Source organism: Vigna unguiculata, chromosome 9 (genome assembly GCF_037176805.1).
Source record: "Vigna unguiculata cultivar grain cowpea cultivar isolate G323 ecotype 2 chromosome 9, ASM3717680v1, whole genome shotgun sequence".
Lineage (NCBI taxonomy): Eukaryota > Viridiplantae > Streptophyta > Magnoliopsida > Fabales > Fabaceae > Vigna > Vigna unguiculata.
Window position 1 is genome coordinate 36,138,739 of NC_140800.1, and position 60,948 is coordinate 36,199,686.

The following is a 60,948-nucleotide window of genomic DNA, read 5'->3' on the forward strand; positions in this document are numbered from 1 at the left end:
ATTGAAAAGGAAAAACCATTGGCACAGAACAACCATTGGCACAGAACAATACCATAAAAACATAATTTAAAAGGGCATCAATTTAGCAAAAGATTACTCACAAAGTAATGAATTACAAAATATAATAGTCCAACAAGAGATACTAAAAAGATAATTACTAATGCACCTAAACTAAATAACAACATCGTCAGTATGATCTTCAGAAATCTCCTCATCTACTCACACCAAAATTTGGTGATCGTCGCAAAAAGAAAAGTCAAATAGGAAACAAACACAAAGAGAAAAGGGTAAGCTAGAGAAAATAATTGTTAACATATGAATGACCAAATAGATTAGAAACAAATGGATCAGTAAGCATACAAGGCATGCGATGACAAACAATACAAGACCCTCTAACTCAATTATCTAGATACATGTAAAGAGATCAGATTCATTGGATGCCTTCACTTGTGGTGGCCTCTACGGCTCTACAGAGCCATTGCCAATGAGTTTCACCCTACCACACACAAGGTTAGTTCATGATCATCTAGGACCATTATCCTGCCAAAGACTAACACCTCCTACTACTCTCACCACTTGAACCACTCTACTCTAAGTGAGTTTGACTAATTCTTTAGAGTGTCAGGATACAACCTTACTTGAATCCTTATCTAATTACATATACTAAAACACCACCATAAGATCTCTCCAAGAGACTCATGGAATTACGTCAAGCACAACCCATGAATATATCCTCACACATCCAATATCATTCATACCGGGCACAACAATTTCAATTCATTACATCACATTAAACATATATGGCATCATACTTTATGCTTTTAAGGAGTAAATCAATCAATTATGGAAGCAATCAAGTAAGTGTGAAACAATTCTTTTGTCAATCGCGCTAAAGCTAAAGAGCTCGAGCTCGAGCGACAACTTAAAACAGAGAACAGGGACGGGTTTTTGCTATTCTCAGTTAGGCGAGAACTTCTCGTTTGAGTGAAAAACTTAGGTGAGTACAACAGATCCCCACCTGCACTCACACATGCAAAGCCAAAAACCAGTGCAAAATAGACATGCAATCAACTCCATTCCATACAATCATCAAATCAGTATATTTCAACACCTAATCTCAGACAAAAACTAGAAAAACACCACTATAAAATAGTTTGAGTTCTAGCTTCCCTTACCTCAGAACTGGAAACAAGCTTGCGGGCAGCACCACTACTCTAGAAACAACTAAAGAGCTGTAACAAAAGCACAAGGACAAAAATAAAGCTTTAGGAAAGAACTCAAGACAGAACCAAAGCAACTAAACTAGAAAAGAAAGAAAACACAGAGTTTTAGTGTTTAACTTATGTGAAAGGGCATTCAGACAACTTAGGATACCTTCTGTTTTAGAAAAGGAAGGAAAGAACTAGAAGGAAACTAGTGACTTGCCTTAAGGGCTTTTTAGTGAAACTGGGCCCAAAACAGGGAACAAAAGTGGGCCTCACATTTTATGATTCATATTTTTATTTTTTAACAATTACAATTTACTTTCAAACTATCAAAATTCATTCAGGATTAAAGATAAATAAAATATTAGTTTAAAAAATCAATGTCCAATGTAAAAAATTACACAACTAAATCAATATTATAATAATTAAAAAAAAAATTAAACGACTCTTATATGAGAAGTTTTTAAATCTATTTTCCAAAAATAATTTTAAAAGCAAGAAAAGGGATGTGGTAGTGGATTGAAAGAACAGTGGCAGTCCAAAAAATAATGAAATGTGAGAGCAAAGGTTCCTATATTGATGATGGGCTTCCACTACAAATTCCACTTTCTTTTTCTTGTAGAGTTGTTCAATCAAACAAGTGACAATTATGGCTTCTGAGACATTTTAAACAAAAAATGGAGAGATCAAAGTTCTATAGTGGATGGGATCAAACTATTTCTTAAAGATGTCAACTTCAGAATTATTGAACACATGTGCATGTTTTTATTTATAGTTATCTTATGAACACACAGTATTTCATATATCAAATATAATCATAACAAAAATCAAATAATTGTAAAAGAATAATAAACTATTTAACAATTTAGATAATATATAATAATATAATAGTATAAACCATAATATCAAACACCTTTCTTGTCTTTCTTTCTTAGTTTCTCGTGACATGACATGATGTCTTAATCCATGTGTTTTAGATCATAGTTAAAGTAAAGTTATTTTTTCTTTTATAATCGATTTTTTACTTTTAATAGTTTGAATAAACAACTATATCATAACATATGGATGATCTTCAAACCAACATACATTCCATCACTGTATGCACTATTATTAACATTCAAAGTATAATATTGATGCCTACACATACATAATCATTTATAATAAATTTAGAATCATCTAATTAAATTAAACATATGGATGAAAAAAAAAAACTTTTGTTGAGCATAGTAAAATTTGTCAACTATACTAAATTCAGAATTTATTTGCTCTTTGTTTGAAATCCGTTGAACAAATTAATTAATAAAATTATTAGATGTATAGGAATTAGGATAAAAAATTGATAGTGAAGATGAAATATACTACGGAGAATTCTATCTATTTGATGGATTGGACAAAAATGTCCAATTTTGTATAATTTTCCAAGACAAGTTAAACTTCAAATCTATTAAATTTTCTCATTCTAGCTATTAAAGGTACTAATTAACTTATATACTGCACATATTACATGTAATCACTATTTCTCAATTTAAATGTTTGTATATAGTTTTACTATAAAAGATGATGATGATGCATAATTTAGTCACACAAATATATCAAATATGTTAATCAAATAAAACTCTTTTACTAAGTCTGCAATACAAAGTATAATTGTTTCATGATTTAATATGCACATATTTGAACCAAACAATTTTTTTAGAGTATACAGTACTCAAACTAACCAATCAACTTACATTTATGGTGTATTTGGATGAGACAATTTAACAGGATAATTCATTTATTTGGAAAATTTGAATTTCTTTTACCTCGTGTTTAGATAAAGTATTTCAACAATGTTGAAAAATTGAAATGTATTGTATTTGAATTGATTGCAATTAGATTTTCTTCATTTTCTAAATAACTTGTTTGGATAAAGAAATTAAAATACCTTGTATTTCAATTTCTTGTTTGGATAAAATAATTGAATTTCTTGTGAGATAAAATTTCATTTTAACGATATTTATTTTAGGCTTAATTATGTTTTGAGTTCATGACAAATTTGGAAACGGACTCGACAACCCAAATGGATTAGGCTGACCCGACGACCCAGTCGATCGGGAAACCCAAATGGGTTAGGCTGGGTTGGCCCGACGATCCAAACAGGCCTGATCAGCTTGACGGCCCATACGGGCCGATAATGTTCCGTCAAGTTCGTTGACCCAGCCACCCGACCCGTCTAGGTTGTTGGCCCGACTTGGCCCAACTAGGTCGTCAGGCCTGCTCGACCCATTTAGGTTGTCAGGATCGTTTGTGTCATCGGGCACATCCAACAAGTATGTGTTGTTGGCCCGGCCCGACCCAACAAGGTTGTCGAGTCTGTCTAGGTCATCGAGTCGGTCAGGCTTGTCAGGTCAACGGGTTAGTCTGGTCGTTGGGCCTGTTCGACATGTCTAGGTCGTCATACATGCCCAACACCTCTAGGTCATCTGACTCGCCCGATCCGTGCGAGTCAGATGACCTAGAGTCAGCCTAAAATAATTGAATTTCTTGTGAGATAAAATTTCATTTTAACGATATTTATTTTAGGCTTAATTATGTTTTGAGTTCATGACAAATTTGGAAACGGACTCGACGACCCAAATGGATTAGGCTGACCCGACGACCCAGTCGATCGGGAAACCCAAATGGGTTAGGCTGGGTTGGCCCGACGATCCAAACAGGCATGATCAGCTTGACGGCCCATACGGGCCGATAATGTTCCGTCAAGTTCGTTGACCCAGCCACCCGACCCGTCTAGGTTGTTGGCCCGACTTGGCCCAACTAGGTCGTCAGGCCTGCTCAACCCATTTAGGTTGTCAGGACCGTTTGTGTCATCGGGCACATCCAACAAGTATGTGTTGTTGGCTCGGCCCGACCCAACAAGGTTGTCGAGTCTGTCTAGGTCATCGAGTCGGTCAGGCTTGTCAGGTCAACGGGTTAGTCTGGTCGTTGGGCCTGTTCGACATGTCTAGGTCGTCATACATGCCCAACACCTCTAGGTCATCTGACTCGCCCGATCCGTGCGAGTCACCGGACTCGTTCGTTCTGCTTGGGCCATCAGACCCGATAACCCATCTTGGTCGTCAGATCAGTTTGACTCGTCTCCATCTTTGAGTCCACCCAACTTGTTTGGGTCATTAAGCCCGTTTGGATCGTCGGGTCTACTCGATCTATTTATGTCGTCAAACCAGTTTGATTTAATTTAGTTACGTCGGGCCGTCCGAACTGTGTGAGTTGTGGGCGGTGTGAATTTCTTAAAATATACACATAATTATATATTGAAATCTATGAAAACATAAAGTTAGAATTTATACATGTATATAGTATAATTAATTTAAGGAGAAGTGACATCTAATTTGTCTCTGTATTTTTCATCTTCAGATTATTTCTTTGTCTTTCACTTACTCATGCTTGTGGCCGGTGTTAACTGAAAAAAGTAGCAAAAGTTATTTGTATGGCAAAGGTTTAGTGATAGGGGTATAGGGAAGAAGAAAGGGTGTCGTCTTTTTCTAAGAAAGGAATCCATGAAAGTAGAAAGATTCTCCTCCAAAACATATAAAATATTAAACAAGTTATGATAGTGAGAATCAGACACCAAAAAAAGGTTTTATATCAATTAAATGAAGAATACGATACTAAAAAAAACAAAATATTGCAATTTATTTTTAATTGGGTCCACCATTTCTATGAACCCTTAAAACATGGTACGAAACCGCCTTAAATATTTTAATGAAAACCTGGTGTGGAATTGCAGTTTATTAATGTTTGGATTATTAGCCAGATCAACTTTAACTTCTTAAAATCACATTAAAAAATTATAAAAAAATTGCAATATAAAATTAAAACTATTTATTGAAAATTTGGATCTGATTCAAACAACGTTGATTTATATATGGCGTGACAACTATGACATAACCACCCAGTGTTGTCAAACTCAATAAATCTTTGTTCCATGTTTGTCCCTTTACCAACGACAACGCCCATTAACTTCACACCAACAATTTTTAAACCTACAAATTCAAACAAAAGTTAATAAATTAAATAATTAATCTTATAACTCTAAGAAAATAATAAAATACAACATTTCAATAACGTGTCCAAAAAAACATCAACAAATCAAAATAATGAATTTCTATACTAGAACATTTAAATAATTTTATTAAGGAGTACTTTCATACCTACCTCCACTCCCTCTTTATATGCAGAATAGTCATCCTTAAATACTCGTTTAAATAGTATTTATTTTCTAACCACTACGAATTTTATCCACAAATATGAGTGCTTATGTCATTATTAATACTTGTTAATCAATCAGCATCGTATTAATTGGTAGGTGACAATAACCTTTCAGGCAAAATACCGTAAAAGCAACATAGCATTTGATCCTTCAAAACCATGCATATCATTTTCTCCGAAAACAAAAATGGAAAAAGACAGTTTCCTATTATGTTATATTTTTAGTAATGTCTATGTTTTAATATATTCTCATACGAATTTTGATTAGTGCTTTGTTAAAAAAACTCTTAATTAAAAAGAATAATGATATATTTTTAATTATTTTTAAATAATTTCATTACATCAATAAAAAAACCAAATTACGTAATAAAATAGTGATTGAAATGATGAATTGAAAATAAAAATTAATTGTCAAAATATCATTATTCATATTTATTTTTTTAAAAGTAAAAATATTCAAACTTATCGCTTTATATCTATAACAATATATGAAGGGGATTCTTCTTTTTGTGTTCACTTTTCAAAATACTGATTTTACCTTTTAAATATAATAATTTATTAAATTTTTAAAATTTGACCGTTACTTTTACAAATTTTTTATAAAATCAGATGTCTCTGCTTCTTCTCTTCTTCTTTATTTATCAATGGTTATTTTTTTATCTGTTTTGATATATTTTACTTTATTTTAATAAATATTAACTTAATAATATTATAATATTATTACCTACTAATATAATATCACACATATTTAAACAATACATACGCGAATATATCACGTGAATATCATTATCACATATCTTATATTCAATTCAGTTTTAATATTCGTTAATTTTGTTTAATTTTGTACCAATTTTGTCACATTTTACATGGACTAAATTTAATTTTTATGTAAATGTTATACATTATTTTTTATTAAAATTCACATTTATACTGAATATTTCTTTTACTAAATTTAAACCAAACCTAACTATACTTTTAAATATTTCTTTTATTAATTTTAAGCCAAACCTAACTATATTTTTTGGAAGGAAATTATTAGACTTATGCTTGATTTTTACTACATGTAAAAAATAAAAAATAGGATTAGAGTCAATTTAAAATTAAAAAAAAAATTTTTCAATATTTTTAAAATTAGAAGAAAAATTCTTCATTATTTTTTTAAAATTAAAAGAAAAATTCATCATTATTTTTAAAAGTCAGAAGGAAAATTCTTCATTATCTTTCAAATGATAAGGAAAAATCTTACTTATTTTTAAAATAAGAAGAACGTTCTTCATTATTTTTAAAATTAGAAAAACGTTCTTCATTATTTTTAAAATTAGAACGAACATTCTTCATTATTTTTAAAATTAGCAGGAAAATTCTTCATTATTTTTTAAAATCAAAAGGTAAATTCTTCATTATTTTCAAAAGTTAGAAGAAAAGTTCTTCATTATTTTTAAACCAACCCTAGTCCTAATTTTTACATATAGCAAACATCAAACATAAATATAATAATTTCTTTCCAGTAATATAATTATGGTTGGTGCAAAAATAATGAAAGAAACATTTAATGTAAATTTAAATTTTAATAAAAATTTCAGTATAACATTTACATTAAAAAAAATTGTCAGTTTGAAAGGGTCAAAATTGGAAATTAATTGATCAAAATTAAAGAAAATTGGAATTAAATTGAATAAAATTAACGAAAATGGAAACAGAGTTGAATATAGGACACGTCACATTGACACGTGACAATGATACTGACTTGACATTTAAACAGTTTTTTGTAAATTAAAAAGAAAAAAGAAAGAATAATAATAAAATTTTTTAAAAAAATTAAAAAATTACAAAATGATATATGACTGTCATTGTTTACCTTCCGTTTACAATTTAAACATCTCACAAAAAATGATAAAATTAACTTCAATTAAAAAAAAAAGGAATCCTTGTTGAATATTTAAAAAAAAAATCAATTTTAACAAAATAGAAAGGATTTGGAATCAATAATATATTTAAACCTAGAAACAATTATGAAAATTCTAGATTTGAAAATTTTACATGATGAGGTTCTGAGAAATTTAACAGAAGTGAGCAGTTAAATAACTATCCAAATCATAGGGTCAAATTCAGTAGTTAGTAGTCATTTTCATCCATGTCAATTTCATGTTTTTAAACATACCATGGCAATTGGACCATCGTCAACTATTTATAAATATTAGTTATAGTTTAAATTAAATTTTAACATATCCATGCTTAATTTTTCTTTTTCATTTTTTTTGGTAAATTTCATCATAATATTATTTATTCGGTTATTACATTATATTTTTAATAAAAAAATATTTTCTTACTAAGGTGGGCAACAAAAAAACTCACCGACCAAAACTAAAACTAAATTATTTTTATCAGGCATAAATAATTTGATCATAATTTCCATTCAGTTTTCTCAATTTAATTCTAATATTATTTTTTGTATTTGGTTTCAATATTTGTTAATTTTGTTTAATTTGATATTTTTTTAAACGTCATTTAAATAATTAAATATTAACCAATATGTCACTTTGTGATTTTTTTAGTTACTAGTCAAATAAGATTAGGATTGATTGGTCAACCAAAAACATTACTAGATCTCTCCTAATGCTCATCTTTTGTCCCCTTTTAACAACCATTTTTCCTACATTTTTCCTTTCTTTTTTCAGAAATTGCCTCATTACAGTCTTTTACTCTTTTATCCCTCTATCTCTTCGATGCTACCTATCTTTATTATTTATAAACAACCTTAAATCTTTATTGTCCCTCACTAAACAAATAGTTCGACCTATGTCCTATTAGTAATTAGATCGGTCATTAGGTCTATCACAACAATTTTTATTTTAATTTTTTATGGGTTAAATATGTGTTTGTTCCTTATCTTTGAGTGAAAATTTGAACTAGTTCCTCTTCAAAACTTTGGCCAAATTTAATCTCCGAACTTTAGAAATGTGTAGATTTAATCTTTTTAACCATTTTTTTAAAGTTTATATAACATTTCAAATACATTTCATGATGGTATTTGAGTTGTTTACACTCTTTGACACATTTATGCTTCAATGTTAGTTGAGAACTGCGTTTGAAACGTCAAATAAAAACTTAACAAAATTTCATTAAAATGACTAAATTCACGCATTTCTAAAGATGTGGGACTGAAGTGGTCCAAAGTTGTTTAGAGAGACTAATTATAATTTTTACTAAAAGTTAAGGTACCAAAAACATATTGAATGTTTTTTTTATTTAAAAAAAAATGTTCACGTGTCAAACCAGTATCGTGCCGCATGTCAAGATCTGTTTCTTTTAATTTTTTATGGGTTAAATATGTTTGTTATCCCCTAACTTTTAGTGAAAATTGGAATGAAAGGTCAAATTTAGTCCCTAAACTTTAGAAATGTGTAGATTTAGTCCTTTTAAACAAAACTTTTTAAGTTTATCTAACATTTCAAACGTGTTTTGTGATAGTAATTGAGTTGTTTACACTAGGGATGGTAATGTGAGCCAACCTGACCCGTTTTTCCTCACCCTGCATTTTGGCTTGCAAAGCGTGGGTCGGGCTAGTCTGCCCTACAACTCAAAAACGGTTTTACTTTCCTAACCCGTCTCGTGGGCTGTCCCGCATTTGTAATGAGCAAAATAAAAACTTTTTTATTTTCCCATAATAATTAATATTTATTTCCTATCGAAATAATTCCAATTGGTTTAACTAATCAAAGACTACAAACAATAGCAGTTAAGATTATAGCTAAAATACAATAGCGACATGTCACCACCTTACAAGACAGATACAAATTTGTTAAAATAAAAATGCATAAAAAGATATTCGATATTCAAGAACTAAAATCATTATCTTATATACAATGATAATAATAATAATAATAATAATAATAATAATAATAATAATAATAATAATAATAAAAGGAACTTACAAAAACATGATAAATGGTGTGGGGATTAAAAAGGGAGAATATTTAATTTTATAAACAGGCCAACGCGTCCTGCCCCGCCTTAATCCCGCACGGGCTGTGGGCATGTGTGGACCAACATGTTCAACTACCCAGCCCGCCCCGCATTTTTTTTTCTGTGGGTCAGCCCGCTCTGAATTGTCACCCCTAGTTTACACTGTTTGACACATTTTCGCTTCAATTTTAGTTGAGGTACGCGTTTAAAATGTTACATAAACTTAAAAAAATTTGATTAAAAGGACTAATTCGCACATTTGTAAAGATGAAAAACTAAATTGGTCCAAGGTTTCGAAGAGAGACTAATTCTAATTTTGACAAAAAGTTAGGATACCTAAAACATGTTTAACACTTTTTTATTTTAAAAGAAATGTCCATTTGTTATTTTTTTTCAATTCAGTCTCAATTTTTTCTAAAATTGAGGAATATTGTCTCTCTCCAAATTGAGACCAAATTTAATTTTTATATAAATGTTATACTGATATTTTTGTTAAACTCACATTTGTATTAAATACTTTTAATTTAGAGTCATAATTGGTCTAAAATTAAAATTAAAATTTTAAAAGTGGAAAATAACACTATTGATTTAAAATTTTAAGAGGTAAAAAATGTTAATAAAACAATAGGTCAATCTTTCGCAACCAAGAGGGGGGAACCATTTCTTTAACCAATTAACAAGATAAATGGATGATGCACAATTTAAAGACCTAATTAATCACCCAGAAATAGAATTTAATATGAAAGAAAGAGCAAGGATGATAGAAAGATAGAGCACACACAGGGGTTTATATTAGTTCGATTCCTTAAAATCTACATCTAGTTTTTCCTAGCAAACACAGTTAGAGAATTTTTGCACTATGTCTCAAAAGATTTGCAAGATTAAGAAAGTACTTAGAAAATCTTAACCCTAAGACACAAGACAAGAAAAATTATAATGCAAGGCTATACACACACGCTTGCACTAAACAAAATCACACTCATAGTGATTTTCAGATAACAAAATACAAATTCTAAAAATAGTAATAAGATTGAATCACTTATTTAATAAGATTTTACTCCATAAGCCAAGATCTATGTGATTAATTCCACTCTTGAAAGACCTTGATAAACTTCAGCTATTTCCTACGTTGTGCTCCAAGAAGACTAGCTCTAAATCTTTTCCAGGAATGAATTGCTCAGTCTCGTGAAGACAAAATCCCATATTTAATGATCAAATACATGTTATGAGATGTTTAATGGATTATATTATTATCCTAATGGATTAGCTCTTTAGTCTATTAGATTATGAGCCTAATGGATTAATTTGACACTTTTTCAAATATCTTTTAAACTTTCGATCCATATTAATTCATAATAAATTATGCACATGGTTAAGATTCTAACAAGTTCTAGTTTGGGCTAATTATAAACAAATCTTTCATAGCACAAGGACATCATAAAAGGCAACAACTTGATCTTCTTTGATATATTAACAACAAAAAATCAAATATAGTAATATAATCGATTAATATAATGTTGTATGACATTTTTATGTGATTTTTAATACTTCATGTGATTTTTAACCTCTTAAATTTTTAAACCAATAATGTTATTCTCCACCTTTAAAATTTTCATTTTAATATCAAACCAAGTATAACTCCAAACAAAAAAATATTTAATAAAACTGTGAATTTTAATAAAATATCATTACAAAATTTATGTAAAAATTAAATTTCATCTCAACTTTGGAGATACACAAATTTGCTCAATTTAAACAAAATAATGAGACTGAATTGAACAAAAATAATGATTATGAAGACCAAATTGAATATAAAAAACTGACTATGACGTGACATTGATCTTAACAGGTGACACTATCCTAGATTGAAATGTGAATATTTTATTAAAAATGAACAAAATTTAAATATATATATATATATATATATATATATATATATATATAATCATGAAATAACACATGACAGTCATTGTTCATTGTAAGGCCCATTAAAATTGGCCTAATACTTTCTGCCCTAAAGTAAAGGGGGGCTACCCTTGTAAATGGGCCTAGGGTGGCCCAAGTGATAAAACCCAACCCTAGTCCGTCCTAACCCACTCACTTTCTTCATTCTCAGATTCGCAACCGCCTTCCTCTCCACTGTCTCTGCTAGGGTTTGTTTCCCGCCTCGAACCGGTCCGCCCAAAAGCTCAAGTAGTGATTTCTACTCCACGTAAGCGATTCTAAACCTACTGTATTTACTCCCTAAAGTTGTTCTTCGTATTTCACCGTTTAGAGTTTGAACTAATCCCGTTTTTCCACTGTTCCACCAGTTCTGCAAGTCCATCACTCGAGCTACTATGCTCTGAGGTCCCGTGTTGAAGTTTCGTTAACCCTCTTTCAGGTACGGGAACTTAGAGTCTGAGTCTAAGTTGTGTTTTTATGCCTGTTCTTGAGCTTGTGAATGGTCTGCATGGATAAATCACTGGTTGGGTGTGTGTAATGCTTGGTATGTTTGGTTGGATCGGGAAACGCCTTTGTTGCAAGTGAATCAGGGGCGAGAGCTGTTAATCTCGCCCAGGCGAGTTAGGCTCGCCTAAGCGAGTCTAACGAAGGCTCGCCCAAACCCCCAATGCGCGAAAGGTCGCCCAGGTGACCCGCTCGAATTTTTTGAGCGAGCGAACACCTCGCCCAGGCGAGAGGGGTCTCGCCTAAGCGAGATCCCGTGATGTTCTCTGGGTGCTTCCTCGAGCCCTCGCCTAGGTGAAGGGGGGCTGGCCTGAGCGAGACCCTTCAGCCTGAGCGAGGGGTTGGGCGAGGCAGTACGCTGTTTGGGTGCTTGTTTATTCTTGGATGATTGATATTGGTTTGGGTGTGAATTGTATGATGGGAAACATGTATATAATGGAGTATTATGCATGCTTGGCATGAATCATGAATTGTAGATGATGGGTCTGGTATGAAAGTTGGCATATGAACTAAGTGAGTTGGTTATTGTTAAAGTGGCATGAAAATGAGATGAGTTGAGACCCTATGAGCATGAATGGTTATGATAAATTGAAATGGGTTGGTCCTGGAACATGAAAGGCGTTGGCTTTAAAGGTTGGTACAATTAACGTATACGTGCATGGTGAATATTGTTTTGGCTGCGTGATTATGTTTTGTATGTGTCAGTGCATAATTCCTTGGGGGTCTCTAGGTGAGACTTTCAGGGTCGCGCTTCAGTGGTCGGGACGTAATTCCATGGCCCCTGTTAGTGGGTGTCCATGGTGGTGCCCCATCTGTATAACTAGGTAAGGATTCAAGGTAAGGTTGCATCCTGACACTCTGAGGAGTCAGTTAGTCTCACCTAGAGCAGACTGACTCCTGTGGTGAGAGTAGCAGGAGGCCTGAAATTCATTAAGGGCTAACCTTGTGGTGAGGGAAAATTGATCCATCGTAACACTTGTAACACATAGCTCGGGGGTGAGCAGAGGTATCCACCACAAGTGCGGGCATCCGTTGAATCCGACCAAGTTATACGTATCCGGATGAGTCGAGTTGAGTCGTAGTGTATTGATTGAAAAGTCATAACATGCTTGATTGTCGTATGAATATTGGATGGTGAAAGTATATTTGACTGTATGATGAAAATATTGTTGGCTCTAGCTTACCCTATTTGTTGTATGGTTGTCTTGTATGTGGTTCTTCTTTCTTGTGATGATCATCAATTTGATTGATGGGAGCAGATGGACGAGGTTCTCGTGGCCAACAAGGGAATGGTGATTCCGCTCTGGGCTGGAGTTATTTTCTTCATGTTTTCATGTATCGCTTTATGCATTTTTACTCTACACTCTTTGTTAGATTTGTATTCATTTTTACTTTGGCATCATGGTGTGCCCGATTTTGTAGAGGTTGTGTTTAGAACCCCAGGACTACGCTACATTGTTATCTCTATGTGATGTTTCCTTTAATTTTACGCATTAAATTAAATGAGGCGTTACATTCATCGTCCATAATTATTTAAATTATTTTAGAAAAAATTATAAAATTAAATAAAATCAACAAATATTAAGACTAAATTAATATATATATATATATATATATATATATATATATATATATATATATATATATATATATATATATATATAGACTTAAACGAAAATTAAGACGAAATCCTTATTTAAATTTATTTTATTAAGATAGCTTTGTAAAACATCCAAATGTTAGCGTGTGAAAAAAAATAAAAATAAAACACTGAAACCATGTCATACATTGAAACCATGTCATACATTAACCATCTAAAAATGTTAAATCTCCGACTTCATGTTAAAACAGTGAAAATACTAAGTACATTAAGAATCGTGTTTAAACTAAAATACACCATAAACTAAATTACATATCATCTTCTAGCCTTTTCATAACTTTCTAAAATAATATTTTTACCAATTCGACCATTTTTAACAAGTGTAAACCAACAATCAGCACTACATTAATGCTTTAAAATTATAATTCAAATAATCAAATAAAGTTAAAGTTCTAACTTATTCTTAGATATTTTAATTCACTAATAAAATATTGGTATAGTCCTAAATTAATAAATATTAATTTATTTGACTCATATTTCACATGTAAAAAATAAAATTATACATGCAAGTTAGAGATGAGAAAATAAAATTAGGAAACTGAGGGAAAAACTTACTAAAAATATCCAATATGATTTATTATCTCTATTATCTTATAAACTACGATTTGTAATAAGAAAAATATTATTATTATTATTATTGATTGATTGATGATAACTATCATTTTCATATCATATTCTATGTTTTAATAAGGCTTAAATACCTTTTTGGTCCTTATTTTTGTAGTGTTTGTTGCGGATGGTCCTCATTTTGACAGAATGTTTAAAATGATCCTCATTTTTACCGAATGTTTAAAATGGTCCTCATTTTCGCAATTCGTGTTTTATTTGGTCATTTTCTGTAACATCGTTTAAATCATTAACGGAGCATTGTACAAGTGACACGGTTTGTATTAAGGTATGTTACGTGTACTGTAGGTGGTAATTAGATATTTGGGGATAAATAAGTGAGCTAGGGTTTTGGTAAGGAATGTTTGGGCAGTTGGTGAGTTTTGACAATCTTGTTCTTCCATTCTCAATTAGTGTTGCTGCAATCTTCTTCTTCCTGCAATCCCATTATATAAGTATGTTACGGTCCCAATCTTCTTCCTTTACCTGTGGTTGTAATCGTTGGAGGCAACCGTATTGTATCACTTCGTGCATTGTTGGTGGTTCAACGAGAAAATGGATTAACCCCGATTTGTAGCTGTGGAGAGATGTCAGCTTTGAGGATGACAAGAACTCCAAAAAATATTTTGGTAGAAAATTTTGGGTACAATCTTTTTTATTTGTGTGTTAATAATAAATTGGTTTTAATTTTTGGTTTATTGATTTACAGGGTGGTGGTTCCAATAATGTGAGCTGCAACTTTTTCAAATGGCCGTGTTGGTGAAAAGGATGTCGTCATCATGACACAAATGATTCTTTTATGTGCTCTTTAAATGTGCATAGTCGTAGATTCTTTTATATTGCTCTTTAAATGACCCATCTACTATATCTGCAGCCATTGTCCTTACTTTACGAGTTGTTGATATTGACACATGTGTAATCCATTTTCTTAAAGCCCTTTGTCTTACGTCATTTATCTTTAGCTTTGGATTCTCTATTAGAGTTCGGTCCAAGGTTTCACTAAGCCACATATTAATCTTGAACTCCCTGCTATAAGAATGAACATCAAGAATGAACCCTAAACCCACCTACCTCGTTGATGATGATTAACTGAAAAATTGAAATGAAGAGTGCAACTGCAATCCAATGATGAAATGGCAAGTATTAGCTGCTTCCTCTGCAAATCCGAGCTCAAGAAATACGAAGATGAAGAAATTTTCCTAATTGCAAAATTTCCCCTAAATTGAAAAAATTAACCATATGTACAGTACACGTAACACATCCTAATACAAACCATGCCACTTGTAGAATGCTTCGTTAATGATTTAAACTGCGTCACAAAGAAAGACCAAATAAAACACGAATTGCGAAAATGAGGACCATTTTAAACATTCGTTAAAAATGAGAACCATTTTAAACATTCTGTCAAAACGAGGATCATCCGCAACAAACACTACGAAAATGAGGACAAAAAAGGTATTTAAGCCTTTTAATAATCAAACAAATGTTATTTTAATAATTAAACGAGCCTTCTTTTTATTATTAAACAAGCCTTTATATTTCCATAGAGATTCATATCATTCATGAGCATGTAGGAAAAAGAAGTTAAATTATAATAATAATATTTTTTCAATTATTGTAAAAGAAAAATTAGTTTATATAGTGAAAATATTTGCTTGAAAAAAGTTAATAATTGTGTTTTTTACAATATAATCTTATAGTTTTTCATATTAAATTTTTTACACCTTTAAAATATAAAATATAATTATTTTAGAATTATTTTCCAATAGATTATTTAAATATGAAAGAATATTATATTACTCATTAGATAAGAACAGAAGTTGAAAGATATTGCCCATATGCATTTATTCATTAGATATTAGAACACGACAGAAGTTTGAAGATATCTACTCTTACAACCACTCGTATACGACTTTATCTCTTATTTTATGTCATTCGAATAACTTATGTAAGATTTTATAGACTATTGAATTCAGAAAACAACTAGTTATTTAATGGAGTATCTGTTTCTTTCTATCTTTTGGAATTCAGTATTCTTTTTAAATATATTATGAGGCCCATTTAAGAAATATTTTAAAAATTGTTTGATTTGAAAAAAACATAAAATATTTTTCAAAATAATAAAGTCATGTGATATTATTACCAAACATAAAATATTTTGTGTACAGTTTAATATGCTTAAAAAGATGCTGTGTAAATCAGCAGCAGTATTAAATATATAAATCTAAATGTGAAGAAAAACTATAAACGATGTCTTCCTTAGCATCAGCTTTAGCTGATGTGACTATTATGAAAGCAAAAACAACACTTATACCAAACAAATCTTCTTATTTCTTTTTCCAAGATTCCATTATATATAAAACAGAATAAGTTTATTTTTATTTTCTTAAAATACTAATTTGGTCCATAATTTTGTTCAATTTTATAATTTCAATTTTAATATTAATTTTTTTAAATAAATTCTAATTTTAATCAATTTTATTTTTTTAACGTCATTTAAATAATTAACGATAATAAACAATAATGATCACATGTCATTTAGTTTCTTTTTAACTTTATTTTTAATTTTTGTTAAATTTTTAAAAGATGTTTACGTGTCAATCTAACGGTATGTCACGAGTCAGTGTCAATGTTTTATATTTAATTTGATTCCTATATTTATTATTTTATTCAATTTAATCCCAATTTTTTTAAAACGGAATAACTTTGTTCTTCTATAAATTGATACCAAATTTAATTTTTATATGAATGTTATAATGATGTTAAAATTCACATTTTTATTAAATATTTTGGTTTAGGTTACAATTTGTGTAAAATTAGAACGAAAATTATAAAGATGAGGACCAATTTTAAAATTTTAGATATATGGTGTTAGTTGTCATCCTTAAAATTTTCGTTCTAATTTAAAAATAATAGTAACTTTCAACCAAAAATATTTAATAAAGATGTGAATTTTAATAAAAATATCGTTATGTTTTATATAAAAATTAAATTTGGTATCAATTTTGGAAGGGACAAAATTGTTCAATTTTAAATAAAATTAAGACTAAATTGGAAATAAATATCGAATATAAAAACTAAATTGAATATAAAACACTGACCCAAACACATGACACGTTGGATTGACATGTGGACATTGTTTTTAAAATAAAAATAAATAAATAAAAAAAGACATAAAGTGACATGTGATAGTCATTATTTATTACTGTTAGTTATTTAAAAGGCATTAACAAATAAGGACTAAATTGAACAAAATTGACAAAAATTGATACCTATTTGAAAAAAAAATATTATGATTAAAATGACAAAACTAAAAAAAATGGTGACCAAATTAGTATTTTAATAATTTTTTCAATTTTTTTAAACGGGTATATACCTATAGGTCTAAAAATTTTTACATTAATTAAAAAAAAAAGGTTAAACATCATGTACAAAATATTCATAAACTTATTGATGAGTTAATGCACTTTTTAATTTTAGTTTTGTGAATAATAAGATTGATTAAATAAAATAAAATAAAACTAAAATTAAAATATTCATTCAAGAATTGAGTTTTGATGAATTAATAAAATGAATATAGGTTCTAAGTATTCATAATCTTAATATTTTAGATTGATTGAAAATTATGTTTATCATTTATGTAAATTAGACTTATATTTAATTAAGGTTGTGTTTTCATAATGAATCACTTTAAAAATAAACTATCAGTATCGTGTTTATTAGAATATCATTATATTTAATTATTTATATCATGTTTGGGTATAACTTAATCAACTTTGCTTCAACAAATAGATTAATGACAGAAGGGTAATGTGAAAGTGCAATGGGATTATAACTCTTACTTTTTTATTGTCATCTTTTATATTTTCATGTGACTTAGTGTGGGTCATTCATTAATGTACCACTATTTTTTCTTTTAAAAGAATCAATGATACACACTAAGCCACTTCAGGAAGAGTAAGAGATGAAAGTCAGAAAATGAGAGTCAAAGTATAATTTTCCATTGTGAAATTAATTAAACGTGTAGTTTAGAGTTGGTCTATTATGGTGTTTTTGGATTAGATTATGGATTTTGGGAGAGTGAATTTAAATGAATTTGATAGGAAAAGTGGATGAAGTTGAGGTTGTGCATATTAAAAGAAAGACGATGAGAAATGAAGATATTTGAGATAAAAGTTAATGAATAATGTGATATATTTAATAAATTAAAAATAATTATAGTTTTTTAATATATAAAATATTATATTTTAATAAATAAATATTATTTTGTAATTATTATTCATTTCCTTGCAAATCTTTGTAACATAGGGGGGAAATTTAAGATACCAATTCTACCTCAATTGTTGTGCAAATCTTCATTGGTTTGTACACAAAACATCCACGTTTTTTCATCGCACTAAACAAACAGACTCTTACCTTGTATTTGGATGAGAGATTTCAACAATTTCAATAAATTAGAATATCTAGTAATGGAATTATTTGCAATTGAATTCTCTTCACTTCTTAAACAATTGGTTTGGATGAAGTAATTGAAATATTTTAAATTTCAATTTTCTTGTTAGGATAAAGCAATTTAATTTATATTTTATGGTAAACTCAACTCTACCTTCGAGTCTAACTTAACTCAACCTTCAATTTGGTACGACTTGTCTTAACTTTTGGTTCAAGTCAACCTTCGGCCTAGCTCGAACTTCAATTTTGTTCGATCGAGCTTAACATTCAACCTGACCCGGGTTGGCCTGACTCGACTTTCAGCCCGACAAACCCAACTTGACCTTTAGTTCGGACAGGCCCAGTCTAACTCGACTTACGACCCGACTCGACCTTTGACCCAACTTGACTTTCTTCCCGGGTCGACCCAGTTCAACCCTTGGATTGGTCTTGGCCAACCTAGTTTGACCTTCGGCCTAGCTTGACCTTTAGGTCGGGTTGGCTGGCTCAATCTTCGGTTCAATCCGACCCTATTCAACCTTCAGTTTGATCCAGCCTAACCAGGCCTAACTCAACATTTGGCCTGGCCAAGCCTGACTCAACCTCTGGCTCGACCAAGCCTGGCTCGACCTTCAATTCGACCTGGCCTAGCTCGACTTTCGGCCCGGGTTGGTCCGACTTGACCTTCGACCTGAAACGACTTTTCTCGACCCTCTATCTTATCTGACTTGACATTTTCGACCTATGGACCTTTTTTGTCCTAACCAATGAGCATTTCCACAACTTGGAAATTTTAATTTCCTTCTTTTTTTTGAGTGAATTTCAAATTTTACTATTTTAATTATTTGAAATACCTTCTTAAAATTCTTCAATTTCATTTTCCTTTTTTTTTTGTCTTTTTTCTTGCGTTTTTTCTTTCTGCTTCATAATTATTTCTTATGAAAGTATTTTTTTTTATTGCCTTTTATTCAATGTTGATGGTTCTACGATGGTTAGGGAAAGGGTGGTGTGACTCTGTTTGCTGGTGGTTCTATGCTGGTGATAGGAAGAGAAATGTTAGGAAGCATGGTGGTGTTGAAACAATAATTAAAAAAAAAAAAGAGGAATAAACCGGTTAAAAGGAATCGAAATCTAAAGACCTACCTTTTTGCCTTGCTAAATATGCTTCGATTAAAGAATCAAAATAAATTTTTTAAAATAATTGGTGTTAAAATCCTTACCTACACTAATAAGTAATTGTTGTATAAAAGAGTGAGACCAAGAGTTTATTTATATATAGAATTTAGACGATGTGGATTTAGAACAAGTTCAACCGTATTTAATCAATTATTTCAAGCATTTAATTAATTGTTCTTGCTAAAATTTGGTCATATGGATCTAAAAAGAGTGAAAGTCACCACCAACAAAAAGATTTTCCGATGTTTATAAGTAATTGCACAAAATATATGAATATATAAAATAAGTACGAGAGAAAATGAGAGTACTTCCACTTATATTTCTAAAGAAAATCACTTCCCATATATTTTTTCTTAAAATTTCATTTACTCATAAAAATAAGGATAGGTTTATCTTAATCTGAGAAGAATTTACCACAGCACAGGTGAAAAATAAGGCACATAGAACATATTTATCAATAAAACTGGGAGCATGTAATTTGAGTAATTAATATTTAAAATATGTTATTTTAAAAAGAAAGCCGCATTTAAGAAACTTATCTTTAGAACAGTTTAGACATAAAATAATGGAGTGGTCTTTACACATATTATCCACTTGTTGTCTCCTTTTTTCTAAACGTTAAATTCAAAGCAACAGTTGTATGTTCTTGGTCAAGTATGAATCAGACTTCTTTTTCGGTCTCTTTCTGTCGACATATTTGATAAGTTCACAAACCAAAGCGTCACGCAAGAAATCTGGTTCTAACACTATATGTGCATTAAATGAGACTATTATAATTTAAATTGAAATTTCAAAAGTAACTTTATGCTTTATGATAATTCTGTCCTATTTAATTATGACTACTTTAACGCTAAAAATAATACATGTAAAACTTGTATATAACTTAACAAGTTAGGTTAATAATAGTACACAAATAGTCTTCTTTTTATTGTGACGAGATTATTAACTTTTAAAGGAAATTGCATTAGTTATAATGACCTGGAAATTAGAATAATGAGATTCATAAAAGAGATTTGATATAGTTTTATTCTAATATATTTGTATTGGATATCACACATTAATTAGAGATAAGTTTAACTTATTAGTGAAAGTAAATTTCATCTTATAATTTGATTTTGTAAAGTTTAATATCTAATATAAGAAGAATTTGAGGATAAGTTATTGTAATTCAAAAGGTTTATGACAAGTTTAATGACCAAAGTCTTGTAAGAACATTTTTTTTTTAAAATTCATGATGCTTCATGAACATTGGAATTAAAAAGATATAAAAATCATGGTTGGAAGCATATTTATAGAATAGTTTGAGGCAGTTAAAAATATTTGTAATTTTTTTTTTAATTTCTTAAACAATTTGTAATTGTTGCTGGGCAACGAATCTTCACTGGGCAACAAGTCATTAGCCTAGCGCCACTCATTGAGCCAAAAGTTTGTGTTCGCATACTGGGCGGTTTTAGTTATTTTCATGCATGCATACTTTGAGTTAAAGGACCAAGACTCATTTGAAACGAGTAAATAATGATGCTTGAGCAAATTGTGGTTAAGATTAATCATTTTAGTTGTTTATAAATTGTATTAGTAAAATGCAAATTGAATATTAATTCTTACATATGATTGATTTGTGTTTTTTTTAAAGGAGTTATATTGTATTACAATGTTTATTGAGATTGATGAAACTTGTATGAATTTGAGGTTATACATATGGAATGATGTGTGAACCATTGTTTAAGTTGTTGATCATGTATTGATACTCATGTTGTAATAATCTAAGTCACATAGACTAAGATATTAGATGGCAAAAAGCTAATGGAGGAGTTCTCACATTGTAACATGTATAAATGTGCAAACTTAATTGGATTCTGGTAAACTTATCCTATTTCATGATTCATGGGTTCGATTGTAAATCCACATCTTGGATCGGATCGGATCAGATCTTAATATCTACTAGAACGTACTTGATAGAGGACTATCCCAAGATTCCATACAAGAAGAACTTGAACTTGAAGATGAACTTTTGGGTTTTCTTTTAGAAATTAGTTATGTTTTATGTTTTTGGGTTTTGAGCTTTCTTTTATAATTAGTTTATGCTTTTATGTTTTGGGCTTGGGCCTTCTTGTAGGGTTTGCAGATTTGCTTAAACTTATGTGCCTATAAATAAAGGTACTAAAAACTGATGTAGACACTCTTAGTTATATATTGAATTTGATTTCATTAAAGAAAGGGTTCTCTTTGTTCTTGGCTTAGGCCTCTGGTTCTTATCAAAGATTAACATCTTTGTGGCGAATCTTCACTTGACTTATCAATCTATTGTGACGTCCTTCATCTTTGTCTTATTCCGTGTTCTTCTCTGATTTATTCGTGTTGTGCCTCTTGAGGATTCAAATTCAGAAACGATCATACTCTTTCCTGGATAGGATCGTATCAGTACTTCATATGAATCTTTCAAAAAGCATGTGTCGATATTTTGCTTGTTGAATATCTTTGCTGAATAAAATCCATGTGTGGTCTTTATGATTTTTGAATTTTTTTCTTTTTGAAAAAATTGAATTATTTTCTGTTAACTCATTAATATGTTTCATTTATACATATTTTCTTAAGTAAAATATTATTTCAATACCTTATCCTTGCATGTGCTGTTGTAGTATGACATGTGATGATTTTTATATGTTCACGTGCATGCATGTAGATACAAGACAAGAATGAAAATTTTTATTTTAAATATCTAAATTGTATTTTGTATTGGTATAAGTTTTATATTGGTCTTTTAATGAATTTATAGTATAATTAATAGTGTAAATTTTTATAATGTTACTTTAAAACATAAACCTCGTCACCACATAAAATAAAACTGAACCCAAATATAGAAAAAGGCAATCTCATTCACAATACAGAAAATCCTAAGACAAATGCAAAAAAAAATGCATAATTGTTTGAAGGAAAAGATAAAAAAAAATTAAAAAAAATATTGTTTAGAGTTATTTAATTTTAAAAGTGATATTTCTATTTATTAACATTAAATTTTATTATTGTTTTATACTATTAATATATTGTTTGTTGAGAATAGTTCAAGTGTACCGCATTTCCGAGGTATTGTTTGTTTTGGAGTATTTTAGCTCCGTCACGGTTTTGTCTTTAAAAGGCGACTCAGAGGGTGGAAGGAGGTAAGAGTATATAAACTTCGCTTGACCTCGATTGCTAAACGATGTGAAACTTATTGGGTGTACCGGAACAATAAACATTATATAAAAATAAATCGAACTTTGACTCACACTTAACTATTCCTAACAATCTCTCTTTAAAAATGAGTTTTTTTTTTCATATGATATATATATATATATATATATATATATATATATATATATATATATATATATATATATATATATATATATATATATATATATATAAACCAACACCGTTATAGTTATTTATCAATAACTTTATTTATTAGTATTAACATTTAACAAGAAATAAAAAACTTGAAAATAGAAAAAAACGAAAGAGAAGGAAGATTATTATTCTATAATGCATAATCGATTGTATAATTTACAAAACAATAAAAATAGAGTAAATAAGAGACAGCATAATGGACTATGTCACTCGAAAAATAATTAAAAATAGTTATATTTGATAACATTAAATAAGTTTGTTATACCACATCATTAATTACATTACATTAAAGCTTTTTTTTTTTTACTTTTTTATAAAGTTAAAAAAGTTATTCATGGATTTCATTCTTTCTTTCGTCCTTTCTCTCTCTCTTTTTAATATTTTTTTCTTTTATCAAATCACTTCCTCTGTCTGTTTCTTTTTCTTTTTTTCTCTTTTTTCTTCTTTTTTTTTTCTCTCTTTAATGGAGTAATTTGAAGACAGAGTTAAAAGAAAGTGCACCAGTTTTCTTTGGTGAAAAGATTGTGAATTTGAATTAAAATTTATTGTATATGTGATTGATTCAATTGAATTAATAAAGATCGATAAGTTGTTTTATAATGTAATGTCAAAATTATCCCTAGTTGCAATTTTTTAAAATGTAAACATTTTTTGTTATTAAAGAATTAGTTAGTAAAGGGAAACTAATAATTTTCTTGAAAAATATAAACTATTTAAAAATATTGTTAATTGATTGTTAATAATAATTATAAAAAATTTAAAGAAAAAACAACTATTTTAAAAAAAACAAATCTTGAATATAAGAATAAATTAATAATTTCTCAAACAATTCCTATATCCACGAATTTCTAATTTGATCCTTAATTTTCTTTTTAAAAACTTTCAAAATGTTTTAAATCCTTAATTAAGAGAAATTTTAAGGTCATCCTTAATTTCCTCTTCTAAATACTTTTCCTACGAATTATTACAAAATGTAGAAAATAAGTTAAACCAAATAGACACAATTATGAAAAATCATATCAAATCAAATTCTCATAATACCCACAAATAATAAATTATGTGAGAGGATGTGTCAAGAAAGAAAGACACAAATGTATTATCCTGATTGCCTTCACATTTAGAGATGAAACAACCATAAACACATAACATTCACGGAATTACTCTTGACCTCTTCTTTTCTTCTTATCTCGTGAAGAGATTTATACGGTATAATTGATTATGTAAAAATTAATCAGTGACAAAAATTAGAATAATTGATTGTTATATATACAACATAATGGACAATTGGTTATGTTGATCTAATATATTAAAATAGTAGTTATCATTTTATAAATATATTGTTTATAATTTCTTAAAATTATTATATATCTAATTATTTTGATTGAGTCTTTATTAAATTTTTGCGATATATTAAGTTCTTAAAATTTCAAAATTTTTAAAATGAGTTAGTGTTGTTGAATTTACCTATAACCTATATGAAATGAGAGTTATTTTACACTATCACTACACTTAAATATTGTCACATAATAAATCATTATAAACTACCAACAAAACTTTTTCAAGGATTTGATGTTGTATTTACCTAAAATTAATCTTAAAGCTAATAAAAATAATAATTTTCTAAAATATAAAATAAAAATATATATAATATTACAAAATTAAAAAAAGATAAATAAATTTATAAAATTATACAATATAAAATTAAAATATATAATTTTATGATTTTAAAAATTTATAATTTATATAAAAATATTAAAATATAAAATATAATTTCTATATTTAATAATTATAAAAATATGATTTTATAAAACTATAATTTTATTAAAATGTAATTTTATAATTTTATAAAAATATATAATTTTATAAAAATGTATAATTAAACAAAAATTATATAAAAGTATAAATTATAAAATTATAAAACGATATAATTATAAATCATAAAATTACGAAATTATAAAATTATAAAATCATTAAATTACAAATTTATAAAATTATAAAATTTTTAATTTTTAAAATCATAAAATAATGTATTTTTATTTTATGTTTGACAAAATTTATAATTTATATTTTATATTTTTTTATTTGGTAATATTATATTACTTTTTTAATTTTTTTAATTTTATATTTTATAAATTTATAATTTTTATTAGCTTTGAAAATAATTTTAGGTAAATATACCAACAAATCCTTCAATGAGATCTTGTCATTATGATAGTCTACAACTATGTATTATATATGATCTTATATGATCATATTTAAGTAGGGTGGTAATGCAAGATAACTATCACATTATATATGTAATAGAAAAATCTAATAGGAAAGACTTAATTGAAATTTTTTTAAAATTTTAGGATATAATAGACTACAAAAATTTAATATCGACTCAACTGAAATTTTTCAAATTTATGAGGATCTAAAACATAATTAAGCCAATTATTTTTTTCATTTTTTTTAATTTAAATTGTTAAATATGTTTTTGGTAACTTAATTTTCACATAAGATTGAAATTAGTTTTTCTTCAATACTTTAAATCAATTAAATTCCTCAACTTCAACAATAAATGGATTTAGTCATAAGAACAAAGTGAGGTTAAAATTTTTCTAAGCTTTGTAAGAGCATTCCAGGTGAAGTATGATATGTCATTATTGACATGTGTCACTTTGTTTTGTTTTTGAGTGAACTATCAAAAAAAAGAAACTTCCTCTTCTCTCTTTGATTCAAAACCCTTAAGCCCCATCTATTTTTCTCCATAATTTAAATAGACTTATAAGGTGAGATTTGCACCCCACTTATATATATTATGAAATTGTCTTATCTCTAGTCAATGTGTGAAACTTCCAACATACTCTCTTATGCCGAGATATATACATCTCGTTCGTAGGTCTAGAAATTGGTAGTCCGATAGCGACCTGATAACTAGTGGAACAAAATGTCCAAGAAATCTCGTTAGGATAGACTTTAACTATGACTATGATACTATGTTAGCATGTATAATTCATGAGAAAGAAGAATGTGTACAAATACGCAAACAAATACGCACAAAATATGTTTGGTGAAAACAACTCTAAGAGAGTTTGCTTGCTAATTTATTAGAACTTTGTCCAATATATGAAGTACAATGTCTCATCATATAAAGGAGAAAGTAAAACCTAATAAAAAAGAATATTTAATACTGATAAGAAAGAATACAATATATGATACCTCTATCAATATAGTTAAAAACAAGTAGAAGTTATATAATATTTTTATCAATTATTTTTATACTAAAAAGGGATGGATGAAAATTTCACATTTTCAAATTTTTTAATTAATTAACTACAAAATAAATAAGTAACTTATGCATAACGACGTGTCCAAATATCATATTATAGGATAGAATATCATTACACAACTCTGTAAAAAATTAATATTTTTCCATTTCAATAACTAAATTCATTTATTTTTTAAATTAAGAATTGAATTGATTTAAAGTTTTGAAAATGAATTAATTTAAAATTTATGTTTAAATTAATAAAATTATATTTAACTGTGATATAATTTATTTTTCTCACTCAGTAATTCAAACAGAACCTAACTGAAATGATTGTTTATTTATTATGATAAGCGACTATATAGTAGGAGTAATTAGGTTGGAGACTGAACATTTGCAAAGCTGACCATAGGTCCTGAGTGCAGAAGAAGATAGATTCCATTGTTAGGTAACTGCAACGTTAACGTCGTAAGCACGGGTCCACACATATAACACTAAATCATTGCAGGATGACACAACCAAGTAAGCTCCACATGATTAATGTCACCAAATATTACAAATATAATAAAATAAAAATCAAGGGCTTTTTTTTTTTTTTTACGACGTTAATACGTACGAAAGGTGAAGGAATAATTGGCTCTAAAATTAGAGTGCTACCCTTTCCTTGCACCAAAGGAATTCAAGGAATGTGAGGCTCAAAATAGATAATGTTCAGACACACACATATAACTCATATCACCAACTTTCTGCACCAATCATCTTGTCCCAACCACCATCACTGCTTATGCAACTACTCAACTTACACAATTTTTTTATATTATATTATATTATATTATTATTATTATTATTTTAAACATTTTTATATATTATAACATGTTATACTTAAATTCTTATATGTTATTTAAATGTTAAGGATTTATAACTTTATTTTTTTATTTTTTATTTTAACAGCATTATATATTTGGATTCCAATGATTATCCCCACGTTGTTATTCATTATTCACAGCATCTAACAACTACAACAACTGTCACACCACACAATTCGTCTTGTCCTTCTCTTTCACAATCACGTCTACAAAATCAAGATCCTTTCAATTACAAAAATTATACTACCGACCACTTTGTGTTCCACGCCTTCACATTAATTCTTTCCAAAGTATTTTTATTGCAAGATTATATATATAATGAATTATAAAAATTTAGATGAGTTTAGTAGATATTTTTATTAGAAGATTTTAACATCACATCAAAATTTGTTCTTGTATCTTAAAAATATATATTTTATCCATGATTAAATAAAATGTTAAGAGATTTGTGAGTTTTATAATCTTGAAAATAGTGTAGAATGATGGATCTCGTAAAATTTAAAATAAAATATTATATAATAACTTCGTGGAGAAGGAGACAACTAGTCAAGAAATAATTAATGTAAATTGATTTTATTATTTTTATTTTAAAATTTTGAATAATTGTGTTCATTAATTAAAATAATATAAATATGTGTAACAGATTTTATAAAAATAAAATTGTCTTTTGAAATTTTAAACAACTCTAATATAAAACAAGGTCTCAACTAAAAGTTCTAAGTAATTAAATTTTGTTTATATTATTAAATTTATGTATTTATAATTAATAATTTTAGATATTGAAATATTGTTTATTTTTTTAATACTTAAAATTTTGTTAAGTTAATATAAATATTGCAAAAAATTATTAAGTTAAAGAAAATAAATTCAATGAAATCTCAATACTTTTAATTTTTTTTTATGACAAACTTGTAAGATGTTTAAAATTATTTTTTTTAGTTTTTATATTAATTTAAACTTTTTTATGTTTATATATTTATTTTTTAGCAACATTAAAATATAATTATTTTATTATTTAATTATTTTTTAACTTTTATGGATGAACACTAAATAAAATGTTAAATGCAATACTTAAAGACAATTTTTTTTTTAAATAAAATAAAATTGCATTAATAATTATCATGTTAAATTTTATTTATTATTGTAATTAATTTTAAATTTTATAAGATTTAATGCATATTAATTATCTTTAACATGTGTCATTAAAACACCGATTAACTAGGTCCTGACTTGTTCATTAATATAGTTGAGCAAATTTTTAATAAAGGTAAACTTAAAATTAAATTAAATACATGTAAAGTTACACTATACGTTTTCTCTCACTCTCCTGGCATTACTTTCTCCCAAACTAACAAACAAAACATCATTTATAGAAATTAATTTCGAAATAAAAACAAAATATCAATAGAAAGGTAACATATACATCGTCAGAACCGTATTTTTTTTTTAGTTTATACCATGTTATTTTATTTTAAGGAGAAAAAATTAATATTCCTATTAATTTTATATATTTTAAAATAAAATAGGTTATGAACTCCAAATAAAAGAGTTTTTATTGTATATTATTATATATTGTAGATTATAGATAAACAACATGCTAAAGTATGATACAAGTTGGAAAGAGGAAGAAGAAATACTAAAGATGAGAAAGGAATAATTGTTTCTTATATGTTGAAAAAAGTTAAAGAGGAGTGAGAGAAAAGGGAGAGAAATTAAAAAGAGAGAGAGAGAGAGAGAAAAAAAAAGCTTTTTCAAGGAGAAAAAAACATTGACTACTACAAATTCTTTAAGGGGAATTAATAAAACAAATGAAGTGGTTGAGTTTTTTCTTTTTCTTTTTCTTTTTGTCATATACTTATCTTTTATGTACGTTATTAATGTACTTCATAAATAATAGTATGTCATCAAAGAGTCAAAAGGTCAAAGCTTCTTGATCTAGTAAAAATAAGGATTCCTTTTATACATGTTTCGAAACTCTTTGCTTTAAAAGGCGAATACATTTTTGTTTTAAAAAAAATGACTTTCTTTTTTAGAGAAAAAATAATATGATTAGAAGAAGACCAATTGCGTAAAATTAGAGACTTTTTTGTTTTTATTTTTTCTACCTCTATGGTAATATTTTTTAGTTTTTTTGAAAATATTACATCACCGTCTCATGTATATTATATTATATTACAAGAGACGTTAGTTAATAGTAAAGTAAATAGTATTCATTAAAAACATTTAAAATGTTACCTATTGACAAAATATGGAGACTCTTCTCTCAACAAATATTATTTCTAAAAATTACCTATTATATTAAAAACATATTTAATATCGTTAAAAAAAATTAATCTAAATATAAGGTGAGAAATAATTAAACATGTTTTAAATAAACTTATTTTTTATTTAAATTTATGTTTTGAAATTATATTTTATTTTTTATGGAAACAGAAAAGCTTAGATATATATTTTTAAAATATTCATGACCTTTGTAAACCTTCAAAAATAAGTCAGAAGGTTCACACTCATAATTATAACACCCACTCACTCCCTTCTATCACTATCGTTGTCATTCATCTTCAATATTTTAAATGTATTATTATTATTATTATTATTATTATTATTATTATTATTATTCACTCCCTTCTATCACTATCGTTGTCATTCATCTTCAATATTTTAAATGTATTATTATTATTATTATTATTATTATTATTATTATTATTATTATTATTATTATTATTATTATTATTATTATTATTTTAATTAGGAGTATCAAAGTGAGCCAACCGGCTTACATGGATTGGTTCATCACAGACTTAAAAAATGTTAGTTCAATTCGGTTTACTTCTTGGTGAGTCAAAATTTTACAACATGACCCGACCTACCATAAATTGGTGGATTAATGAATTGGCTCACTTACGATTTTTTTATTTTTGCAAATTATTGCATTATAATGAGAGTAAATTGAGTTGATTTATCTTTTACAATAGTGGAATCAAAGTATTCATCTAATTCTCGAAATATTATTATAAAGACAGTAGTTAAAGATTAAAGTATCAATGTACATAACTTGACAAACAAATAAATTAAAAATTCAAATTATTTAAATATTATTAAGCAACATTCTAATATTCAAAAATATCAAATTGTTAACCTATATAATTAGAAGTAATAAATATTTATAATTAAAAAACTAAAAAAAAAATAGTGTTGTTGTTGTTTATGGTTTTCGAGTCAATGTACTTTCAACCCAACTCGAATCTGTTTAATCATCTTAGTTAAATGGGTCAAGTTCAATTCAACCTACTTTAAAAAAAAAATTAATCCAATTCGATTTGAATCCACAGTGAACTTGATTGGTTTACGAATTAAACTCATTTTGATATATCTATCTTTGACTTATATAGACATATCGATATGAGTCCATCTTAAACTTTAAAGGTGTAAATTATTTTCAAAATTAAGTAAAATAGAGATAAAGCAATTTATTATGTATCTTACTAAGAAAACTTGTTTTGATGGTAAAAAAAATTATTTGGCTTATTCTTCCCGTTAAAGAATAAAAAATTTTCACACTTATAAAGGAATAAAAAAATTAAATTTATATTTTTTGTTTTGGAAAGGATAAATTAACAAGTTATATTTATAACTTTTATAAATATATGAGAGAGAAAAAAAAAAGTATTTTAAGTTTGAATAAAGTTTTAAAAACATGAGTTATTGATGATAGGTGAGAGAGTTAAAGTGGTGGGGTTAGCATGGAGTCTTAGACTAGGCCGGTACTTATGGTGGTATTATTGCAATTAAATTTTGATTGAGCCGAAATCTTGTTTTCCGTCAAACGCCCAAATGTCGACCCTTTGAGCCACACGCAACACAACGCAACTACCTCTCTCACTTGTCACTACTCACTCCCACTTACCCATTCATATTTTCTAATGCACATTTTTTCTAATGCCCAAAAACACAAACTTCATCATTATGCAACATCTTCCATACTTTTTATCATTACATATCATCTTTAATAAAAATCGGAGAATCTTAAGTATTTGTAATATTAAATAGACTCAATTACTCGGAACATATCCAGTTTGGTTTCAAAATTTTAAAATGATATCTACTTTTAAGTTTGTTTCAATTTAGTACTCAAATTTGAAATTGTGCATCAATGTAGTACACTCCGTTAATTTTTCACAAACGTCAGCGTGTCACGTGTCAACCTCTGTTTTTTTTTTAAAAAAAAGGCTTAAATACCTTTCTGGTCCTCATTTTCGTAGTGTTTGTTGCGAATGGTCCTCATTTTCACATAATGTTTAAAATGGTCTTCATTTTTAGCGAATGTTTAGAATTGTCCTCATTTTCGCAATTCGTGTTTTATGTGGTCCTTTTCTGTAAGCCGTTTAAATCATTAACGGAATATTGTACAGGTGACACGGTTTGTATTAGGGTGTGTTACGTGTACTGTACAGGTGGCTAATTAACGTTAATTTTTCAATTTAGGGGAAATTTTGCAATTAGGAAAATTTCTTTATCTTCGTCTTTCTTGAGTTCAGATTTGCAGAGGAAGCAGCTAATACTTGTCATTTCATCATTGGATTGCAGTTGTACTCTTCATTTCAATTTTCTAGTTAATCATCATCAACGAGGTAAGTGGGTTCAGGGTTTTCTGGGTTGTGTTTGCTCGTGGGTTAGGGTTTTCGTAATTCTATTTTTGGGTTTGTTTGTCTTTCGATTGTTGTGATGTTCTGCATGGTTTCTAAATTACTTCCATGATTTTGTATAGTTTGTGTCTGTAGGTGGGGTTCAGTGGGGTATTATTTTAGTTGGTTTGTTTGTCGGTTGTCGATGTTGGTGTAATGGTTCCCATTATTTTATTTGTAATTGATTGTAGCAGTGGTCCCCCATTGTCAAACATTGATGTAGTGCATTTTGATGAGGATGAATTAATGTTATGAATTTAACTTCTTCCAGACTTATATCAATTTAATTTTTCCCAAACTTAAATCAATTTCACTTACTTCAATGCTCAGATTAAGATGTCATTTTGAACATGTTGGGACTAATATCAACATAATCAAACTAATTCATTTCTTCATTTAACAATAGTACAAAACAGATTGGACTTTAAAAGATTACACACAATAACAGTACGAATAATACAATAACAACTCAAGTGAACCCTATTACTAATTGCAACCTCTTCTCAGCAACCTTCAATGACTTGTCCAAATCATTAATCTGCCTCATTTATGTCATGATGATGACATCCTTTTCATCAACACCACCATTTAAAAAAGTTGCAGCCCACATTTGGAACCACCACTCTGTAAATCAATAAACCAAAAATTAAAATCAATTTATTATTAACACAAAAATAAAAATAGATTGTACCCAAAATTTTCTACCAATATTCTTTGGAGTTCTTGCCATTCTCAAAGCAGTCATCTCTCTGCAACTACAAATCGGGGTTAATTCGTTTCTCATTGAACCACCAATAGTGCACGAAGTGATACAACACGGTTGCCTCCAACGATTACAACCAGAGGTAAAGGAAGAAGATTGGGACCGTAACATACCTATATAATGGGTTGCAGGAAAAAGAAGATTGCAGCAATACCAATTGGGAATGGAGGAACAAGATTGCCAAAACTCACCAACTGTCCAAACATTCCCTACCAAAACCATAGCTCACTTATTTATCCTCAAATATCTAATTAAGTCACCTGTACATTACACGTAATACACCCTAATACAAATTGTGCCACATGTACAATGTTCCGTTAATGATTTAAACGACGTTACAGAAAATGACCAAATAAAACACGAATTGCGAAAATGATGACCATTCTAAACATTTGGTAAAAATGAGGACCATTTTAAACATTCTGTGAAAATGATGACCATTCGCAACAAACACTACAAAAATGAGGACCAAAAAGGTATTTAAGCCAAAAAAAATAGAATTTGCAACATGTCAAATCCTTGGTGTGACACGTGGCATTGTTAGTGACTTATGTCATAAATAACAGATTTATGTTTTCTTACATTGATATTTGTTATACTCATGAATAACAAAGTTTTGGTAAATTTGTTATTCATGACTTTTATCACTAAACTTTAATATGAATTTCAATACTTAATTTTATAAGTCATTTTTAATAACAAATATAAATATAACATTTATATAAATAATAAATTTGGTCTTAAGGGAGACACAATATTTCTCTATTTTGTAAAAAAAATATTCAGACAAAATTGAAACAAATAGAGTTGGGACTAAATTGAAACAAATAAACATATATGGGTACTAAATTGAAACAAATAAAATATATGAGGACTAAGTTGAAATCAAGACAATGACACTTGACATGTACCTTAACACGTGACAGTACCTTGTCACATGTCATTGACAATGCCACGTGTCACACCAAGGATTTGACACGTGGCAACATTTTTTTTTTTAAATTAACAAAATTTAAAAAAAAACAAAAAAAAACCAGAGGCTGACACATGGCACGCTATTAACGGCGTTTGCGAAAAATTAACGGAGTGTACTACATTGATGCACAATTTCAAATTTAGGTACTAAATTGAAACAAACTTAAGAGTGAATACCATTTTGAAATTTTGGAATCAAACTAGATATGTTCCGAGTAATTAAGCCTATTAAATAAATTATGATTTTAGTAATTATGTATATTTTTATTTTATTTAATGGACAAAAATATTCATAAATATTATATATTTGTAATCTATAATTTATTTTATGAAAAACATTAAAAATAACTAAATAATAAAATAATTACATTTTAATATTACTAAAGTTAAAATACAATTAAATATATAAAAAAATTAATTAACAAAAACTAAAATATTATTTGTTTTTTAATACTCATCTTTTATTCGTTTTGTTAAAACAACAAATAATATTTTATTTGATGTTAATTTAAGTTTTTTTACGTTTAATTGTTTTTTTTTATTTTTAATAATATTAAAATATAATTATTTTATTATTATTTTATGTATGTAACAAATAAATTATTAATTATAGTTCTGTAATATTTATGTACAATTTTTTCCTCTAAATAAAATAAAACTATATTAATAATCAATAAATTCAGCAATTATTTAATATCATAGTTAACTTTGACTTTTTATAAAATTCAATGTTTATTAATTACAAACACAAGTTAACAAGACCCACAAAAATACTATCTTCATGGTCCTTTTATAATAGTTTTTCTTTCTTACTAGGATTTATCATCATTAAAAAGTATGAGTGACTTATATAGGTATCATTACATTTACGAGGCATCGTTTATTTTTGAAACTAGAATTCCGTCACAATTTTGTTTTTAAAAGATGCATCAGATGGTGAAAAAGGAAGAAATATTTAAACTACACTTAACCTCAAATTCTAAACGATTTGAGACTATTGAGTTTAACGGATCATGTTCATTTTAAATAATTCAATGAATGAAAAATTATTAAGAACATTATTTTCCAAGTATATTAGAATTTTCACTGTGGATTATTTCTATTAAATTGTTGAAAATATTAAGTTTTATTATGCTTTGAAAAGTTAGTCCTTAGAGCATATTTTGCAAGAAATAAAAAAAAACTATACTATAATAATAAGTATGGAGGAAGTTATAATTAAAGAATATCAATTGTAATTTTTATACTATTTTTTTTTTCATTTCCTATCTCTCTTTTCTTATTTTCATTTTTTTTCCTTTTCATGGGTCCATGAAAAATGATTTTTAATCAACTTAAAAAATCAAATAAATTAATAATTATTTCAAAATAAAAATTATATTAATTATTTTTTTGCTAACACAATAAACTCATGAATATATTATTTGTCTGAAAATACACTAACATACATTTTTAGATTAATTCGTACTAAATCATTCGATCAAAGTCTCTTCATAATCAATATTGTTAGTCGTTTTATTAATATTTAAATACCTTATGAATATCATTCGTATATTATATATTTAACATCTCTTTCATCTCCTTGTTACATCTCTTTCATCTCTTTGTTTGAATGTTAAAAATATTTTATAAAAGTAAACTTTATTTGTACATAATTCATTCTTAATCTTTCATAAAATTTATTAGAAAAAAAATTTGTCGCTTTATTGATATAATATAATAATATGATCTTTGAATGAAAATTAAGTCACACATATTTATTTTTTATTAACAAACTATAAATGAAAATAAGAAATGTGTAAGGAGAATATTACACATCTTTAGTGATCAAAATGAACATGATTAGTAATATTTATGTATGAAGCTAAATAACTTGAAGATTATTATTGTATTACTAAGAAAAAGAAAATCACAATTAATACTTGCGTAGAATTTACTTTTTTCATGTGAGAGAAATGGTCCTAAAGTCAAGTGAGAAAAAATTATTAAAATAAAATAATCTATAAAAGATTAAAATTAATATTTTTAATTATAATTTAATGTCTCATTTAATAAATATACCAAATCTTGCTAAAAGAATAATTTTTAATAATTGTTAAAATGTGGTGATAACACAGTTTCAGAAATCGTGTACGGAAGAATAATTAATTACTTTAAACTATTCATATTTATGGAACATTTTAAAATAGATTAAACAAGTAAATAACAAAAATTGATAATTCATAAACACGTAATGTCAGGTTTCATGTGATTAAATTGAGAAGTTTTGTTAATGGAAGATGCATTAAATTTTAACTAAAGGAGGCATTGAGTACAAGTTTTCATAGTTGTGTTGATAAACATTTTCCATACGCTACAATTTTAAACCAGATCGAGATAGATCTTAATTTTTTGCTTTTCCTCTTGTGTCAACTTCATCATCATGACTTGAAGGAGTATATTTCATAGTAATAATAGTATGAATTTAGCCAAATAATGAGTAAATATCAATACCAAAATTGGATATTTTTATTACAATCAATTATTCATATAGCGCGTATTATTCACGTGTTTTAAAGATTAATTTAATGAATGGTATACTTCCTTCCTATCTAGATTAAAATAACTCTATTTTAAATTAAAGTGATATCATTTTTTTATATAATGTTTCTAAGTTTTACAAGTATAAACATGGAATTCACTTTTTGTTTTTCTTAAAATAATTCCCGATTTTATAATTTATGTAAATAAAGATATTGTAACATGGGTAGATATGTGAAATGAATTGTAATAAATTTATCTTCGATCTTGTATTATTTGGTTCGTTCATAATTATGAATTTTGAATTGGATCAAATTTTAGTCTCTAATAGAGCATGTTTGATATGAGTTTTTCGGATGTTATTAATTGATATTCTTTTTGTTGAATATTTTTTGACATATAAATTCATGTTTGATTTATATTGTTTTTGTATGTTGTTTTTAATTTAATTTGATATTTTTGTGGATTTCTAATGAAATTCTTCCTTTTATATTATTATGTTATGTTATAAATTTATTTTCAATAACTTAGCTTTGTATATATTGTTTGTGTGATGACTTTCTATGAGTGTATTATTATATGAGCATATAGAGGGAGGTGCAAGCACCATTTGGACACACATAGATAAATATAAGCTTAATTAAGTTTTAAGTATATTCAATTGATTCTATATTAAATTTTTGTGGGTTATTAGATAATAATTTTTTATTATATTTTTCAATTGAGTCCTTGTCATTTAATTTTTATGTTAAAAGGATGAGTGGACATTATATATATATATATATATATATATGTTATTTTATCATTTTATACTTTTATAATTTTATATTAATCTCTCATATCAGAATTTTCATCATCAATCTCAATAACTACTATTTATCCCTTTTGTCTAACCTTTATTAATAATTCGTCAACCTAGTCTGCAATATCTTCATTTGGAAAATTTTCTACCACCTCTTCGTCTCCTTAAGTTTCTTAAATTTTTTCGACAACATCTTCTTTAGTGATATTTTGGTGAACTTTTCATCAAAAGCTTCACTCAAACTCATCATCATCTCCTACAACAAGTTTAGTGAAGGAATACTTGACTATATGAAAATGTTGCAAAATTTGTATTATTTATAATTGGACTCCAACCGCAATTATGAAACCATACCTTTGGTTAATACAAATTGTTCCTCTCTAGCACACCTCATCGATGAGGATAATGCTATCATTATACTTTTTCCTTTCACCCTCATATTTATATCACAGTTTCAAATGCTTTTATTTTCATGAAACCAACTTTTTTGGTTTGATCCACACTCTCGTGTTTTGTAGTGTGTACCTACCTAACGTGAAACTTCGATTCAATTCCTTCACAGGGTTTCCAACATCGTAAGGTAGGAAATGCAACAATGTTTTGAATAATAAAGATAATCACATTATTTACACATAGTTCTTCTCGTGATTGACTCACGTGACGACATTGTTGAAGACCTTTAACCTTTATGAAAACTTATTTATCAATTTTGTGTTGATTAGAGATGATTGGAATTTTTTTCATTAAAAATATTATAGATAAAAATAATAATTTATTGATGTTGAATTATTAAATAAGGAATGAATTGTAATCGTTGAAAATTATGACATAATAATCAAATTATAATATTACAAAGTTAAAATATAAAACGCAACGACTAAAAAGGTGGCGAAAGAAAATAACAATCATATTAAACATTTAATAGAAAAATTAAATGACTGACACTTAATTAAAACATATATAAATTTTAAGTAGGAAGTGGATCACAAAAATTTGATAGAGAATGAATTAAACATAACAGATTTAAATATATTTAAATTTATCAAAAACCTAAATCTTAATTATCAAGATTTTAATTTAAAAAACCATTACGATTAAAAAAGTTATCTCAAGATTTAAAAGGAAAATGGTATACATGAATGATAAAATGATAGAAAAAATATACTAATTACAAACTCCATATGCGGTAAGATTTTTGATTTTGTTTTAGTATCTGCACGTCGATTATCTCACCTTTTTAATTTTTATGCATTTAGATTTTTTGTTGACATCAAAGAAATAAATATTAGTAGCCGTTACTATGATGTTTCACCAGATTTGTAGTTCTGTACGTTTGGGAGTTTTTAAATCTTTGTTTGGTTTTTAATTAAAAATATACAGCAATAAGACATAAATTATATTGAGTTCAATTTGAATAAAAATAAGATAATATAATATTTTTGTTTAAGTTAGTCTGAATTGTTTTCAGAATTTTACTGTATAGTTGTTTATTAATACATTTATTTGGTCTTATATTTAACGTGATTTTATGAGAAATAATTTTAGTTCTTTGTTCTGTTATATTAAAAGATTTGCTGTTGTCAATGTTATGTTAAACATACTTACTTTTACACACATTTTCTTCCTTTTTTAATTATTAATTAAACTAAAAAAATATATAAATATACAAGCGAGGGCGCGCTCTATATTTTTATAACAAAGAAAATTTTTTAAAATGCAAGAATATCATGTTATATTTATATAAGCTTGATTAGTATTTTAGTCATAATAGCTGTGATATTTATTCAATATGATTTATTGATTTATTTTTCAGATTTTTTAAAATGAGATCACATTAAATATTTTTAACTAAATGTAGGAACCAAATTAAAAAAAGAAAAAAAAAGAAAAAGATCACTTAAATAAATCTCATAAATAGTAAAATCAAAGTATTAATTAAACATATTTATATATTATCACATAAATACACATAATTATTAGAATTTACATCTCTTAATAAATTTTAATATATAATATTTCTTGAAATTCAAAATACAATTAAGAAATTACTCATTCTGTATTATTTATTTCCAACAATATTTTATTTTGCATATTTATTAAAATATTGTGTCGGTCAATCTTCATATTTATTAATATTTATACGAATTTGGTTAAATTCTCTTGATTACACACATTTTCTATAAAAAAATGAAAGAATTTACAATACAATAATATTTAAATAATAAATTTTGATTTATTTCAATTTGACTTACTTCAAAATCGTTAAACTGCAAATTAAATTAAATCAATTAGTTATAAGAAAGCCATGTTAAGTAAAAAAAACATCAATTTTAATCCATTATCAATATTTGATGAGGATTGATGAGGATTTAAAGTCATTAATTAAAACTTAAAATATCTTCATTCATACGAGAGATACATAAAAGATACTTCTTAAAAAAAAAAGTTAATTTGATCTGTATTAGTGTATTCATTATTCTCTCCGACAATCTCATTTGCTAATTCTGAATAATTGAGTGAATTAAAAAAATTGACCGGTTGCTTGGTGTGACAAATGTATTCCAATCAATGCATTAAGTAGAAGTAAATACATCCGTGTCTGTCTTCCCACGTGCTACAATTCTTCAACTGCTGTCAGAGGACCAAAAACACTAAAGATAAACAAAATTCTGTCACCTCCATTTTTTTATACTTTTCTTTATCACCACGTGTTCAAATTCTCATCTTTCTTCTCTCTCATCCCATTCTCCCCTTCTATTTTACGCCCCTCCTCTGTTCTTCGCTCTCTCCACTCTGTTTCCACTAAACAAAAAAACAGAGTATGAAATTCCGTTACTCCATCCTGCTCCTATCAATCCTCCTCGCAGTCTCCGCGGCGGTTTCTGTCGCCGAGCCTACTCCCTCCGCCGCCTACGACCGCGTGCTGTTTCCCGACCGGAGATGCCAGAAGGCGGTGTCCGAGAACAGCACACGGCGCGGCGCGCCACCGGCGGCGGCCGAGTGCGAGGTGTGGAGCGAGGCTTGTTCGGAGGCGGTGCTGAGTGTAGCGCGGCACTCGGAGACGGTAGAGTGGCTGAGAGGTATTCGGCGGAAGATCCACGCAAATCCTGAGTTGGCGTTTGAGGAAATCGAGACGAGTCGTTTGGTGAGAGAGGAGTTGGATCTGATGGAAGTTAGTTATCGGTATCCCCTCGCTAAGACCGGTATTCGAGCCTGGATCGGCACTGGTGGTCCTCCTTTTGTTGCTATCAGAGCTGACATGGACGCACTTCCCATTCAGGTCTCCTTCTTCTCCTTCTCTTCCTTCCACCATCCACTACTTTTATTCTCCAATTTTCTTTTTCTCTTCTTAAACCTAAAATCAAAACCAATTGAAAAAAAAAAAGACTAATAAAATATAATATAACATACACAATAAAATAATATTAGATTCAAAGTTACACTCTTATTGGACTTTATAGTCCTTTCTTTGTTGTCTTCAAGGTTCATGTTTATCCTTGCTATTATTTTTTATTTTTATAATTTTTAGAAAAATTGAGAAAATGTTTTTTTAGATAAATTTGTAACACATTTTTAATAATGAGAAGAAAATTTATTTTAAAATATTTTATTACGACAAAAATGTTACTATTATTCTTTTATTACGTCGACACAAAATACGTGGCGAGATCTTTGATTTGTCTTTATATGATATATATTAATATTTGATTTGTTTTTATCTGAGATACATATTAATAATAAAAACTTTCGATATATCTTATTTGTCATAAGTGTTTGGTACTATATGTCTGACAATAATAAAAGCAGATATACTTTATGATTGTTAGAATTTTTATGTCTGACCTGGTATAAAAATTATGGAAGAATATATTAGACGATGTACTTAAAAAAAAAAGAATTTGTTTTTTCTCTTTGTTATATTTGAAAATAAAAAATGTAAGACATGTATTGTATTATAGATAGATTTTATTACATGTATTAATTTATTGCACCTTGAAGTTTTATCGTAGCATTTGTACCGAAAATATAGAGGGATGTGTTTTTTTTTAACTACTTTTACCCTACTTTACTAGCGTTGACTATAGATATATTTTTTATGCATCCGGAAGTTTAAAAAAACGCTTAACTTTACAAAAATATATTTGCCAAACTATGTTTAAAGTGACTAATAAAATCGGAATTTGTGATAAAACAAAATTCCATCTCATCTCTAATCGGGATTCGTTGTAGGAAGCTGTGGAGTGGGAGCACAGGTCTAAAGTTGCCGGCAAAATGCATGCTTGTGGGCACGACGCACACGTCGCCATGCTTCTTGGCGCTGCCAAGATCTTGAAAACTCGAGAGCATCTATTAAAGGTTTGTTCTTTCCTTATCTCTTACTTCTAATCATCATAGTATTCCACCATTTCTTACAATTATTTTCGACACTTCCTCGATCATTTTACTCACCCACAATCAGACATAATTAACACAAACTTCACCTCATACAATGCTATTATTTATTTATAATTAAATAATTATTTTTGAGAAGAAAAAGTTGAACCACAATTTTTTTCTCTTTCTTCAAAACTTTCAAACCAATTTTTATATTTTTCAAATATCAATAAGTGAAAAGAGTTGAATCAAACAATTTTTCTCAATTTTTTTTATCATCAAATTAATATTATAACTCCTCGTATGATTTATATTCTATTGTCCAATTAGAAGTTTTTCACTGTGGTTCTTGTTGATTTACCGTAAGGAATAGAAGTTACTTTCACACATTATATATATGTTTTCCATTTTCTACATTAATAAATGGGAGTATAAAAAAAAGGGAGAGAGGATTGACATCCCATGGTGTTTATAATGGCATAACTTTATTTGGGACGACACTTGGGCCTAGATGTGGTCCATTACACTTCCTTTGCCTCTAACAATTCCATTGCACTTTCCTGTGGAAGACACGATCTTTTTACTCCGTGTGGGTTAAGATATATTTCCGCTATCAGTTAATGGCTCCCACAAGGACAGACACTGGAAAAACTTCATCTTAAAGATTCAAATGGTGGACCATTTTAACTTGTATATTTAAGGAAAAAAACACCCTCATCTTTTCTATTTCGTGCCTTAAAAATACCCTGGACGTTTCACAAAATTTAACATACATATAAACCTCTATAATTCCAAAATATTTTAAATTACCGTTCATGAAAATAATATTTACAAGATTTATGTATTATATATGAAATAATAAATCTCCCAGTAAACACAACTTTAAATTTTACACCTTGTCAGTCATCTCTACTGAACATCAAGTCTTACAATATTTGTATAAAATTTAAATAAAAAAAATTATACTACGACTTCCAAATTTTTACTCTAATATTTTACTTTCTAAGATAATTCAATGTGAATTATTAATTATTTAAAATAAAAATAATTATACATTCATAAATAATCTACATTAAATCATGTCAGAAAGTAAAGAAGGAGAGGGAGAGTAAAGATGAGAGGGATGGTATCATTTGTCCATTTAAATAATATGTAGTATTGAATGAATAGTAATAACTTAATAAATATATTATCTATAAATCTAGTTACCCAACTTATTAAATTAGTTTGATTCTATCTCGAGGTTCCAGATTAACTTAGCCAAGTAGATCTATTTTGATTGGCTCATATATTTCTTTCAGAATTTGACTTAGCTTTTGCAGTTTGTCCCATTTTTTAAGTACAGAGTTGACTATAATTACTATTTTCTTACACCATTTTAGTTATCTTATGCTTTGTGGGGGTGAATAGGCTTTTGTAGATTTTCATATTGTCACATAATCAGAAACTATTTTAGTTATAATTTTTTAATTAGTTATTATAATAATTGATAAATTTATTATGCAATAACTTTATTATTAGATGATAATATAATTCAATATTATTATTGAACCGTAACAATTACAGTATAAACAACTCTCCGTATGTATGTTTTTATTTTTCCACTTATGAGACGCGTTGACATTTTTAAGAGGGCTGCTTAACCATATCACGAGAAAGAAAAGAATAGTTTTGATTTTAGAATCTAACCAACATTTTTTATTTTTTTTTACTTTTGATATCTATGAATTTTAAGAATCTGAGACAAGGTGGGTTGTCTGGCCAGGTTTGACAACTAAATGCGGGTGTCTTCTGTTGAGTCATAAATTTGAGCCTCTCTCAGAATCTATTCAAAACCAACAGTTGTCTACGCCATTTTTTTTAACTTCCCCTTTCAGATTATAACACTACTCTGTCATGAGAGAAAAATATTTGTAGATTTTATTTTTTTTAAATTATTAATATTTTTACATTTTTCACAACACCTATTTATCTAATTTCGTCTTTGTTTTCACATGTATTTCCAACATACAACAAAAACTAGGCATATTTCCTTATATATAACGATACACGCATAGAAAACTAGCTTTACCGTGTAACTTAATTTCAATAACTTTTTTTTCTGTTATTAGTTTTTGCGTGCCTGCTTTGATAGCGAGTTAAATGGGTTAGATTATGATTTTTTTCGTTTTTGTCTATAGTTAGGAAGTTCAGATTCCTTTTAACGTGCTTGCTACTCTACTTCCTAATATTTCCTCATTCATAAATAAATAGTGTGGAATACTAGTTAAATTATATAATTAAGCTTATTTGCCTCAGTGCTCTTGATTCCATCCTTTAAATCTTTTTTTTTTTCTTTAAAGATTTTGACTTTAATGTTTAATTTAATTTGTAATATGTTAAGAAGTGTTTTTTAAGTTTAATTCAATTCCACGGATTTAGAAAGATAAGGTTTGCTTTTGCATCTACTTATATATCCAACAATTAATAATTTTTGTAGGATATCATGTTAAAAAGTTATCTAACTCAATCTCATAGAACTTAACATTCCTTTGTATAACTTAAATTGGTCATATTTTAGTTTAGTACTTCTAACAAAATATACTTCTTATATATGAGATTGCTTTTTCTAAGAAAAATGAAAGAAATGGAAATGGCGAATGAATTTGGTAATCCTCTCCAGGCCAATTTTCTCCCTATTGTTAATGTGCACTACAACAATTCTTTTTTCAGAAATAATCGAGTTAAATTGTATAAGCGAGATTTTTAATGAACAAAATCGGGTTTAGATTTACTTTTTGAAATGCATCTGTATTCTACTCTATTCAAATATTGTTGTCAAACCAATTTCATTGAAGAGAAAAGATATGTTTAAATTTTTTATTTTATTTATAATATGTATTAAATAAATACTTTATATCTAACCAACTCAATATCTTTTTTCGTTTTTCTTATACAAATTTGTTGAAACAGAAAATAAACATAAGAAAAATAATATGTCATATCTTTTGCTGTTTGTTCCTCTTTTTAAAATAATAAAACGTAAAAATAAATTAAAATATAATCATCATAAAATTTATTTTAAATAACCTCCTTGTAAAATAAACAATGTAAGAAATATTCCTTTGATCGTAAAGAAACATAAGTTTAGTATTTAAAAATGAGCAGGCAAAGAAATTATTACCCCATCACTGCTGCATTGCTATTAAAGGAGCTGCTCTGAAAGCAGTGTAAGAAGTGGTCCTTAAAAATAAAGTCTGCTTTGCCGTTTATGAACCTGACCACATTATTCAGTATCTCTACCATACAACTTTTTCTGTTGATTTTGAAAAATCATAAAAAAAATAATTTACAGGGAAGTTGAAATTGAAAATATTGATTTAAATATCTAAGAAGAAGAAGACAACAATGACTTCTGATATTGTGGATAACGTACTACAGGACTCCGACTCTTCTTAGGGATGTGATGTGAACTTCTCGTTTTTGTCCTCTCATTTCTCACAATGAACTACGAATCCAAACCCGTGAAATCACTTCAGATCCAAATTTCCTTTCCTCTGCAAAAGTACTTATATAGGAAGCAAAGACAGTGCAAGGACATTTGACCTAAAAAATTACCCTTTCAGTGAAAACATGGTCACTGACGAGACCTCTAAACTTAGGATAATTCACCATCAACTTTAGGTTAGCAGGGGAGGCTATCCTATAACTAGGAACTCAGAGCCTAGGTGTAGGAAGAAGTAGGGACCATCCTATTATACTACTACGCCTTTTCTACATTTTGTTTCAACACAAATGTTTTAGGTTAGGTAGTTATTTACTTTCAGTTGAGGCTTAGGATTGAAAATTTGAGTTGATTTGCTACAATGTACTTTTTATTCAAGATTATTTTCTCAGTTAAATCAAATATTTTTTTATAATTCAGTTGTGAATCGAAGAAAGCATGAAAACTAAAGATGTAATTAAAATGATGGGAGTGGGTGTCGGGTTGGTGGGGAAGAGTAGGAAGTGAAGTGTGAGATGATGGGACCGTTGAATTTAGAAGGCAAAGATGTGATGTGGTTCCCAATCTTTATTTTCGTGTCACCTAAAAGCAATATCCTACTTATTAAATGCAACCACATTGTCGAATCAATCTTCTTCTCAGTATTATCTCACTCACAATCATTCACAAATTGTTATATAACAAAATCTAACGAAAAACACAACCATCGTATTTTTCTACAGTATTTAGTATATTTTCGTCGAGTTTTTTATTTAAAGCAGTTAGTTTTTTTAAGGGGAGTTAAATCTGCTATCTCTCTCCATCTCCCTTTTAACTTTGTTCTAAAGAGAATCAAACCAATTTTGTTGCTCTAAATTAGCGGCGGGATCGAATTTCATCTCTTTTTTTTCTTTTAACCACCAAATTATCTTTATTACCGACTTGTAAATTGAGATTTGTACTTTATTTATGTACTATGAAATCTCGTTAGGATAGATTTTAAACAATGATTTTGATATTATGTTAGAAGTGGATTTTTAAATCTAACTCTGCCATACAAAACCAGTATATAAGATGAGATTTGTACATCACTTATATATTATGAAATTGTCTTATTTCTAGTCGATCGGAGACTTCCAACGATTTGAATAGTTATGCGATTAAGGGAAACATGTGGTCTTATGAAGCATATATTTAGTATGAGCAACTGAAGTGTTGTTGTGTCGATGACAGGGAACTGTGATTTTGATATTCCAGCCAGCTGAAGAAGCTGGTAATGGAGCAAAACGAATGATGCAAGAAGGTGCTTTGGAGGACGTGGAAGCGATATTTGCAGCTCATGTATCCCATGAACATCCAACCGGAATAATTGGGTCAAGGCCCGGGCCCCTCCTCGCTGGTTGTGGATTTTTCAGAGCCGTCATTACTGGCAAAAAGGGTTTTGGTGTTGATCCTGTTTTGGCTGCTTCAGCTTCTGTTATCAGCTTACAGGGCATTGTCTCCCGCGAATCAAACCCACTGGATTCTCAGGTATTGCATCATTCAATCTTTTTCTTCTTTTATTTTTCAATCCTCATTTTGTTAGGATTCTAAGTGTGAGTTTAAATTTTAGATTGGATAAAAATGAGAAAGTGAAACATTATATAAGAATGAAGACCCATAAATTCATTGACTTAAGGTTTTGTATTGAGAGTGATGTCAATATCTTATGTGATTGGATTCAAATCTCATTAGTGTTATATCTCTCTGGAAGCTATTCTTACACACTTGTGTCTTTTTGCTTACCTTCCTAACTAACTACAACTGCAGGTTGTCTCTGTAACTTCGTTCAATGGAGGCGACAATCTTGACATGATACCAGACACAGTGGTTCTCGGTGGGACTTTCAGAGCCTTCTCTAACACAAGTTTTTACCAGTTACTTGAACGAATAGAACAGGTTAGATGAAAAGTCTATGAGTGTGAGTGAAAAGAGAGAATTAAAAATAGATGATGAATGTTGTTTTGGAAAACAGGTGATTGTTGAACAGGCGAGTGTGTACAGATGCTGGGCAGAGGTTGATTTCTTTGAAAAGGAATACACCATTTATCCTCCAACAGTAAACGATGAGAGAATGTATGAGCATGTGAAGAAGGTATCCATTGATTTGCTGGGTCAGAAGAATTTCAGGGTAGTTCCACCTATGATGGGTGCTGAAGATTTCTCCTTCTACTCCGAGGTGGTTCCCTCAGCTTTCTTCTACATTGGGATAAGGAATGAAACATTGGGGTCTACTCATACGGGTCACTCTCCCTATTTCATGATTGATGAAGACGTTCTACCAATAGGTGCTGCTACTCATGCCACTATTGCAGAGAGGTACCTCATTCAACGTGCCTAATCTTCTTCTCACATCAGATCTTATTCTCTCAACTTCGTACAAAATTCGCACCCTTTCTCCTCATGTTCTTACAGGAGTAAATTCTCAGTTTAGTTCCTCATATAATGTAAGTGTTTGTCTCTTTAGTTTAAGTTTATATAACCCTTACTCTAGTTTCTTTCTACCTTTATATAATGTTTCACTTTAGTAATTTTTACATTTGAACGTTTTCCCTAGTCTTTAATGTCAATACAAATTATTGAAGAAACTTATATTTAAACGCCATTTAACTAAAAGACTAAATTGTAGATTTGGCGAGTTCAGTAAATTTATATTTAATGTCACCAAGACAAAGGTAACTATTTCATAATTCTTTTCAGATAATAAATTTGAGTAAAACTATTTACGTACCACCCTTTGACACAAGTCATCTTTCTGAATGTGCTTATCTGGGAACTTAAGAAGAAAAGGATGCATGGAACGGAACCTTTATTTCTCGAAAGCTTTTGTTTTCTAAAAAAACATTACAAGTCATTTCTAAAAGAACGTTTCAGAATAATTTCAAAAGAGAAATTTAAAATAACTTTCATTGTTCTAAAAAGTTTATTCATAATGATAAATATCATTACAGATTATTCCAAAATGATCTTTGCAAGAGATAAAATATGTAGAGTTTTTGACAGCTTTAAAAAACGCTGTCTCACAATTTCGGCATCCTCCTAATAAACTGACTTCATTACTCCATACAAATCAGAAATGTGCTTTTTCATATAAATCTTAGCATAAGAATCTTCTTCAATCCTATACATCCAATTTTCATTCTCTACACGAGTTCACAAATTTAGTAAAATTAGTATGACTTCATTCTCCGTACGAGTTCACGAGTTTAATAAAATTAATATGACTTTAGAATAAAGACTTCCACTCAATACATTCATCAAACAATGTGACAATTCTCCTTGAAATTTACCACATTTATACTATTCTCAATCTACATCCGGTCATTTTTAACCATATCTTATATCATTACCCAGTAAAAACTTACAAGTCAAGCTTTCACTTTCTATAAACAAATGTTCGTCCACGTCTTAAAAACCATCTTGTTCTTGTTATCACTCAATTTTTACTACAAATTGCAATACGAAATATTGAGTAGGCGAGTGCAAAGTTGCATTCATACGTTACAATAACGCCAAAAACAGGGCCATGTCTTTTCCTATTAGGTTATTAAATATATAAGTAAAACTACACCATAATATTTTATTACGAATGAGTCTCTCTATACACATAACCCCAAAGTCATTCTTAAAACAATTTACAACTGACAAAATTCCAGCTTAACATGCTGGTATTAGGAAATCTCTTCAGCCTTCAACATAATCAGAGAATCTCTCACCTCTTCTCTCCACACAAACTTCTGGCAGCTTGCAGAGCAGAATATGTGAGGATGATATCGGCACCAGCCCTTCGGAGGCACATCAGTGACTCCATCATAACTTTTTCTTCGTCTATCATTTTGAGAGCACCAGCAGCCTTTATCATTGCGTATTCACCAGAAACCTATTTCATGAATTAAGAAATATAAGAAAAAAAGGGTGGTGAAGATGATAAAACATGCAAACTTGTTTTAAAACTATTCAGAACTACATCTTTTTATTCACATAAAAGTATGCAGAGGTTTCCGTTTATCTTTTAATCAGAAATAGTTTGCTTAGTGCTAGAATGGGCAAAGAAAAGAACCTGGTATGCTGCAATTGGCAAAGGAGAATTATCCCTGAGCAGCCTTACGATATCCAAGTAAGGAAGACCAGGCTTTACCTGCAAATCCATTTGTTCATGTTTGTAAGAATAGTGCAGGTAAAAGTTAGCATAAATTGCGCCCAAGCGCACACAAGAAAAGTGAACCAACCAAGAGAATGTCAGCTCCTTCAGATTCATCCTCCCGCATCTCAGTCAGAGCTTCTCTGTAATTAGCTGGGTTCATCTGATAACTTTTGTTCCGCCAGCACATATTTATAAACAAACCAAGAATCAGCAATGTGTTATCGATTTCATAGAATGGTAAGTTCAACTTCAAGATGATACATACGTTTTCTTGTCTCCGAACCGGGGATTGGAGTCTAGTGCCTCTCTAAATGGACCGTAGAAAGAACTTGCATACCTGTTGGCAATAGATAAATGGCATTGTTTTGGACCAAATTATGTACCAGACACAAAAAGGACATGGATGAAGCCAATGACGACCTTCGCCGATCCATCTTTTAAAGTAAAATTTATATTCTTATATAACTGTTTGTCAATGAATAAACTCAGTAACAATTAGCAAAAGTAGTGAGATAGCTTATGGCAGCAAGAAGATGCAAATCTAAATGATTTGGACGGTCGTAACAATGGCAGTAAGGATGATAAAATTGCTTATAAGTTGGATGAGAAAGAAACCAACTTGTGCAAAATGGAACTGTTTCACATGAAAAATTGAATCAATATTCCCCACATTTAGGATCTTTAATATAATGCTAAACAATAGATATCAACTCTAGATTCTCCATAAACTCATTCTTCTAAGTTATAACGGATCAATGAAATATAATACTACATTTTTAGTTATTTTTGGGTTTTAATTTTCAAATTATCTTTGGAGTTATTTCTAATTTTGGATGCATGTATACATCTGCATAGCTGACTAAGCCTTCAGTAATTTTCAGTGAAAGCTTGTATAAACAGAAAATGGGATATGAAAAAGAAATGGCAAGTAAAAATTACTTTGCTGTATAGGACATTATAGAAACATGCTGAAAGCCTTCAGCATCAAGAGCTGCACGCAATGCTCCTACCCGACCATCCATCATATCACTAGGACTGACAACATCTGCTCCAGCTTGGGCCTTTTAGTAAATTAAAAAAAACGAGACAAACATAATGTTAGTGATGTAATAGAGAAATGTAACAAGGAAATCGGAGTTGAGACACCGCCATGTTGAACCCATTATTTACATGAATCAAAAATCACATCCATAAATGAAACAAATTAGACTTATTTGGAAGTGAAAAATTGAGCTTCGTGTTGCAAAAGTCAATAGAAGACACAGTCCATTACCTGGGCTACAGCTTGTTTACATAGCTGATGAACTGTTTCGTCATTCATAATAACTCCTACAGGATATCAAGGATATATAATTAATTAATGAAGAAGGACCACTTCTTTAAAACTCATTCAGATTAGGTCCTACTCTTTTCCCAACTAAAGTTGACAAATAGAGCTACGGACTACACATTAGATCGATGTCTATTATTTATAAGGAAAGAATATTTTTCTTTTTGAAAAATATTGGAATAAAAGAAAAAGAGACGAGACATATTCAACAAGTACTAAATTAAAAGTACAGGTCAGTACACAGCAAAGGGGAGAATACCGACTCAATTCCAGTCTTTTTCATGGGTAGTGTGGGAAAAAAATTAAGACTCTTGATTCCACAGAATCAGAAATAACCATTCACTGCAGAATGAAATGAATTAATGCTCATTTTCTTACCTTGTATTTTGAATAACTTTCCATGTTGAATTATCCTAGCTTTATATGATGTATATCTTCATAGCACATACTTACCATTCCAAACAACTCCATTCCTAATTCTATTCACATTTCAATTCCAAATAATTTCATTTGTCGTCTAAAAATACATTAAGGTCAACTTCTAAGTAGGTAGACATCCTACTATAAAACTTATTTGGTACCCATATGATTGTGATTCAAATACCAAGGTAGAACCTATTCTCTTCTTGTGTTCCTTATTATCTGCTAATCCAGAAGGAGACAAAAACAAAACATAGATAACTCATTAGTTAGTTATTTACAGTCGGTGAAGGGTATCAATCGTAGAGATAAGAAAAAAGATCATCTTGTACTTAATGAGAGAATTGGGGCCTTTGGGTATGAGGAGCTGCAGACCCTCAAAGTTCTGCAGCGCTATAATTAGAGGAGATTTACCTTATTCTTGTAATAAGAAACCAGGTTTCTATCAAAAGTAATAAAAGATCCAGGGAGCAGTACACGTTTTGGACAAGAATGAAATAAAGAGATTACTTGGGAGAGAAGTTTAGAAACTTTGAAGCATTTTAGAATCTTGCGGTGAGCTACAAGAAGCGAGAATGAAAAAAATTGAACCCTTCTTGCTAGTTCTCCAATGAAGGTATGGTTGGGACTTCGGAGAAATGCATCACCAGGAGTCGGAAAAGGGAAGACTTAAAAGTGGGCCTTAGGCAGACAAGCAAGTTGACCAAGAGACAAATGCTGGAGACAATAGACATTCTTATGTTTGCCAGTGTAGATGCTTAAAACTAGGTTAACAAGGATGAGAAGTATTTTCAGTAGAAGAGGATTAATTAGGGAGAGGATACAGGCAGTCAAGAAGGCAATGGAGGGATCTGTCAAGGTTTAAATGGGTGAAGTCTAGCGCTAAGAACATAACTTGGACATTGTTTATGTTTGCTATAGTTAGGCATTTGGAGCAATCCATGATCCAATATCCTTACAAAATCTTGCTTGGTCTGAAGCATGAGGAATAAGTGCAAGAATATTATTGGGAGCAATTCAATAACTTTTTTGGACCACATCATAAAGCAAGATCATCTCCGAAGAAGATTCTTATTTAGCATCCATGTCTGAAATTCACAGAATTCTCATGAATTAAGTCAGGAAATCATGTTCAGTATGACATTATTTTTATCGAGAAATGTTAGTTATTAATGTTAGTTTTGGTTATTAGCAAGAAGACCTCAAACCCATGACCTACATTTTTCTCTCTTTAACTTTTACCTCCAAACCAAACTTTTACCTCCGTATGACACATATGCTCCATGTTTTTAGGTCCATATGGTGTCGGAAATAACAACATTGACTCAAATATAACAAGAACCAACTAAAAAACCTATACTTTCTGCATTTTTCTCAAGAGGTTTCCAACTGAGTATAAAAGACAAATTTGATAGCATACCATCTTCTCTAACTATGCCATCATGCCCATCTGATGAATAGGGATCTAATGCAACGTCTGTATAAATAATCTGAAGAAAGATTGAATGAGAAAGGTCATTGGCTTAACTTCCTATATGAACCACAAAAATATAATATCTTCAAACTATGGAAATAGTGTTCACTCACAAGGTCTGGGTACTTATCCTTGAGCAAACGTATTGTCCGAGGCACTAAACCATTTTCATTGTATGCTTCATCTCCTGTGGGAGACTAAAGGGTGAAAGATGTTATATTAGATTGTGCTACAGTTATCTGACTGAAAACCTATAGTTTATAGGAGAGAGAATAGAACCTTCAAAGCATCTGGAATTTTGGGGAAGAGCACAATACTATTAACACCAACATCCCGTGCTTTTGCAACCTGAAGAACAAAATGCCCACTGAAAATTATTAAACTTTAGTAAGTTATACAAGATATTGTCCAAATGACATCACCCACATAGTTTAGGAATATAGACAAGAAAATCGTTTCATGTGTGTCTCTACTCCTTAGTTATAATCTATAACATCTATAACAATATATAATGGAGATACCCCATCTTGTATATACATTTTGATATTCCTATTTTGCCGTTAAGTATAGTTTAAAATTTCAATATTTTGAACCTCAAAACTATTATTCTGTAAAGTATACAAACAATAAAGAAGAAATAGTAGAGATGAACTATATCTATCTGCTTAAAATAACCACATACATCATTACTCTACAATACAGTTACACCTTTTTTCTTCCTCTTCCATGCAAATCTGCAATCTATATTGCTTATCCAACATGGTTTTAATTAAAATAATATAAATAATAAAAAAAATGTGGACTCACAGGTGCAGATCTATAAAATATATACAACGACAACAACAAAGTCTTTTCCTACGAGGTGGGTTGGCTACATTGATCAACCAGAGCTGTAAACTTGTCTTTAATCAAGTTCAAAGACAGACCATTTACCTCTAGATCGCTCTTAATGGGTTGACCTATAGTTCTTAATTGTAGAAGTAGTAAAGTACAAAAGCATATTTTTATCTTGATTATCATAGAATCGACATTAAAGCAAAAGGAAAAATTCTGAGACTTACTCGAACAATATTGTGCAAAAGAAAGTCTAAGAAATCTCCAATTAAATATGCTCATCTCACAGAAGTAGACAATTATATCTTTAAAACCAGACCGGTCATTGAACCAGTTAAGACATTGGCTCAGCGGTTCAACCATATTTGAATGAAAATCGACTAGTATTAATAAAATTATTATAGTAGTTAAATAATATGTAAAATAATGTTAAAAAAACATAATCTCATAAGTAAAATAAAAGACAAGTTTATAGGTTCTTAACCTTTAAAATGTATATAGAACTTCATATGAAATAAGTTAGCATACTTAAATTGAAATTTCAGTAATAGACATCAATATTTATTAATAATAAGTTTAGACATAGAATAAAATAATAACAAATATTTTAGGTTGATTTTTACTTTTTTGACAAATTTTTAAAACAACACGTAACTATTTTTTTACCGGTTTTCTGGGTCCTTTAACCGGGTTTCTCTGCAGGCTGCTTTTGCGGTTTATTTGAACCGGTTAACGGACTGGTTCACCAGTTTTCTGCTTCGACTAGCCAGTCCGGTTCTAGAACAAAAGTAGAAAGACATCTCCAATATCACATTCACTAGTATTTGTTAATGGTTTGATTTTGTTAACTTGTAATTCACTGTACTACATTTCTAAAATTCCACTCACTTTCGGCACTAAAATTGAAGAACGTAAAAATGAAACAAAAGATTTGAGGCAAACAAGGGATTCATTTAAGTGATGCACTAATGCATGATAGTAAGAGACACATAAACAGTAGCAGATAAAACCTCTTCTACAAGTCCATGCCTCCACCCAAGCCTGTAGCATCCAGGCATAGCTCCGATTGGAGTATCTTCCTCGCCTGCAAATTCAAACTTAAATGTCCTCATTATCCAACATCAAATAATCAAGAGAATAGTAGTCTATATTTCAACCCAATATCTACAAATGAAAAATAGTATTTTTTTTAGCAAAAAAAAATGATAGTGAAAAACGAAAAATAAATAAATAAGCTTTTGCAATATCATCGATCTTTGACTTCTTAAAATTCTCACTTTAGTCTCTGATCCTATAAAACTTGGTTCCTTTACAGTATTTTTAGTACAAATGACAGTAAGCAATGAAATCAAACTAGAACAGTGTTTACTCAAAATGCTTATAACTTACAAGTAATAAGTCCTACGTTATAAAAAAAAAAAAAATCACCGCGTGTAAATAGACCAACCTTCGTGAATGAAGAGCGGATACACAAAATTCGCCGGCGAAATACTCGTTTCCTGAAAAGCGGACCGAAGCGCAGGCGACTTCCGGTTCCGACGAGGACGCCGATGAAGTGGCTAATACAAAATCCAACAATCCAAACCAATCAAATCATTGCGAAGCAATGCGTAGTAAGTGGCAGTAATGCAAAAAACAATGAATAGACTCACAAGTGAAGGGACCACCGGAGTTCCAACCGGAGACGCTGGTTTAGGCGGCACAGGAGGCGCCGATGGAACCTTTCCAGCGACAACGGCGGCTTCGAAATCGGAATCGCTCGCTCTCACGACGAAAAGGCGCGGAGGGAACGACTTGGTGGCAGGTTGTGGAACGCAAAAGTTGAAGGTCCTCTGCGGCGCTCGGAGACCGACATAGCTCGGGCAATTGACCGCGGATGGCGCATTAGGGATTGAAGAAGCCATTGATTGCAGTATAGAACGCCTAGAACGATCGATTGAAGATTTTGGCGCCTTCAACTTTAGATTGGTTGAATGATATTAGAGATTTTTGGTGAAGCTTGAAGAATGGGATTGGGAGTGAAGAAGGAAAAGGAAAGTTGGATCTACAGGATTTGGGAGAGAATACAGATAACCAATGAGAAGAGAGTTGCAGAAACAGGATAAGTGAGGACGTACGTACAGGATTCAATACTTCACTTAGTATTAAATAACACGATAGTACAATGTTTTCTCCGATCTTATTATATCATCATCATCATATTTTTAATAATTTTTATATTTTAAAGTGTTATTTATCAATTTCCAAATAAATGTTTTCTAAGTATATCAAAGAATCATGTTAAATGAAATAGAGAAAGGCCCGATCTTCCTTTCATCAACGGCAAATTTCAGTAGGAGAGAAAGTGAAAGACTTATTTTTTTTATTGGTCTTTTTCTTTCGTTTTAAAAAATTAACCTAATTTTTATTTTGAAATGAATGAAAAGTGTGAAGATAATTATAAATGAAAAAAAATATTGGAAAATAGATAATGGAAGTTAGAGTTTGTTTTCATCATACTAAAAAGTGAAATTTTAAAATGTAACCTTATATATTTTCAAAGTTCAGGATATTTATATTATAAATTTTATTAAAACTCTTGGATTTTTATTTGAATATTGTGATTTAGATTTTCATTCATAAGGGGAAATCGTTCTTAATTGTTAGTAAAAGAAAAAACACTTCAATTCAGTAGCGCAGGTTGTAATAAGAGTTCAATGACATTATATTAATAAAAAATGACTTAGTCATATGTTAACAAATTAGAATATTTAAAAAAACATGACTTTAAAAGTTTAAAATCGATTAAAGATCGTGGAGATGTAAATTTTGTCTTACAAAATATTGATTTTAATTAGAATATTTAAAAAAACATGACTTTAAAAGTTCAAAATCGATTAAAGATTGTGTAGGTGTAAATTTTGTCTTACAAAATATTAATTTAAAATTTAAATCTTAATATAGTATTAAAGTTATGGATTAAAATCTATCGTAACAAAATTTTATTATTTATTAGGTTTATTGTTTTATTCGGATTCATGAATATTTAACTTCATATACTAGATATATATATAACTCCATATACAAGATATATACGTCTCCGCTCACGTAAGAAAGATTTAATAAAGTTTCACGATAAAATTAGTTTATAATATCACCTACAAATTAATATTATAAAATTAAGATAAGTGTACAGTGCACTTTTTTTAATAATGGAAGAAGTTAAAAATAGTACTTCTTTATATATACAATGAAAATGAAGGAAGGAATTTATGAAACTATAACTAAATATTTTAAATTTGAAAAGATAAAATATTACAAAGTTAAAGTAAAAATTCATACTTAATCCTTTATTTATGTTTTTCTTCAACCCACAAGATCTACACGTATAAAAGGTAATGTAATCTAAAAAACGAAAGAAAAAACATCACTATTTTCCTCGCACCTTTTCTATTCAATCATTTGACGAGTGACAAAAAAACTTTTCTTTATTTATTACTACTTTTGCATATTTTTAATCTAAACACAGTGAAAATTTATTTCTTTATTTTTTTTATCCAACTAAACAAATTCATTTAACTAATATGACGTACTGATTGTCCTTTAACTTGTGTTTTAACTAATTATCGCTTATAACCTATCATAATGTTGCGAATCTCTCCCCACTTTATAATTAAAGTTTTTAAGAAACAAATAAATCAATATTTAGCTATTTTTATTTTCTAAAAAATATCATAAAGGATGTTAAAATGGGTCAGATCTGCCAGGTCAGTCCGTCAACCCGTCAAAAAAGGACGGGTCGGGTTGAAATTTTTAACCCGTCAACCCGTTATAATTTTGCCCGCCTAACCCGTCAATTTAGCGGGCCAAAACGGGCCAGTCCACGGATCAGCCCGCCAACCCATTCTTTTATATATATTTTTTTAATTTTTTATGTTTAAAATTAAAAATAATTAAAAAATAAAACGTTTTTATATTATATAAATAAATTTTTATATATAATAGATTTATAAACAAAAAATTATAAAAAGTTTTAAAAAGTTTAAAAAATTAAGAAAAAAATTAAAAAATTAAAAAAGAAAGACAGACCAGCCCGCTGATTCACCAGCCCGCCCTAAGACAATACGGGTTACAATATCTAGCCCGTTTATTGGTGGCAGGCCAACCCGACCTAACCCATTTTTGACGGACCACAGATGGGTCGGACCAAAACGAGAACCGTTTTGTCACCCTATATTTACTTGATATTCTCTCATGCAATGACGCATTTATTTTTAGCTTAAATGAACTCATATATTATAATATTTGTCAATTTTTTGTATTTGGTCTCTTTTGATAATAATGTTTAAATAATTAACGTGCCAATTTTTAGTATTTTTTTAATTTTTTATTAATTAATTTTATTTTTTAATTTTTATTAATTTAAAAATATTGTCTAAGTGTAAAGTCATTGTGTGACGTGATAAAAAAAATCAAAAATTTAAAAATGGTTTATCACTTTAAAGTGAAAATTTAAAAATAATAATAAAATATTTAACGTAATGAGTAATCATGATTCATGAGTTGGAAGTCTAAAAAAAAGATCTTTTATGGATCTTGTGTTTAAAGCTAGAGAGAGTACTACTGAGTTCATCCAACAAGAGATTCAATGTCCAAAAAAATCTATAATTTCAAGGACGGTAAGAAAAATTACAAGACCAAATGCAAAAGGTTACAAAATAATTAAAAGGCATAATAAAGAATTAGAACAAACTACAAAATAATTACGAGACTCTATATACAAAAATTATAAAAATACAAACTTTTAATCCAAGCCCCAAGTCTCTCTCATGTTTTAGTGTAACTCCTCATCCATGATTTCATCAAATTATAACAAACTAATTTGCACCAAAGGATGAAGAAATTAGAAAATAAAAGAAATCAAAATGAAAAAAAAAATTACTCCAATCTATCATAATTGATATCATAATCAAGATAAATTGTTGAATAAAACCTATAGTGAGAGTGTTTTTAAAAGATTTGTAGGATGTACATAAACTTAGAGTGTGGGGGAAGGACATATGATATTGCAATTGGAAAAAAAAATAGAGATATCAGCATGACATGAATGAATAAAGACTTGCATGAAAAGAAAATTTATACTACCTTATGATAGAACTAAAAGACTTGAAGAAGAAAAGAGAGGTAGAAAAAGAAGAAAAATATTGGGTAAGAAGAGAGAAAGAACAAAAAAAAACACGTGAAAGGGCTTATTAGAAAAAAAGAGAGAAAAGAAAATAATTGTAGAGTAAAAGTTGAAAAAGAAAATGTTAGAAAAGTAATAAAAGAGGAAAAACTACTTACAACGCTAACTACTAATATTATTAAGTAAAGATAAAGATAAACAAAGTTTGAATGAAGAACTTAAGAGAATTCTTATCCAAGAAGATTATTCAAATTTTAAATTGAGCATGTATTAGTGAAAAAGTTAAAAAAAAAAAAAAAAACTCTTGTATATTCTTAATTATTTTTTGTTTTTTAATAACTTTAAAAACTTTCGATTGAGTCGATTATTTAGTAATATTTTTAAAATTTAAAACTTTTCAGTCTTTTTATTATATTTTTTATTTAGGTAATCTTGTTAACTTTTTGATATGACTGTTATTTTTATCTATAATTCATATATTTTCTTCTTTTATTAAATTAATCCAAAAAGAAAAAGTCCATTCTTTTAAAATAAATGTGTTTTTTCTACAATTTTTTTTAGTGCAAGATACTTTCTAATGAAATGTCACCAAGCTAACATTATGTAATTCTCAAATGCTTAAAATTCATTGTTTTTTAATTCTGAAATTGAAGTTAAAATTAAGTGTGTTGATTCTGTATCAAATTGACGTAAAATCCATTAGAATTGATTTTCTATCTAACGCAAAATCAGTATATATTTAGTTTTCAAAATCAATTAAAGAATAAAAAAAAAAGTTGAATAAAAAACAACTGATTCTTATTTATTCTTATTTCTACGTTAGAACATTAATTCAGTTGAATAAAAAATAATTAATTCTTATTTCTACATTAAAAACCCAACATCGAAATAAACCCATTCCGAAGAAATTATACAATAATAGTAGAATATTTAAAGAATACGTTGGAAGTAGTTAGCAGAACTCATCCGTAAATATCAAAACTTCTCAGTGCCTTAATTGGTGTTACAGGAATTTTGATGCCTTTCCGGAATTTTATCCACCAAAGATCTACAGAGATGTTAGAAACAAGATTAGATTTTTTTTTTTCATCATAACTTTTGAGGGAGATATTAGGATAGCTTTTCAATAATCACATATCACTATGTAACCATGACACGAAGATAAATTTGTTATCAAAATCCATATTTAAGGGTGTATTTTTTTCAAAGATGGATTTAAGTGAGAGTGAGTGGATATCTTTAAAAATAAAAGTTGTATTATTTCTTTTAAAGGATTTGGTGATGAACGTAAGTAGATTTAGAGATGAAAATTGTGAAAATTTGTGAATGATTTAATTGATATAATAGGTATAAAAAGATTTTAATAAACAGAAATTAAAGATTATCATATTATTTTGGTACGGGAATGTAATATAAAATGATTTTTGTTATTAAAATAAAGCTAATAATAGATAATAATAGAGAGAAGAAGAAAAGGAAGAACACATAACAAGAGGATGGGTAACAAACTTTTCTGTGTATTATTATTAATAGGAATAGTCGTAACATACAACATGTAATCTATGAAGAAAACAAATCAACTAATTAATACAAATATTTACATAAAAAGTAGAAGTAATAAATCATATGAGCATCAATCATATCAATCATAATCATATGAGTAGATTTATCAAAAACCAATGGACAATCATTAACTCATAACATTTCCCCCTTGAGTGTCCATTGATAAGAGAACATCTCGTTAAAACCTTATATCAATCATATGAGTAGATCTATCAAATTAATGGACAATCATTAATTCATAACAATTTTTAAATTAGTTAAAATATTTTTTTTTAGAATCGAGGTTCATGAATAGTTTGGAAGAAAAAAAATAATATTGTAATAAATAAAAAATATAATTTTTTTGGTAAAAAAATAGATGTTAAATATTATTGTGATTATTGTTTTATTGACATGTTGAAATAATTTTCATTTTAGTAATAAATTTTAAAAGCTATATATATTTGATTATTGCTAATAAATTGTAATTATTGTAGTGATTAAGATTGCTCAAACAACAGATCCTTCATTGAAGTATATTAGTTGTATCAGAAGACTCTTGGAAATCTTAGTTAAAATATATTAAAAGAATTCTCACATTACACATTTTATTAACATTGATAAAAGTTTATATTTCAAATACTTTAAAGATATATAATTCATAATTATTTTTTAATTATTTAATAACATTTTATAATAAAAAGTTTCTATTAAATGATTCCTGAGGTTTATTAGAAAATAGAATGTTTATGGGAATATTTTCAAGGATGAATGAACTTTGATTAAAAAGAAAATGAAAAAATGCTTCTAGCTTTTTATCAACATATCAAATAGCATGACAAACAATAGTGCATGCATATGAAATGAGTATTATGGTAAAAGAGGATATATTATCCTCAAATCTCTTCGACTAAAGTCGGATGAGAAAAATTGAAGATCTTGGTAATATTCACTCTAAAATCAATGGAAAATAACATTATTTAGCTTCCTAAATTTGTCCTCCTACTTCTTTATGTATAGCAAATCACTAAAAAAGAACATGATATAAATTTTTTAATATTTCTTTGGGACAAGTAATGACAACAAATTAGAAGGATGAACATTGGTCGATTTAGTTTTTCCACGTATTAAGTACCATTAACATAAGTTTAGAGTTCTTAATACATTATTGGC

The 60,948-nt window shown here is 28.6% G+C and overlaps 2 protein-coding genes and 1 long non-coding RNA gene across 3 annotated transcripts in view; 1 reads left to right on the forward strand and 2 right to left on the reverse strand.

The window, feature by feature from the left end:
• Positions 1 to 1,345, reverse strand: part of LOC146883951 (uncharacterized) — a 1,414-nt gene extending 69 nt beyond the window's left edge. The window contains exons 1-2 of the long non-coding RNA XR_014984316.1: positions 1,176 to 1,345; positions 1 to 215 (exon numbers count right to left, since the gene is read on the reverse strand). The exon at positions 1 to 215 is cut by the window's left edge and continues 69 nt beyond it. This is a non-coding gene — a long non-coding RNA (uncharacterized LOC146883951). The remainder of the gene's footprint in view (positions 216 to 1,175) is intronic.
• Positions 1,346 to 39,687: 38,342 nt separating this feature from the next.
• Positions 39,688 to 47,423, forward strand: LOC114164273 (IAA-amino acid hydrolase ILR1-like 6). The gene is made up of 5 exons (XM_028048879.2): positions 39,688 to 40,271; positions 41,222 to 41,347; positions 46,062 to 46,358; positions 46,638 to 46,766; positions 46,843 to 47,423. The coding sequence occupies exons 1-5, from the start codon at positions 39,813 to 39,815 to the stop codon at positions 47,206 to 47,208; spliced, it is 1,377 nt and encodes a 458-aa protein (XP_027904680.1). The 5' UTR covers positions 39,688 to 39,812; the 3' UTR covers positions 47,209 to 47,423.
• Positions 47,424 to 48,374: 951 nt separating this feature from the next.
• LOC114163353 (delta-aminolevulinic acid dehydratase, chloroplastic) lies at positions 48,375 to 55,190 on the reverse strand. The gene is made up of 12 exons (XM_028047616.2): positions 54,722 to 55,190; positions 54,517 to 54,628; positions 54,080 to 54,153; positions 52,515 to 52,583; positions 52,349 to 52,432; positions 52,182 to 52,251; positions 50,285 to 50,340; positions 49,951 to 50,072; positions 49,277 to 49,348; positions 49,097 to 49,178; positions 48,928 to 49,005; positions 48,375 to 48,747 (listed from the first exon to the last, which is right to left on the reverse strand). The coding sequence occupies exons 1-12, from the start codon at positions 54,971 to 54,973 to the stop codon at positions 48,580 to 48,582; spliced, it is 1,239 nt and encodes a 412-aa protein (XP_027903417.1). The 5' UTR covers positions 54,974 to 55,190; the 3' UTR covers positions 48,375 to 48,579.
• Positions 55,191 to 60,948: the final 5,758 nt, after the last annotated feature.

Excerpts from the sequence above, each read along its gene's own strand:
- LOC114164273 (XM_028048879.2), top strand. The coding sequence starts at position 39,813 with ATGAAATTCCGTTACTCCATCCTGCTCCTATCAATCCTCCTCGCAGTC. Across the intron at positions 40,272-41,221 it reads TGGACGCACTTCCCATTCAG|GAAGCTGTGGAGTGGGAGCA; the intron begins GTCTCCTTCTTC and ends GATTCGTTGTAG. Across the intron at positions 46,767-46,842 it reads TACTTGAACGAATAGAACAG|GTGATTGTTGAACAGGCGAG; the intron begins GTTAGATGAAAA and ends TTTGGAAAACAG.
- LOC114163353 (XM_028047616.2), bottom strand. The coding sequence starts at position 54,973 with ATGGCTTCTTCAATCCCTAATGCGCCATCCGCGGTCAATTGCCCGAGC. Across the intron at positions 54,154-54,516 it reads TCCGCTCTTCATTCACGAAG|GCGAGGAAGATACTCCAATC; the intron begins GTTGGTCTATTT and ends TTGAATTTGCAG. Across the intron at positions 49,349-49,950 it reads ATAATGTCCTATACAGCAAA|GTATGCAAGTTCTTTCTACG; the intron begins GTAATTTTTACT and ends TATTGCCAACAG.